This window comes from Petaurus breviceps, unplaced genomic scaffold (assembly GCF_028583685.1).
Source record: "Petaurus breviceps papuanus isolate PSGF00001 unplaced genomic scaffold, PetGlider_PUasm1.0 90630, whole genome shotgun sequence".
Taxonomy (NCBI): Eukaryota; Metazoa; Chordata; class Mammalia; order Diprotodontia; family Petauridae; genus Petaurus; species Petaurus breviceps.
Genome location: NW_027187291.1, coordinates 2,410,682 through 2,482,770, shown reverse-complemented (window position 1 = coordinate 2,482,770; position 72,089 = coordinate 2,410,682). Strand labels below are relative to the sequence as shown.

At 40.1% G+C, this 72,089-nt stretch overlaps 1 protein-coding gene and 1 pseudogene across 1 annotated transcript; both read right to left on the bottom strand.

Moving 5' to 3' along the window:
* Window positions 1–25,138: 25,138 nt before the first annotated feature.
* Window positions 25,139–54,713, bottom strand: LOC138143156 (beta-1,4 N-acetylgalactosaminyltransferase 2-like; annotated as a pseudogene).
* LOC138143155 (uncharacterized) lies at window positions 40,947–54,623 on the bottom strand. Its single transcript, XM_069064360.1, has 4 exons — window positions 54,460–54,623; window positions 47,626–47,712; window positions 46,973–47,024; window positions 40,947–44,575 (listed from the first exon to the last, which is right to left on the bottom strand). The coding sequence occupies exon 4, from the start codon at window positions 44,092–44,094 to the stop codon at window positions 42,682–42,684; it is 1,413 nt and encodes a 470-aa protein (XP_068920461.1). The 5' UTR covers window positions 44,095–44,575; window positions 46,973–47,024; window positions 47,626–47,712; window positions 54,460–54,623; the 3' UTR covers window positions 40,947–42,681.
* Window positions 54,714–72,089: the final 17,376 nt, after the last annotated feature.

Below are 72,089 nucleotides of genomic sequence, written 5' to 3'. Positions count from 1 at the left end.
TCAGGCGGAAGCCTGAGTCACATGATTCTATGGTGGGAGGAGCTTACTGAGCAGGTAGAGCACAAAGAGGTGGAGCAGAGCCCAGAGGAAGTTGGTCAGAGTAGTTAGAGCAGAGGGAGAGAAAGAGGAAACAGGCAGTAAGCTGTGAATGTTTGTGGGAAGGCCCTAGCAGGGGGAAGGCTTGGGGATGGCAGAGCCATATGCATTGTTATTGTGTATAGATTTCTTTGTTGCTATGATGGATTTGGCTTTCTGGTGTTTGAATAAATGTTTTGATTCTGTCTTTCTTGTGGAAAGTTTGTTATATTTTGTGATTCAGAATTACGCCAGCATATTCATAACCACTGTAGGTGCTGTGAATATCACATTGGTGCTACACTAGCACAATATCATTTAAAATATGAAACAAAACATTACCAGTCAGGTGACATCAATTCAGCTAAATGCATTTTCTAATTTATCTTAAGTAGAAAATCATTACTCTTATCACTTTCGGCATTCTATACTAATCACATCTAAAATCCAGGATATAAATGCACTCAAAGAAATAGTAGTAGTAATTCATCATTGTCCTTGTCATCAACATTTGTATACTGCTTACCATATGCCAGTCATGGATTAAGCACTTCACTTCATCCTGTTGAGCTTTGTCCCAAATGTCTGGGGTTTTCGCAGCTGCCAGAGCTATTAGGAGGGTGCCCTCTTTACAGCCCCCACAAGTTCTGGCCCACTGGCCACACACCACAGGACCTCTACCCAAGACAGCAATCCAGATCTAAGCAGGTTAAAGAGAGAGCTATTACCCTCAGACTGGTCACTTGGTCCCCCTACCATTGGCAGGCCAGGAGCTCTGAAACAGCCACATTGAGGCGGCTGCACAGCCACCACCTCCACCGCTTCTCGCTCCAGGGGCAGGGGTCAACCACACTCTTCCGTCCTCCCTAGTTCCAACAGAGTTCCACAATGACCTTTTACTTGCTCTTTGGCATTCATGGGTTGATAAGTCTAGAAACTGCCACAGCTGCTTCTGTGAAGCACTCTCCTGAAGTCTGCTCCAGCCACAGCTGGTTGGGGCCACCCTGGGGCTAAAACTGAGGGCTCAGGGCTCAGGGCTTGGCTTGGCTCCCAGCACACTTCAATGGACCCTTCCTGTAGGCCTGCCAGGTTGTCTTCATTGGGAGATTTGTTTCTCTCTGTCACTTTATGGGTTCTGAGGCTCTAAAATTTGCTTAGAGTTATATTTTATAGGTATCTGAGGTGGTTACTGGGGGAGCTCACAGAGTTTTCCTGCTTCTACCAGAGTCTGAGGTTTTCTTTATTAGTTTCTTTTTCTCTTCTGCTTTTATCTGGTTACATAATTCTTCCTCCTTTTTCCTCTGTTAGTCCTTCCTTCCCTCTGTTTCCCCTTTCAACTAGTTTTGTTAGTTTTTTAAATTCCATTTTTGTGCTCCTTTAGAAAAAGGGTTTCTCTCATCCTCTTCATTGTCTGTTCTCTCTTTCTATCTCCTTTAGACTCTCATCCTCTCATTGATGACTTCTATAATTATCTAATCTTTCTATTCTTTGTTTTTTTTATGCACTCAGAACTTCCAAGATATCCATCCATTTTATATCTGCCACAGTTTCTGCCACTGCCTTGTAGAATTGATCCCCCTTTTCCATGGTGCTTCACTCCCAGAAAAATGCTAATTATTACAGGTGTCAGAGAGGATGCTGCCTCATGGTAGGGTCACTGCCCTACCCAGTCCTTGATTATGCAGCTCATCACTGATCTATACCCTCTCCTATTACCTTTTATCCCCATTTGTCTCAAAATTTCCTGTAGGGCCATGTCTTCCTGGTGCCAGTTGCTTCTAGGAATTTCAACATTCTCCCTACTCAAGGTAGGATAAGTGGACTTTTCAGACACCAAATCCTCTAGACCACACCCACTGCAAGATCCCCATGTGCCTTCACAGACCATCTCTCTTCATTTCTAGAAGCAGTAATCGGTGGAACCCCCTTTCATAATCAAAGCAAAGCTTCCTTCCTTTCCCCTTCTTTTCAATCCTTCCCCTCTCCTCCTCATGCCCTCCCCTGTAGGCTCTTCACTTATTGAGACCACAAGAATCAACTTCCCCTCATTGCTAGCCTTTGATTTGATCTGGGCACATCACACATTCCTCTTATCCCCCAATCTTTCTCCCCCCTTTCATGTGTGCTGTCATGTTGTAATATAGTCCCACAAAAACATTGATTCACCAATAGCAGAATGTCACTAATTTCTGTTCATAATGCTCCAGTTACTATTACTTCCACCAGAATTTTGTTTCATCCCAGTCTCCTTGTGTACATTTAGAAATAAAGCCTCTCACTGATCTCTCCAATATCCCTCTGTTGCCATTGTTGTGCTTGGCTGCTGCTTTTATACACTTCTCCAGCATGTCTGTTGTTTGGGGTGTTGGAGAAGTACACAATACTTTCAGGACTGGCTTTCTTTCTAAAAATGTTTTTAAATGTCTCTTTACTATTGAATATTCATCTTTTTTTTTTCTTATGGCTAAGTTCAGATTTGCAGGGTAGGTCACTCTGGGCTGGATCCTGAACTCCATTGCTCTTCAGAACACATTATCCCATTCCCTCTCCTGTGTTTTCTGGTGTATGTAGAATAGTCATGTTATTTTAATGTCCTTTCCTTTGTATTGGAAGGTCTTTCTCCTGATTGCTTGCTGTACTTGTGTTTCTAACTTGAATTATTAAATTTAACCACTAAGTGTCTTGGAATTTGCACCCTTGTTTTTTTTTTCCTTCCAGGGGTTACTTATGAATTCTTTCAATTAGTCTTTCATATTCTATATTCAGAAGTTCTGGGTAATTTTCTTGTGTTATTTCCTGAATTATGGTATTAAGGGTTTTTTTTCCTCCTTTGTCAATCTCTAGAAAAGGTTTGGTTAAATGAGACAGACAAATAGTAATATAAAATTACAACATTTATTCCCCAAAGCTAGCAGACTTCTAGAAGGAGTTAGGAGATCTACATCCTGATGAACAGAGGAATCATAAGATTTTTTATACATTTTAGACAGGACTTTTTTGTGTTTTTAATGGGAAGCAAAAAGGGTTATGTTGGGAGCCTCATTCTTGTTTGAAGTTTGCTTCATTCTGTTCTCCTCAAACCTAGTCTGTTTATTCTATTGGTGGGTGAGTTTGGGATGCCACTAAGTTTGTCCTTGCGGTGGCAGGGATCCATGGAGAAAATTAGAGATGTCCTCTGGTTTTTTTTCTTCTTGGAGGCAATCACGATTAAGTAACTTGCCCAAGGTCACACACCTAGTAAGTGTCTGAGGCTGGATTTAAACTCAGGTCCTCCTGATTCCAGAACCAGTACTCTATCCACTGAGTAACCTAGTTGCTCCATATCCTATGGATGATTTTTTAATTTTTTAAATTTCTCTTTTCAGTTCCAAATGCTCAACCCCTCTCCAGCCTCTCTCTTACCCAACTAAGAAGTCGAGAAATAAAATATCCATTATGTATATGAAATCATATAAAACATATTTCCATATTAGCCATATTGGGGGAAAATTGTTACATGTTGGGTCTTACCTGAGAAAATCAGGTTGCTTGGTTTCGCAGGGACCCTCTGAAAGAGACTATCTACCCTAAACTTTTTATTCTAGATACCTTCAACTGCAAGATGCTATAGAAATTTAGAAATTTTTTTGGCTGTAAATATGCAGTTAAATTTTTTCTGCTGTTTTTTTCCCTCAGAATTCAGTTCTATTGATTTAATTTTGCAAACTTTTTATTTGTTGAATGCTTGATTAAGTACTGATACATTTTGTACAAAGATTGGTATACTGATATGTTCAAAGATTGGTATACTGATATGTTCAATATTATTGAATCATGTATAAGAACTGATATTAAGTTTAATGTATGAAATGTGAAATAACTAGATTACTACTGTCTTCCAGAAATATTCATATTGTTCTTTTTGTATTTAAACATACCTACACTGCTTGTCTCTTGTGAAAACAAAATGTCCTACACCTTCTTAGGGTGAGTGAAAATGTATTGAAAAACCACAAGTAGCTGATTTTCTTTGTGAATTCTCTAACTGAGCCTACTTTTCTTCTTGTCTTGGCTGGTGAGTTTGTAATTGCATTTGCTTCCACCTGACAGTTGCAAAGACTTATGGGGAAATTTTGGATGCCCTTTAGGATAAGAGACATGGAAAGTCCCTGCCTGGATCTCTATGAGGACACTAGAGGGATCCACAGAGAAAGATCTTATAGAGAAAGGAGCACTTTTTGCACAGACCACAGTTGGATACCCTATGTACTTTATTAATTATTAAAAATCATTAAATCATTAAAAGAGTTTCCATCCAGGAAAGTTTTCTCATATGAGAAAGGAGCAATGCCAAATTGACCCCCAGTTCCCAAAGCCTTGTTAAAGAGCTCCACATAGCTTGGAAAGTTCAGTGTGAACCAGAAAGAAGCTAATTTTTTTGTCTTTGTTTTCTTTTGCCTGTGAATTGAGAACAGCTCTATAAAGTTAATAAGGCTAAACAAGCAGAGATATATGGTAAACTTTGTAAGATATTTCTCATTTTGTTGGCTTATTTGGGTAACTTTGTGAAATGTTTCTGGTTTTCTGCATGAGCAAAACATAGTATTTGGAAACTATTGATTTTCACCTGTACATGTGTGATTGCATATGATGTTTGAGATGACTATGACAGTTGGGGAAGCAAGTGCAAGGATCTTAATAATAATAATAACTAATATTTATGTGCCAGACACACCTACTATGTCCCAAGTACTGTGCTAAGTGTTTTACAGTTATTATCTTATTTGATCCTTGCAACAACCCTGGGAGGTGGAGGTTATTTATCCCCATTTAACAAATGAGGAAAGTAAGATAGATAGAAATAAAGTGATTTGCCCAAGGTCACACAGTTAGAAAGTATCTGAGGCCAGATTTTAATTCAGGTCTTCCTTATGCTTCCTCAGAAACCATAGAGAACTGTTGTGAATTTGGGACAGACTGTGGGGGAAAAATGCCCCCCTGTCTATTTGTCTCCTCCAGTGACAACAAATTTCAAATGGGGGAATTTGAGTGTAACTAATTTGCCTAACAGATGAGCCCACATGGATGAGGTTGATCCCTTTGATAGTCTGCCTACATTTTAAAAACTGCTAAGGTAGAACTGGTCACTCTCTTTCCACCTTCTTTTTGGTTGGTAGCCAGCCAGGTCATCATGGAAGGCCTGACAAACCAGGGTACCTTGAACTCAAGCCCACAGAGGGTTTTGGACTTCCTTCCTTCCTTCCTTCTTCAGAGGGTGATCTTTGAGGCTAGAAGCAACATCTTTATTTATCACTACAGAGGATTGTGAGGATAAGCTTTAGAGGTCTAAATGAAGACTGACTTGAGTGGTATGTGGCTTTCCAGTAGCCTGTTCTAAAAGGATGAGGTGAAAAAAGGCTTTGTTTAGATAGGATTTCTAGGTGTGGTTATTAAAACATGAGTTTGACTAGAGGAAGACTGATAACTAATCCTGTAGCATTCTGTTTCAGAAATACTAGTCTTGCCCGTTTTGTATGTGAAGGGGGTATCTATGGAAAGAAAAAAATAAACTTGTGAAGAAACAAAGTCTCACCAATAAAATGTTGAGACAGAACATAGACTGTTTTGAGGATCAGCTGGAGAAATGCCCCAAGGCAGAGCAATGACTAAGGTAAGAATGGCTGTCAGGCATTGTAGTCCATCAGCTCATTTGAATAAACTCTTTCTTAGAAGTATGAAGTTTATGACCAACAAAATTGTAAACTGTATTATTATTTTGTGATTGGGGAAGATTAAGGACTGCCAAATTCCTACCTGACAGAAAGAAAGATGGGTTTCTTGGGTTGTACCTCACAAGGTAAAGATTATATTGCTCTGTAGGGTTATCTATAGAATGAAAGAGGAGAAAGCCCATTTACTGGCCCATACTGGTTTAAGAAGGAAAAACTAGGGAAAGACAGGTTTTACATCTATTTTGCCCTGAGAAGAATGTTGGAGCTTATTGGATAGATCACAGGGTGAGGCAGACGGACTCATCAAAAAGAATACTTTGAGATGGAGGAAGCAGAGGAGGAAGAGGCAGGCAAGGAAGAGTGAGGAAGACAGACACTATCTGGAAGAACAGCCTAGCAGCCCAGAATTTTAATTGTTCAAGCGCAGAGATCTCCAAAAGTTTTAATTCCTTTAATTTGCAGTGATCAAGGGTCCTTTCTTTGGGCTGGATCAGGAACCCATCTGGATTTTATATGTTTTAGATCAATCTTCACATAATTTGAGAGCCCTGTTTTCAGTGATCCCCTTGTGAATGGGGGAGCTAGGTAGTACAGTAGATAGAGTGCCAAATCTGGAGTCAAGAAGACTCATCTTCCCGAGTTCAAATCTGGCCTCAGACACTTACTAGCTGGGTCACCCTGGACAAGTCACTTAACCCTGTTTGCCTCAGTTTCCTCATTTGTCAAAAGAGCTGGAGAAGGAAATGGCAAACCAGTTCAATATCTCTGTGAAGAAGACCCCAAATAGGGTCACAAAGAATCGGGCACAACTGAAAAATGACAACAATAACAACTGTGAATGGGAAATTTTCCCTTTTCCCAGATCAATAAGAACTTCTCCAAGGGGGTACCCATCAGCTTACTAGAGCTGGCCCCCATGTTACCCTCATCAGGGCCTATGCCTCACCTTGGCTAGATGTAGTTTGGGAGCATGGAGGTCAGAGGACAAGTGTTCCTTCACCTCAAAAGTCCCCTGGTAGGAAATCTTACCAGAGTGCTCTTTAGGGGGTTTGTATGGCAATGATCCTGTCATCCTGTGTCTGTTTACATAGTACCTTTCCTGGCTGCAAAAACTCACCAAAGCTGTTAGGGTTAAATAATAAAACTGAGTGTCAGCCAGATAAGTGATTTATTAGCAGTGCATATGGTTAGAAAACAAATAGGGTTCTGGGCTCTCTGTAGCCAAGAACCCTGAACTTTGGTTTTTACCCAATTACTAAAGAGGTTGGAGGAAATGAAAAACAGAATGAAAGGATTGACACCTTTTTTTATAATACACTTTATTTTTGTTTCTTTACTAATAGTTTATAACATTCAGTTCCACAAGATTTTGAGTTCCAAAATTTCTCCCTCCTCCTCCTCTCCCCACCTCTTCCCCCCATGGTGGCATAGGTTCTACATATACCTTCACATTAAACATTAGTCAAGTTGTAAAGAAGAATTATAATCAATGGAATGAATAATAAGGAAAAAGAAACAGAACAAAACAAAATGAAAAAGAGAGAGAACAAGTAGTTTGCTTCAATCTGCATTCAGACTCCATAATTCTTTCTCTGGATGTGGATAGCCTTTTTCATCATGAGTCCTTTGGAGTTAAGACACCTGGTTTTTTTATTGGAGATCTGGACACAATGAAGTAAGGGTGAAAGTTGGGGACAGGGAGACAATCAGGAGACACTGAGGAGAGACTTTGTCACATTCTTTAAGTCGGGTGACCCTTGGGGGTAAGGGAGGAGGATAATAATCTCTTGACTTCTCCAAACTCAGGTGACTTTGAAACTTAACTTCACAAAATGGTGGATAAAGGCAAAATGGATTGGCTAATACTATTTCAATATTACAGATCCAGGGACCAGCTGCAATTGAAATTTTTTAACCTTTAGCTCCTACTTCTAAACATTATTTTTGGCAGCTGCTTTACAGCACAGAAATCTTTCAAGTCTTTCTGGTTTTAGTAACTAGTTTTCTGTTCCTGGTTGCTGTCAGCCTGATGTTATATTCATTTGACCACAACTGCATTGTGATGCTCTGACCAGTTTATAATTTGATTGTACTACAGCCATTCTGACTTTGGGAGGTTGTAATGGTTCTATGATTTTTTTTCTTTTTGGGGAGTATACTTATTCTGCCTTAGTAATTACTAACAGTAGTTACTTTTCCCTTTGGGTGTTTTTTATTTGATAATACTTAGAAAAGGGGTCTGAGTTATCAGTATTAGGCATAAAACAGGATCTGGGTCTTGGTGTAGCCACAACGGGACTGAGAACCCAAGGTAGAATTCTTCTGTTATTTATTTGCTCAGGCCTGTTGACCTAAAGGGATGGTTAGGATGAATGGTATTAGTAACTTTAAGCTCATGTGTAGCCTTTAGTCATGTTGATCCAGAAGGGAGGCAGACTAAATGTCTTTTGGGGGTGTGATAAGACTAACATTTTCCTGATGAAGACTCCCTGACTTCCCAGGCACAACTTCTTTTCACCCCCACAACCTGATTGGCTTAATCTGGGGGCATAAAAGGTGAGACCCTTCAGGTATCATATTCTGATGAGTTTTCTCAGACATACTTTCCAGATGGAGATGAGGGGAATTGAGTCCAGAGAATAAATAAGTGCCACTGTATCCTCATATATTTGTACATTGGAATTGCAAAGTAAACTTCTTCCTTTTTAAATATTCAGTTACTTGGGTATGACCAATAAACTGTGCATATTTGTTAATTCAGTTCTCTTTTTCATTTTTTTAAATTGCTTATTTGGGGGTAGAGGGAAAGTAGGAAGGAAAAAAAGAAATGCTTATAAAAAATAAATACATGAATTCATTTCTTTATTTTTATAAGTATTTCTTTCTTCCTACTTTCCCTCCAGCCCCAAATAAACTTACTCATCCATTCCCTATGTGGGATTTCTATGATGTCTCTTTGATGAGAGCAGAAAGAACTTGCCTTGGTTTCTGTTGGCCCATTCACACCCATTATTGGTGGAGTCATGGCATTTGAAAATGATTGTTTACATATCTGAGGCCATTCATGGATTCAGCCTTTAAAGGGGAAAGCAAATACAGATTTAGGGAGAGATAGAGAAAAAAATAGCTGAGAATCATAGATAGGAGAAAAATCATGGAGACAGCCTCTTTTTTTCCTGGAGGGAAAGCCAATATATTCCCAAGGTCCTTCCAGAGAATAATATGTGCCCAGGAGAGAAGGAAGCTATGTGGCCCCAGAGATGGCCAACCAGAGGCTATGGCAGAATGCCCAGGTCAGTCCATTAGCTTCAGAAATGACAGCTGACAGGCCTGAATGGCAGAAATAAAATGACTGTGGGGTTCCTGGAAGAAAAGAGAAGAAATCCCAAGACCAAGACTCAAGGGAAGGAGTTCCTAGACTCCTAGACAACACTGATTAATGTGACTGAGGGGAAACCAGGGGAAAGGTGAGGAGTAGAGAATGACCAAAGAAACATTGTAAAGAAGCAAACTAAACCTTCCCTTTTATTTGTGATGAGTTTAGAAGTGATATGACTCAGGGGCAGCTAGGTGGCGCAGTGAGTAAAGCGCTGGCCCTGGAGTCGGGAGGACTAGAGTTCAGTTCCAGCCTGAGACACTTAAAACAAAAAAAAAAAAAGAACCGGTAAACTTGGGGAAATTTTTTAACCCCAAATTCCCCCCAAAAAGAAAAAAAAAAAAAAAAAAAAAAGAAGTGATATGACTCTCTAGCAAATCTCAGTTCTTTCCCTTTTCAGGAGAATAATAATAATAATGGCAATAGCTAACATTAATATAGCACCTACTATGAGCCAAGCACTTTATAAACATTATCTTGTTTGAAACTGATGACAACCCTGAAAGATAGGGTCTCCTATTATTCCCATTTTACAGTTGAGAAAACTGGGGCAGAGGTTAAGTGATTTGCCCAAAGTCTTAGTGTCTGAGAGTAGATTTGAACTCAAGTCTTTCTGACTCCAGGTCCAGTGCACTATCCACTGCATCACCTAACTAACAAATTGTTCTCAGCTATAGAGCATTACTATAAGTCTAGACAGGTCCCTGAAGGAAGTGGAGCTCACTGGAAAGGCATAGAGAGTTTTGTTGATTATAGAATTTAGGTAAGAACTGTTTCTCTTTTTCATATTCTGTTGGGTAAAACAAAAACTTTCTTATTTTGTATTTCATATTGGTAGCCTGGGTACTTATATCAGACCAAAGAGGTCCTTTAATTTATTTTGTTTGTTGTTTATTGTTGTTGGTTTTTGTAGAGGCTTAGACATGAGCAATATCCTGAAGTTCTCAGGGAGAACTCCTCAGTGGGGGCACAAGCCAAAAAGAATACAATCTGTGGGCAGCACGTGGAGGAAGTGCAGGGAGGCAGACATGGTGCAAGTTGATCCACCAACTGCAGGGGCCATTCCAAGGCCTTTCACAGTAGAACTGGGAATCTGTTGGAGCTGGGTAAGAGACAAATGCAGGATCCACAGCAGTAGCAGCAGCTACTCCTGGAACTATCAAACCATAGCCTGGAAATTTAAAAAGCACCTACCTGAACTTCCAGGGACCAGGATGGCAGAATGAACCCTGGTTGCTCTAGTCACCCCCTCTGACCATGAAAACACAGAGATTATTGCCCCAGAGCAAAATTTTAAAATAGTGAAGGCTTGTCAGTCCTAGAGGAAGGGTGTGGCTAAGGCCCTGCTTCAAAATAGGTAAAAAACAGATTGCAAAGACAAAGACTCTAGAATCCTATTATACCAAGTGTGAAGAAACAAATTCAGAAGGAGACAGCATTGTCTCTATACCCACAGCTGAAGCCACAACAGGGAATATGAACTGGTTTCAAGCCCAGAAAGCATTCTTCAAAGAGCTCAAGAAGGACTTTTTTTTTCTTTTTGGAAGGCAATTGGGGTTAAGTGACTTGCCCAAAGTCACATGGCTAGTTTTTGTGTTAAGTGTCTGAAGCCAGATTTGAACTCAGGTTCTTCTGACTCCAGGGCTGGTGCTCTATTCACTGCACCACCTAGCCACCTCTAAGAAGGACTTTTAAAACCAAATTAGAGAGGTAGAAGATAAATTGACCAATTCTTTTAAAATTAAAATTGCAAAAATAGAAAAACATTTCACTGAAGAAAGCAGCTCCTTAAAAAGAAAAATGTGTGACATGGAAAAAGAGGCTCAAAATCTAAATGGAGAAAATAGATGCCTAAAAATGAAATCTGGACATATGGAAAAAGAGCTTCAAAAACTAACTGAGGAAAATAATTCACTAAAAATTAGAATCAACCAAATTAAAGCTTTATGAGGCACCAAGAATCAGTCAAACAAAACCTTAAGAATTAAAAATTAGAAAAAGAGGTAAAATATCTCAATGGAAAAATAACTGACCTGGATAACAGATCCAGGGAGATAATCTAAGAATTATTGGTCTACGAGAAAATCATTCTGAAAAAAGAGAGCTGGACAACATCTTCTAAGAACTCATCAAGGAAAACTGCTCTGAGATCTTAGAACCAGAGGGTAAAATATATATAGAAAGAATCCACCAGATACCTCCTGTAAGAGATGCCAAATTGAAAACTCTGTGAAATGTTGTAGCCAAACTCCAGAACTATCAGATAAAGGAGAAAATACTGCAAGCATCAAGAAAAAACAATTCAAATATCAAGGAACTACAGTGAGGATTGCCCAGGATCTAGCAGCTTCTCCATTGAAAGATCAGAGGGACTGGAATATGATACTTTGTAAGGCAAAAGAGCTCAGGTTACAACCAAGGATGAACTGTCCAGCCAAACTGAACATAATCTTTCAGGCAAGGAAATGGCTATTCAATGAAATAAGGTACCTCCAGACCTTTCTGATGAGAAAGCCAGAGCTCAATGGAAAATTCCATCTCCAAATACAAGACTCACGAGAGACATAGAAAGGTAAACAGGGAAAAACCACATACATACACAAACACACACATACAACTTGTTATTTAATAAGAGCAAACTGTTTATATCCCTACATGGGAAACTGATACCTGTTAATATTGAGAATTGTATACTTATTATGACATTTAAAAGGGATATAGATAAATAGAGGGTGTGGGTATAAATTAAACAAAATGATGATTAAAAAACCTTATTAAGGGGTGCAAAGGGACCACAATGGGAGAAGAGGAAAGAATGAAGCAGAAAAGGGTAAATTATGCCACACAAAGAGGCATAAAAACATTATAGCAGAAGAAAAGAAGGGAGGGAGATGAACATTATATAAGCTTTGCCCTCATTGGTTCTGATGTAAGGAGGGAATAACATAATCAGTTAAGTATAGGACTCTATCATGAAGAGACATAAAACTTATAACAGAGGGAAAGAGGAGAGGGAGAGGAGCACTGCATGATATTTATTCTCGTCAATCTTGGTTCAAGGAAGAAATAACATACTACATTAAGTATAAAAATATAATGTACCCTACTAGCAGTAGGAGGGGGGAAGGGCTAAAAAAGGGGGGGTGTTAGAAGGGAGGGAAGAAGTAGCAAGGGGGAAGGGGAAGAAAAGGGAGGACTGATAAGGAGGGAATACTGAGGGAGGTGGTGGTCAAAAGCAAAACTCTTAAGGAGGAGAAGGGAGAAGGGGAAAACAAAAGCATAAACAGGGGAGGGAATAGGATGGAGGAAAAGACACATATAGTAATCATAACTGTGAATGTGAATGGGATGAACTCTCCCATAAAATGGAAGCAGATAGCAGAATGGATTAAAAACCACAATCCTGCAATATGCTGTTTACAAGAAACATATGTGAAATGGGGATGCACACAGGGTAAAGGTAAAAGCCTGCAGTAAAATATATTATTCCTCAGCTAAAGTAAAAACAGTAGCAGGATCAATCCTTATCTCAGACAAAGCAAAAGCAAAAATAGATCTAATTGAAAGAAATAAGGAAGGAAACCATATCCTACTAAAAGTCACCATCGAAAATGAAGCAATATCATTACTAAACATTTATGCACAAATATGGTACTGATACCTAAATCAGGAAGAGACAAAACAGAGAAAGAAAATTACAGACCAATTTTTCTTATGAATATAGATGCAAAATTTCTAAATAAAATATTAGCAAAAATACTACAGCAACTTAACATGAGAGTAATACACTTTGATCAGGTAGGATTTATTCCAGGAATGTAAGGATGGTTCAACATCAGGAAAACTATCAGTATAATTGATCATGTCAACAACAAAACTAGCAGAAACCATTTGATTATCTCCATAGATGCAGAAAAGGCTTTGACAAAATACAATACCCATTCCTATTAAAAACACTAGAAAGTATAGGAATAAATGGAGTCTTCCTTAAAATAAGTAGCATCTATCTAAAACCATCAGCAAGTATTATATGTAATGGGGATAAGCTAGAAGCATTTCCAGTAAGATCAGGGGTGGTGAAACAAAGATATTCATTATCACCCCTCTTATTCAATCTGGTACTAGAAATGTTAACAGTAACAATAAGAGAAGAAAAAGAAATTGAAAGAAGCAAATTAGGCAAAGAAAAGACTAAGCTATCACTCTTTGCAGATGATATGATGACATACTTAAAGAATCCTAAAGAATCAAGTAAAAAACTATGTGAGATAATAAATGAATTTGGCAAAGTTGCAGGATACAAAATAAACCCACATAAGTCCTCGGCATTCCTATATATCTCTAACAAAATCCAAAAGCAAGAACTAGAAAGAGAAATTCCATTTAAAGTTACTGTAGACATAAAATATTTGGGAATCCACCTGCCAAAACAAACCCAGGACCTATAGGAACACAACTACAAAACACTTTTCACACAGATAAATTCAGATCTAACTAATTGGAAAAAACATCAGTTGCTCATGGCTGGGTTGAGCTAATATAATAAAAATGACAATTTTACCTAAATTACATTACATATTTAGTGCCATACCAATTAATCCACCAAAAAATTACTTTATAGAGCTAGAAAAAATAGTAGCAAAATTCATTTGGAAGAACAAAAGGTCCAGAATATCAAGGAAATTAATGAAAAGAAATGCTAGGGAAAGTGGCCGAGCCATACCACATTTTAATCTATATTATAAAGCAGCAGCCATCAAAACTACTTGGTATTGGCTGAGGAATATAGTAATGGATCAATGGAATACATTGGGTATGATGGGGTGCTTGGGATTTGTAAAATCAATTTGTAATACCAATTTGTAACATCAGTAATAATGGGGTACTTGGGATCTATATTTGTAACATCAGTCTGTAAAACTTTGTAACATCAATTTGTGAGGCCAGTTTGTGAAATCACACTACCCCCCTCCCCAGTCTCAGAGCATTAACTCTGTCCCTTCTCCCCCTGCCCCTAGCTTCAAAGCACTAATTGTGCCCAGCAACAACTCATGGATTGTTTATCTCAGCCTTGAAACACGAACAACCTATACCTATCAATCCTTCACAAAAGTATCTATAAACATTTCAGTTCAGGCAACTATTATCTCCCCCTTGCATAGTGTCTAGTTGCTCCTTGGCTGCCTCAATGAATCCTTCAGGACCCTATCTCTGGGTTAACTCCTTTGCCTATTATCCACTGAGTCTCCGGTTAACTTTGATTCTCAGTCGTTCCCAGAAATCAATCCTTTCAAGCATGACATTGATGGGTGGCAGACTGGGCACTTTTCCATCAGCCCTTGACTGCCTGACTTAGTGATGTTTTCAAGCCTAAAACCACACCTCTAGGTAGCCCCTCCCCCCTTGGGCTTTTTCCCAGTGAATCATGGGCAATACACCTGCGCAGTTACATTGCACTGTCCCCACCTTAACTCCTCCCTAATCCCACCCTTAATCACCTAGTTAGCATACTTGGCATGGGTTCTACTATGGATGATTCTATATAAACCTTAATTCTACCCCTTTAAGGTTGCAGGTCCCCTAAGGATCCTTGCCTCTGTAAGGTGTATAATAAACTTTTTCAACTCTGATTCCAAGTAAACCTGAGCTGAATTCTTTCCAGAATGAATTCAGGTTCTGGTCTTAGATAAGATCAGAGTTCCTGCTGAACCTACTGGGAGACATCCCTCATCAGGTACACAAGACTCAGCAGTCAATGGCTATAGTAATCTACTGTTTGATGAACCCAAGGACCCCAGTTTTGGGGATAAAAACTCACTATTTGATAAAAACTTCCAGGAAAACTGAAACATAGTATGGCAGAAATTGGGCATAAACCAATATCTAACACCATATACCAAAATAAACTAGAAATGGGTGCATTATCTAGGTATAAAGGCTGATACTATAAGCAATCTGGGAGAGCAAGGAATAGTTTACCTGTCAGATCTATGGAGGAGGGAAGATTTTATGATGAAACAAGAGTTAGAGAGCATTATAAAATGCAAAATGGATAATTTTGATTACATTAAATTGAAAAGTTTCTGTACAAATAAAGCCAATGTAACAAAGATTAAGAGGGAAGTGGAAAATTGGGAAAGAATTTTTACAACCAGTGTCTCTGATAAAGGCCTCATTTCTGAAATATACAAAGAATTGAGCCAAATTTATAAGAATACAAGTCACTCCCCAGTTGACAAATGGTCAAAGGATATGAACAGGCAGTTCTCAGAAGATGAAATTAAAGATATCTATAAGCATATGAAAAAAATACCTTAAATCACTATTGATTGGAGAAATGCAAATCAAAATAACTCTGAGGTACCACATCTCACTGGCCAGATTAGCTAAGATGACAAAACAGGAAAATGATAAATGCTGGAGAGGATGTGGAAAAATTGGAACACTAATGCATTGTTGGTGGAGTTGTGAACTGATTAAACCATTCTGGAGAGCAATCTGGAACTTTGCTCAAAGGGTTATAAATAAGGGAGCAGAGCCAAGATGGTAGAGTAGAAACAGGACTTCTGTGCAGCTCCAGCTTCCACCTCCTCCAATACATGTAAAAATTATTCTAAACAAACTTTAGAGCTACAGAACCCACAAAGTGACAGAGAGAAACAAATCTCCCACTGAAGGAAGCCTGGAAGGCCAGCAGGAAGGGTCCATTGCAGTACATTGGGAGCTGAGGGCATTCGCCCCTGAGGTATGGTTTTAGCCCCAGAGTGGCCCCAAGGAGTGGTGGCTAGAGTAGACTTCACGAGAGTAAATCACCAGCAGCTGTAGCAGTTTCCAGACTTCTCAACCCATAAATGCCAAAGACAAAGTAAAAGATCAGTGTGGAACTTGGGTGGTCCAGGGGAGGATAGAAGAATGCGGTCTGGCTGCTATCCCTGGAAGGAGGAGTGGAGGAGGCACAGCAGCTACAGCCGCTGCCTCATGGCTGCTTCAGAGCTCCTGGCCTGCAGATTGTAGGGGGACCAAGTGACCATTCAGAGGCTAAGTGCTCTTTCTTTGACCTGCTTGGATCCAGATCATGGTCTTGGGTTTTGGTCCTAGGGAGTGTGACCAGTGAGCCAGAGCATGTGGGGGCTATAGAGAGGGCACCCATCTAATAGCTCCAGCAGCTGCAAAAACCCCAGCAATTTGGGACATAGCTCTTTCTCCATTATGGAAGCAGAGTTCTACCATAGCGAATAGCTCAAAAGTCAAGTAATTGGCTGCCAATATGAGCAAGCCGTGGAAGCACAAACTGATGATAGAATATTTTTTGGAGGGCAAAAAGGATCAAGACATGAAGCGGGAGGAAGACATCAAAATCAGAACCCCTGCATTAAAAGCCTCCAAGAAAAATATGAACTGGCTACAGGCCATGAAGGAGGTCAAGAAGGATTTTGAAAATCAAGTAAGAGAAGTGGAGGAAAAATTGGGAAGAGAAATGAGAATGATACAAGAAAATCATGAAGAGCAAGTCACAGCTTGCTAAAGGAGACCCAAAAATACACTGAAGAAAATAAAAAATAGACTAATTCAAATGGCAAAAGAGGCCCAAAAAGCTAATGAGAAGAATGCCTTAAAAAGCTGACTTTGCCAAATGGAAAAGGAATTTCAAAAAGTCACTGAAGAAAATAACTCCTTCAATATTAGATTGGAACAATTGGAAGCTAATGACTTTATGCAACATCAAGATACTATAATACAGATCCAAACAAATGAAAAAAAAATAGAAGGCAATGTGAAATATCTCATTGGAAAAACTCACTGACCTGGAAAATAGATCCAGGAGAGATAATTTTAAAAGTATTGGACTACCTGAAAGCCATGATCAAAAAGAGAGCCTAGACACCATCTCTCAAGAAATTATAAAGCAAAATTGCCCTGATATTCTAGAACTAGAGGGCAAAATAGAAATTGAAAAATTCACCGATCACCTCTTGAAAAAGATCCCAAAAAGATTATAGCCAAATTCCAGAGTTCCCAGGTTAAGGAGGAAATACTACATGCAATCAGGAAGAAACAATTTGAGTATTATTGAAACACAATCAGGATAACAGAGATCTAGCAGCTTTTACATTAAGGTATCGAAAGGCTTAGAATATGACATTCCAGAAGTCAAAGGAGCTAGGACTAAAACCAAGAATCACCTACCCAGCAAAACTGAGTATAAAGCTACAGTGAAAAATATGATCATTCAATGAAACAGAGGGCTTTTGGGCATTCTTGATGAAAAAACCAGACCTGAACAGAAAATTCGACTTTCAAATACAAGAAGCAAGAGAAGCATGAGAAGGTAAACAGGAAAAAGAAAGCATAAGGAACTTATTAAAGTTGAACTATTTATATTCATACATGGAAAAATGTTAATTGTAACTCATAAGATTTTTCTCAGCATGAAGATAGTTGAAGAAATATGTATGTACGTATATACAAATATATATGTGAGTGTGGGCATTTGTGTGTTCATGTATACATAGACAGAAGGCACAGGATGAGTTGAATATGAAGGAATGATATCTAAAAAATAAAATTAAGATGTGAGAGAGGAATTTATTGGGAGAAGAAGAAAAGGAGAGATAGATTAGGGTAAATTATCTCATATAAAAGAGGTAAGAGAAAACTGTTTCAATGGAGGGGAAGAGCAGGAAGGTGAAAGGCAATGGGACAACCTGATTCTCATTTAATTTGGCCTAAGGAGGGAATAACATATACACTCAATAGGGTAACTTACCCTACAGGAAAATAGGGGTGTAGGGGATAAGAGGGGGGAGGATAGAAGGGAGGGCAGATTGGGGGAGAGGGTATTTAGAAGCAAACATTTTTGAAAAGGGATAGGGTCAAAGGAGAAAATAGATTAAGTTGGGGGCAGGATAGGATGGAGGGAAGTATAGTTAGTCTTTCACAATATAACTACTATGGAAATGATGTGGGTAACTACACATGTACAATCTATATTGAATTGTTTATCTTCCCAGTGGGGGTGGGTGAGGAGGGAAGAAGGGAAAAAAAATCTGGAACTCAAAGTTTTAAAAACAAATGTTTAAAAATTGTTTTTTACATGCAACTGGGAAATAAGATATACAGGCACTGGGGTATAGAAACCCATCTTGCCCTACTAGAAAGTTAGGGGGGTGAAGGGGGAGGATATAAGAGAAAACAAATTGGGGGAAGGGGTATTCAGTATGCTTGCTATTTTGGGGTGGGTGGAGGGGAAAAATAGGGAGAGAAAAAATTGTAAGTCAAAATCTTGTGGAAATGAATGCTGAAAACTAAAAATAAATAAAGAAAAAAAAAGATATTAGTAACTCCAAAAAAAATAATAGTAAGAAAATTAAAAAATAAAAAATCAATATGTATACCAAAAAAAAGGGGGGGGGCTATAAATAAGTGCATATGCTTTGCCCAGCAATTCCACTTCTAGGGTTGTATCCCAAAGAGATCAGAGGAGTAGGAGGAGGACCTGTATGTACAAAAATATTTATAGCAGCTCTTTTTGTAATGGCAAAAAATTGGAAATTAAGGGGATGCCCATCAATAGGGAAATGGCTGAACAAGTTGTGGTACATGAATGTAATGGAATACAGGGACAGCTAGGTGGCTCAGTGAGTAAGAGCATCGGCCCCGGAGTCGGGAGGACCTGGGTTTGGTTCCGGCCTGAGACACTTAACACCCACACAAAATAACTGGCCGTGTAACCTTGGGCAAGTTACTTAACCCCAATTGCTTTAAAAAAAAAAAAAGAAATGAGGAGTAGACAGACTTCATAATAACCTGGAGAGACTTGTATAAACCGATGCTGAGCGGGAAGAGCAGAACCAGGAGAAATCTGTACACAATCACAGACACAACGTATGTGTGATACCTCACTTTGATAGACTGGGCTCCTCTCAGCAATGTAAGGTTATGAGACACCTCCAAAAGACTCATGATGGGAAGAGATATCCAAATCCAGAGAAAGAGCTGTGGAGTCTGAATGCAGATTGAAGCAAGCTACGTGCTCTCTTTCTTTTTTTTTGTTTTGTTTTGTTTCCTCTTTCCCACTGATCATTCCATTGGTTATAATCCTTTGTTACAACCTGACTAATTTTTAATGTGAATGTATTTGTAGATCTTATATTTGATTGCATGCTGCCATAGTGGGAGGGGGGAAGAGAGGGAGGGGGAGAATCTTTGAAACTCAAGGAACTGTGGAACTGAATCTTGTAAGTTAAAAGTAAATAAACAAATTAATAAAAAAAAAAGTATCATAAGAATAATACAATTTGTGAATAGACCTCCAGGACTGAGCTCTGTCCAGAGCTGGGGCTCTGGGTCACATATTACCCATAAGGAAATGTATTTCTGTAGAGTGTTTCTGTTTACTAGGGATTTTGACTTATCACTTTAACACATACAATTTGATATCACAAAGCAAATACTTCTGGATCATGGAGAATTGAGTTATTTGGCATTAATGAGGCAGCTAGGTGGCAGATTGAGTAGAGCTCTGGATTTCTGAATCAGGAATACCTGAGTTTAAATCCTACTTTAAATATTGACTAGCCCAGATAAGTCATTTAATCTGTCCTAGCCTCAGTTTCTCCATCTATAAAATACAAATAATAACAAATACAACAACAACATCTACCCCACAGGGATTCTGTGAGGATCAAGTGAGATAACATATGCAAAGTGTTTTGCTAAACTTGATGCATTATATAAATGTTAGCTATGGTTATTAAAATAATCTTATCTTCAGTTGCCTTCTAGACATCTCCAGCTGGTTGTCCCACATCCCACTGAGGTTTCACTTTGTCTTTTGGTGATCCAATATGTTTAATTATCATCTCTAAGAAGGGTATTCCAAATCTAATTGCTGACTGGACACCTCTACTGGGATGTCCCATCAACATTTCAAACTCAGTGTGTTTAAAACTGAGCTCATCATCTCCCCCCCAAAATCTGCCCTACCTTCCATGTGAATCCCTCTTGTTGATGGCATCCACCAAGGCTTAAAACTTTGGAGTTTTCTCTGACTCTTCCCGTTTCCTCAAGCCTCACCCCTCCATTCAGTTATTTGCCAAATATAGTCAATTCTACCTCCCCAGCATTCCTTGCATCTGCTCTTACATCTCTACTTTCACCTGGACTGTTTTTTAGTAACCTTCAGAATAGCCTTCACAAATCCCCGCCTCCAGTCTGTCCTTTCTGCAGTCTATCCTTCACACTGCTTGCCATAGTAACAGTCCCATTTTAGAGAACCAGCCAAATCATTCACTTCCCCAAAAAACTTCAGGGACTTGCTATTGCCTATATAAGAGGAGACTGACCAAAAAGCTCCCAGATCTGAGACAATGTGCAATACGTTTTGCCTGGTACCAGCCCCTATGGAGTCTTGGTTAGCCTGTCCAGGTGTGCATAATGAAAGGATCCTTTCCTTCCCACTTCAGAACAAGAGAAGGTATTCTCTGTTTCCTATTAGCTTATTGTGTGGTGATAGAGCCTTTTTATTGGTTGCTGAGCCATAACAGATTTTACAGAAAAATCTGAAGATTCAGACATCTTCCTCCATTGACTCCTCTTTAATCCCCATCTCTCACAAAGAAGTGACCCTTTTTACCAAATCAAACTCCTTTAAATATATGCTTGAGCCCATCCTATCTTCTCCAGCAAGTTGCCACCTCTATCATCTGGACTCTAATCTCTAATCTTCCATCCCTCCCTACCTACCGGCTATTTCCATGCTGGGTTCACTCCTCACCTATCCTGAAAACATTGTCACCTGTTGATATCATTCTTGCTTAGCTCACTTCCCTTTCATCTCTCACCTTCCTTTCACCTCTAAATTCTTTGAGAAATCTCTCTAACTTCATGGTCTTTACTTTCCATCTTTTCATTCAATTTTAAACCTTCTACAATCTGACTTCTCACTTTCTTCTTTTTTTTTTTTTGGAGGGGGAAAAGCAGGGAAATTGCAGTTAATTGACTTGCCCAATGTCACACAGCTAGTAAGTGTCAAGTATCTGAGGTCACATTTGAGCTCAGGTCCTCCTGACTCCAGGGCTGGTGCTCTATTCACTGCACCATCTAACTGCTCCCCTCACTTTCTTATATATAGATTTATTTATTTATTTTGCTTCTTGGAGGGCAGTTGGGCTTAAGTAACTTGCCCAAGGTTATCACTTTCTTATTTAACTGAACCTGTTGTCTTCAAAGTCAACATTGGTTTCTTAATTGTCAAATCTAATGACCCTTTCTCAATCCTTATCCTTGTTGAACTCCCTGTGGTCTTTGACATTGTTAATTACTTCTTCCAGCACTTAACACAGTATTTCAAATGTTTTACAATACTTTTCCTTTTTTTTAAATGTCCATTATTATTCACTAATTTGGCCATCCCCAAAAGAAATCCCCCTTGTAACACAAGTGTAGTAAAACAAAATGAATCAACACATTGGGTCTGTCTGATAACATGACTCTTTCTGTATCTCTAGTCTATCATACACTGCCCTCCAATCCCCACCAAAAAGCATGCTTCGTTATCAGTCTTCTAAAGTCATGATTGGTCATTCAAAATTGTTTTCCTGTTATTGTAGTCAAACTGTCAATTATTCTGTTTCTACTCAATTTATTATCTATTGTAGAGAACTTTCAGGAGTCCCCTGGCTCTGCTGTTCCCCTCCCATATATTATTACCTGAAAGGTTACAGGGCAGATAAGCAGGAGGATGTATAAACTTGTTTGGATGTAGAGAACTTTTAGGGTCCCTTAGCCCTGCTAAAGGAATATTCCCCTGCCCTATACAAGTTACCTGCAAGGTTACAGGGAAGATAAGCAAGAGGGCATGTAATCTTTCTTTTGTTCATGCCTCCAGATATGCTCCTAGGATAACTAGATATCCTAGTTAGGATAACTAACCTTAAGCAAGGGTAAATAGTAAACAAGCTTAAGGAAGGGTCCTTGTACATTGTCTGCATTCCTTTGGGGTTTCTACATTCTCTTGGGGGAGCATATAAACTCTGTGAACCCTTTGCATCTTTGGCTCTGTATGAAATGGTCCTGTAATAAATAGACTATTGATTATACCCCCATCTTGTTATTCTCACTGCTCGCTAGCCCACCAACTGCGCTGACCGCAGTAATCTATCAATTTGTACAAAATTTCCCAAGTTTCTCTGAATCCTTTGTAGTCAGAATTTCTTATGGCATAATAATATTCTGCTCATACACCATGACTTGGTCAACTATTCCCCAATAGATGGGAGCGGATAAGTATTCAATACCAACTATGTGCCAGGCACAATACCAGGCCCTTTGACACACTTTCTTTCCAGTTCTTTACCATAATGCAATTGCTCTTTTTGTATATAACATAACAGACCTCAAGAAGCTATCTGTTCTCCCCCACCCCACACTCTATCCCCTTGCTATCTTTTTTTTTCCTGAATTTGGAAGGCTTTTATACCCTTCTAGATATATGCATTGTTCTCTCTTTAACCTTTTTCCAATGACTCCCTACTACCTTCTTCTTTATCAGTTTTTCCTTTTACACCTCATTTGTATGAGATAATCACTCCTTTTTATCTCTTCCTACAGAATATTCCTTTTTTTGGAATCACCATAGCATACTCAGCTTAGCCCAAGTTTTTCTTTCAAATACCCAAATAATATCATCATAAGGCTACTAAAAATATTTTCACATATAAAAAGTAAGTAATTTGACCTTTTAAGAACCTTATAATTGGTCTTAAATGTTTGCCTTGTATTTCTCCTGGATGTTAAGTTTTGCCGTTTTTGTCACAAGTACCTGAAAGTCTTTCAGTTGGTTCAATGTCCATTTTTTTTTCACTTAAGGTAAATTACCATTGGGCATAATCCCAACTTTTTTTCTCTACAAAATATAGTATTCCAAGACATATGGTCCTTCAACATAGCAGCTGCTAGGTCTTGTGTAATCCTTATTGTAGCTTCATGTTTTTTTTTTTTCTTATTGCTTCCAATATTTTTTCCTTAATCTGGGAGCTCTGAAACTTGATATTCCTGTAAACTATGATATTCCTGTAAGTTTTCCTCCTGGGATCTCTTTCAGGTGATGGATCAGTGGATTTTTTTTTTTTATGTTTCTGGCTTGCCTTCTCATTCTAGAATGTTGGGGCCATTTTCCTTGATAATTTTTTTTAAGCAATTGGGGTTAAGTAACTTGCTCAAGGTTACATGGCCAGTTATTTCTGGGCGTGGTACTAAGTATCAGAGCCCGGATTTGATCCCAGGTCATCCCGACTCGGGCCAGTGCTCTTACTCGCTGTGCTACCTGGCTGCCCCCCTTGATAATTTCTTATGATACTGTATCAACATTCTTTTTTTTTTAATTGTAATTTTCAGGTAGTTTAACTATTCTTATATTATTTCTCCTTAATCTGTTCTCCAGATCAGTTTTTCTGATGATACCATTTTTGCTATAAGAAATGATGAAAGGGGAGTGAAGCCAAGATGGCAGCATAGAAGCAGGAAAACTCCCTGAGCTCCCCCCATAACCACCTCATTTACCTATAAAATATGACTCTAAACAAATTTTAGAGCTTCAGAACCCACAAAGTGACAGAGAGAAACAAATCTCCCACTGAAGGCAGCCCAGTAGGTGAACAGAAAGGGTTCATCAAAGCATGCTGGGAGCCCAGCCCTGCATGAGTCCATGGTTTTAGCCCCAGGGCAGCCATGACCAGTGGCTTCAGTGGACTTTGGGAAAGTGGATCACCAGCAGCAGTGGCGGTTTCCAGAATTATAAATGCCAAAGAAAATGTGAGAGGTCAGTGTAGAACTTTGTTGGAACTGAGGGACATGGAGGTGCAGTCTGGCCTCTCCCTTGGAGTGAGAAGTGGTGGAGGTGAGGCAGCTATACAGCTGCCTCCTTTTGGATGCTTCAGATCTCCTGCTCTGTGGATTGTAGGAGGGCCAAGCAAAGATTCAGAGGATAATTGCTCTTGCTTTAATCTGCCTGGAACTGGATTGCAGTCTTGGGTGGTGGTCCTGAGGTGTGTGACCAGTGAGCCAGAGTGTGTGGGGGCTGTAGAGATGGCACCCTCCTACTAGCTCTGGCAGCTGTAAAAACCCCAGCAATTTGGGATAAGCCAAAGCTAAAGAAGTGGTTGCAACTGGGGAAGTAACATTTGTTCTCAAAATTTTGCCAGAAGATCAGCAATATGGTGGGGGTTGGGGGAGAGACATCATTCTAGTTCAGTAACTTTTCCATAAACTGGAGAACCCAGCAGCCAGTCTTGTGACCTGTTCCTCTTTTTGTCTAGACAAGAATCACAGTCTAGAGACTATGAGAAAAGTAGGCAAGATTCCAAAGATAACCATCAATGCCTTTCATAAGCCTCATTCAGACAACTCATGTGGATATACATGGGTTGTACCCATACATTACAGGAAATTTAGTAAACATTCTACATGCAACCACTGACTTTTGGTCCCTTTCCTGACAAACTACACTACCTTATTGTCCACTCCCAAAGTATCCTCTCAGTTTATATGCACTATTTATTGACCAAGGATGTATTTTTAATACTTCATCAATGGAAATCTTCTCTATTGTTCTGCTAATTGATTGATCAATTTTTCGTAGTCCTAACTATGGATTTTTCTATCCTATAATTTTTAAATCCAAAAATTGGATCTGTTTAACACTGCTCTAAGTCACAAATTGATAAGTTCTACATTGTCCTCCTCCTAATTTCTCAATGTCCATTCCAAATTTCAACTGGTCCCTTCCAAATTTTCCTGACCAGAATCTGACTGGTTGATATCAGAATTGATCCATACCCAAAGTTCTTTTTATCAAATTATTCATTCTAGCCTACCCACCTATCAACTGGGTCATTTTAAAAAATATATGCCATTCTTTTTTTTTCTTTTTTGGAGGGGGGAAGGCAGGGCAATTGGGGTTAAGTGACTTGCCCAAGGTTACATGGCTAGTAAATGTTAAGTGTCTGAGGCCGGATTTGAAATCAAGTCCTCTTGACTTCAGGGCCAGTGCTCTATTCACTGTGCCACCTAGCCACCTCTATTGCTTTTCTTACAGATTGACTTGTTTATTCTGTTTTTTCCTCCTTCAATTCCTATAGCCTATTCCTCCTCCTTTCTACCCTCAGTCCTCAGTATAACAATGGAGATGGTTCTTGAAGAAATGAAGGGTCAGTTTAAACTGGAACTCTGCCTCAGAACTGAGCTGGACCCAGCTGTAGAATTTCTTCAAGGGAGAATTCTCTGGGCCAGGTGCCAGGTCTTGGAGCTGGTGATGAACCATCACATCTGAACAAGGTCCTACTTGAAGACTCCCCAAACCATCAATGAAAAATTCTACAAGGGAGAGAAAGTAGAGAGAATAGAGCTGAAAAGCTATGGGCTAAAGGTCAAAATAGACAGTACTGCCTTCCCCTGCAAGCAAGTGTCCTATGTTAGGAGATCCAGGTGAAGAATAAGACAGTCCTCACCTTAGAGCTCCCTGGTCTGATGGGTATAATGGTGCAATAGATGCAGGAAGAGAGGAAAATACAGACTCTCCAGATTGAAAGCTCTAGATCTCAGGGCTAAGAAGTAAACGATAAATTCAGGACTGAAGGCTGGGGAAGGGTCTGTTGTATGGCATAGAAACAGATTCTGGAGACTCTCAAAGTGGGACACAATAAGGAACCAGATGATCTCTTTAGTTTTGGGAGGAGGTTTGGGAACATGGTTTAAAAAATAGTGTATTCTCTGAAATACTGGCTAATTTTTAACCTTAGCCTAGCATTCTTACCTGAATGTACTACACTCTGCAGCAAAGGATCAAAGCCAGCCCCACAGAGCTCTCTGTGCAGGCCAGAAAGAAATTGACAATACCAGTTGCTATCACATAATTGGTGAAGCCATCCAAGTCCCGAAAGGATCCTAATTGCTTATGAATGCAGCTGCCATCTTCACCTTGGGCCAACAGCAGCTTGAACAGGAATGAATCTCCAGCCACAAAGCCACCTACCTACCCAAGATGGGGAAGAATAGAAAAATGGGCATTAATGAACTCAGTGGGCTCAGCACCTGTCTTCCCTTTCCTGGGAAGTCTTTCAGAAATATTTCATATCATTATTATCATGATGATTCTCTTGGTCTATCCAAACACTCAGCTCAAGGACTCTCAGATTCTTAAATCCCCCACCTTCCTTCCCATCTATCCTCTATTTTCTCTATCCAACAAGGCTCAACAATACAATGATCCAAGACAACTCTGAAGGACTTATCGTGTAAAATGCTGTTTATCCCCAGAGAAAGAACTGATGGTGTCTGAATACAGATTGAAGCATACTTTTTTAAAACTTTCTTTATTTTTCTTGAAGAGCTTTTTTATCTATATTTTCTTTCACAACATGAATATTATGGAAATGTTTTACATGACCATACATGTATAACCTGTATCAAATTGCTTGCCTTCTTGATGAGAGGGGTGGGGAGGGAGGAAGGGAGAGAATTTGCAATTCAAAATTTTAAATACAAATGTTAAAAATTGTTTATATGTGTAACTGGGTAAGGGGGGGTAGGAAATACTAAATAAATTAAAAGAAAACCAAAACTAAGGTAAGAACATTTCAATCATTTCTATTATTGTTACCATGTTCTGATTTCTGAGATCTCCTTGGGACCTTTCTACCCAGCTTGGTGGAATAGTAGGGACAGTACTAGATATGGAGTCAGGAAGACAAGTTCACATCTAGCCTCAGACACTTATTAGCCATGTGACCATAGGCAAGTCACCTAATGTCTGTCTGCCTCAGTCTCTTCAACTATAAAATGGGAATTATTATAGCATCTACCTCACAGAGTTGTTTTGAGGATCAAATATGATAATAGTTGTAATGTGCTTAGCTCAGGGTCTGGCATACAGTAGGAACTTAATAAAAATTATTATTCCCTTACCTATTTTACAATGCTGCCCGTAGACCAAGGGGTCCAGGGATTTAACCTATTCTTGACAGTTTAGTGCAGGGGTATGTAATAGTAATGGAATTTAAAGATCCCCCTGTATTGGCTTGGTTTTTGGGCTGAGTATTGAAAACCAGAGCTTGTGAATCCCACTTGAGGGATGGACTTGTTGACATGAAAATAAAGGGCTGAACTGGGAGGAGCTGGTGCTGTGGATTTAATGAGAAGGCCGAAGCAGAGAGAAGGCCTGAGCAGAGAGAGGCAGAAGAACTTTTGGAAGCAGCATCATGGAGGCAGAGAGAGAGAGAGAAAAGATTGCTGAGGGCCAGTTCAAGCTGCCCAGGACTTTTGAGGGCTGCCACTGGGAGCTGCCAAGGATTGAGGAGACATGGCTGTGACTCCAGTGTTTTGATGTTGTTTTGCTAGATTCGTTCGCTGGTGAAGGACAGTGCTGTTACAGAGGTTCTGGAACCTTGCTGTTGGTTCAGAAGCCCTGAAGAAGGATTTTCTTGTTTTATGTTTACAGAAATCCTGGAAGAGGGTCTTCCTGATATTTTCAGGGGTCCTGAGACTGTTCTGTAAGCAGAGAGTGAATTGATGAGGACACTGGCAATGTATATTGTGGCTTTGTTAAGCTTTGTCTCCCCAGGAACAGAGATTGCTGAGAACTTGCCTTGGGTCAAGATGAAGAAAAGACCTCTCTTTGGGTACTAAATGCTGTGATGATGTCTTAACCTTGCTGTAGCTCAGGAGTAGATGGCCTTTGTGCTCTCCACTGCCTCTTTTGAGAAGGTGCTTGGCATTAAATGATGATAATTGGAATTCAGTTGTGATCCAGGGGTAGGAAACTTAACTTTTTTGTGCTCTGTGATTGACCAAATGAATATACTTTGTTTACGATTGGAAGCTAATCTCCATTTGAGAAGAGAGACTTTGTGATTGACTAAATGAATGTACTGCCCAGGGATGGAGTAGTACTTGGAATTTATTGAATCACTCTTGGTGAATGCTGTATTTTGATTTTCTCTGTTCTGTGAATGTTTTGCCTTAATTTGTCACTGAATAAAATGGAGAGTTACTATGCTGGTATTCTGAAACTTGGAAGTTGCCTTTGCTTGGCATTGCAGGGTGGGGAACCTGTGGCCTTGAGACCACAAGTGACTCTTTAGGGCCTCAAATGTGTCCCTTAAAGGCTCTGATGGATTCACTTGAGGACCTAAAGGGTCGCCTGTGGCCTCGAGGCCACAGGTTCCCTACCCCTGGTTTAGTGCATTGAGAGTGTCTGATAGTGACAGAGGGCAACATTTCTCCCCACTCCAGCACTTATGCCAGCAATCAGAGTTATTTCATGTGTTTATCCTATCCCTCTAACATAATCTCTGCTCTCTCTAGGTGACAGGAAGCACAGTCCAAAGGGAAATGCCACTGGGTCTTACAAATTCCAAGGCTAGATGGAGCCATCATCAGGAAATAGGTACCAGAGATCAGAGACTGTTACTTAAGGTAAAAACTAGAGCACTCTGAGTATAGGAGACAGGAGTGAGGCTCTGGTGAAGGACAGTGGGGACAAGGGGTGTGGGCAAGAAGGCAACAGATGATCCAGGAAAGGACACACAACCAAATCCAAAAGTGAAAACTGAATTACAGGAAAACAAGCCAATGGGATGCAAAATCAGAATATCAAGGGAGTCAGGCAATCTGACTGCTTGACTCATGGTCATCAGTTCAGCTGGAAAGACTCATGTATCAGCATGGCTTGAGGGCAACAGCATAGAGAATAGCACTTGAGGAAGGGAATGCATAGGTGTGGGGTCATGAGTGAAAGTGGGGAGAGGGTATAAAAGACAAATACTGCCTCCTGGGCAATTCTGCCTCTGGCCCTTGCTCTGATATCTAAGAGCTGGCAAGTCATTTAACTTGAGTCTCAGTTCTGTAAAATGCAGATAATAACACCTGTCCTACCTATCTCAAAAGATCATGAGGTTCAAATGACAAAGTGTTTTGCAAGCTATAAAATGCTATGTGCCAGTTATTATTATCATTAGTAATAATCAACAGTAATTCAAAAAGTACCTACTATGTGATAGGCACTGTGCTGGGCAAAAGACTGATCCTTCAAGGAACATGTGTTCTACCCAGTGAAGGGAGAGAAAACGTATTCACAAATAATTAACTATAGGATATATATTAACTACATGTAGCAGAGGTGATCAGAGAAATTCCTAATTCTGAGGCCAAAATTTGGATCAAGCCATTAGACAACTGGGTCAAAAGTCTAGAATTCCTATAGAGGACTGGATTTAATCTAAGTCACTGCATCTAGAATAGAAGAGGCAACAGTATTCAGACTACAAAGGGACAGGACCAAACAGCACCTGATGATCTTATCTCATCAAAGAATGAGCAGAGTCTGGCCCAAGCACAAAGTCCCAGAAGCCAAGACAGGCAATATGAGTAAGCAGAAGAAAATGCTAAGCCCAGCAAAGAATACTCTAGGTTTAAAGAGGCGCAGAAGGTAAACATGGAAGAGAGTAACCTCAAGACAAGGTAGATACCCATTAAAAAAAATGTTTTGTCTTTAAGAATTATGAGAATAGTTGGAAGAAATGAAGCAAGAGATTTTTTAAGAGATTTTAAAGTAAAAACTCTGGTTTCAGACACTTATTAGCTATGTGATCCTGGGCAAATCACTTAACCCTGTTTGCCTCAGTTTCTTCATTTGTAAAAATGAATTGAAGAGGGGTGGCTAGGTGGTGCAGTGAATAGAGCACCAACCATGGAGTCAGGAGGACCTGAGTTCAAATCCAGCCTCAGACACTTAACACTTACTAGCTGTGTGACCTTGGGCAAGTCACTTAACCCCAATTGCCCTACCTTCCCCCTTCCAAAAAGCAAAAGAAAAAAAAAAGAATTGAAGAAAGAAATGACAAACCACTCCAGTATCTTTGCCAAGAAAGTTTCAAATGGTGTCACAAAGAGTCAGACATGACCGAAAAATGACTAAACAACAAAAAGCTCTGGAAGGAAATATTATAAGGAGAATACATAGTTTAGCACAGAAGGAAGAAAATATTACTCAAGTAGTAAAAAGTAATCAAAATTCGTTAACTCCAGGAAACAATAAATATTAGAATTGACTAAGAGGATTGGAAAAATGGAGGAAAATGTAGTTGTATACTATTAAAAACAATTCACTGGAAAAAGAGGTTGAGGAATGAGCATTTAAGAATCATTGGACTTCTTGAAAACCATCACCAAGTTAAAAAAACAAAACAACTAGAAAGCCTAGGAATGAAAGAACCCTTGCTTAGTATGTTACATAGTATCTATCTAAAACAAAAAGTCAGCAATATAATGGAGAAAACTAGAGGCCCTTCTAATAAATTGAATAGTAAAGCAAGGATGCCCACTGTTGCCATTATCATATGATATAGTTACAAAATACTAACTATGGTGATAAAACGAGGAAAATGGAAAATTTTTGAGGGAATAAGTGCAGGCAAAGAAACAAAATGATGACTTTTGCAAATAGAATATTTAGAGGACTCCAGAGAGACAACTAAAAATTAACTGAAATAATTTACAAGTTCAGTAAAGTAGCAAAATATAAAACAATTTTGAAAAGGAGATGAGCATACTCAGAATGGAGTTTCAAAAGGCTCTTTATGAGAGTGATGGCACAAGTCCAGCTAGAATACCAACTGTACCAAAACAGAATAATTCTTTTAAAAATTATTTTATTTTTAATTTATGGAATAAAGCATTTCTATAACATGGTAAAAAAAAAAAGATTTCACATGAAACCACAAATCTATTGTGCACAACTTGCTATTCCTTTCAAATTTTACAGCAAAATTATCATGTAGATTTCTTTTTTTCCCCTTAAGATAGAGTTGATTTTTTTTTAAAAAATTCTTCCGAACTTTGCTCTTATGGTCAAGGGCACCACCTCTGCCTAATGGCTAATGTTGGAAACCTTTCTGTTGTCCTGGATTCCTCATTCTCATCCTCTGCTCATATCCAGTCAGTCACTAGATGTAAGTGCCTGTATCTTCATGTTTCTCATCTAAATCCCCTTTTCTACACTCACTCAGCCACTACTTTACTTCAGTCCATCATCTCCTCTGCCTTGGATTATGGCAATAGCTTTTTCTAATTATTCTCCCTTCCTAAAGCTTCTCCCCACTGCAATACATCCTTCACACACATGTCAAAGTGATTTTCCTAAGGCTCAGGTCTGACTAGCCCTCTGGGTCTACTTGGTCTTTCTCATCTCTTGGTCTTCCTGTCTCTATCTCCCATCTCTATGCCTTTGTACTGCCTTTTATATATGGAGTACTTTTCTTCCTTGTATCTGCCTCTTAGGACTCCTGATTTCCTTCAAGACTGAACCTCACCATCTACAGGAGGCTTTCTCTTCCCACATCTAGCTGCCTGTGCCTTCTTCTCTAAAGTTACCTTCTCTCTCTTTTTCCCTCTCTGTCTCTCTCTCAGTCTCTGTCTCTCTCTCTCTGTCTCTCTCTCTCTGTCTCTCTCTCTCTCTCTGTCTCTGTCTCTGTCTCTCTCTCCCTCTCTCTCTGTCTCTCTCTCTCTCTCTGTCTCTCTCTGTCTCTCTGTCTCTCTCTCTCTGTCTGTCTCTCTCTCTCTCTCTCTCTCTCTCTCTCTCTCTCTCTCTCTGTCTCTCTCTCTCTCTCTCTCTCTCTCTCTCTCTCTCTCTCTCTCTCTCTCTCTCTCTCTCTCTCTGTCTCTCTCTCTGTCTCTGTCTCTGTCTCTCTCTCTCCCTCTCTCTCTCCATTTCTCACTCTATATCTGTTTCTATTTATCCCTATACATACATATATAGATAGATATGTAGATAGTCAGTTAGTTGTTGTCCTTCATTCTCAAAGACAACCAAAACAACATCACTGTGCCAAAATCAAGTTTCAATGTGTCTGCCTGTGGCTGAACAGACCAACCTGATCTCAGAATGCTCTGCCACAAGTTGGGCACAAATAGTCCATGTGAATGTTTGGGGTGGATTCTTCAAGTTTGCATATCTTGTTTCATTTGAACTGTTTCAATTCTGCTTTGCTTATAGAGTACAGCACCTTCTCTGATGAGGACACACAATGCTGAGTGGTCCTGTGCCAGTGTCTCCCATGTCACACAATCAATTCCAAAGAAAGACATTGAGAGTGTCCTTGTGTCAGTTCTTCTGTCTACCGTGTGAACACTTTTCCTATTTGAGTTCTCCATAAAAGTCTTTTTGACAAGTGTATGTTTTGTCATAGACATACATGCATATATATGTATAATGTACATATTCTGTCCCCTCTCTCCTTTGAAAATAAATTCCTTGAGGGCAAAAAATGTTTTTGTTCTTTCCCTATATCCCTAGAATCTGGCACTTAATAACTAACTGCTGATAATTGGTGTATCAGCAATGCCATATTCACAATGCCTATGGAGATTACAGATACGCTGATATAATTATCCATCACAAAATACATCATGCTTGCCATATGGGGGAATAAGCTAGAAAATTTATTAAGATACCAAAAGACTGAGTCCCAACACCAGAAAGTGAAAGCCATCAGACTAGTTATGAAATTGGCACAGGTAGATAAAGTAGAAAACACCCACATTCTCAAGCCTTTAAAACAGAACAGGCTACCTCAGGCAAAGGTCCTCCTCTCCCCACTCAGCAACCACCCAGCGTCCAGGAAGCATGCTCCCAGCAGCCCCGGCCCCTGGCAGTCCTCAGCAGGAGTCCTTAGCAGAAATTCTGGCTGACTCAAAAAGGGCTTCGCACTGCTGTCGCCGCTGCCTCTGCTGCTGCTGCTGCCATCGCCACCACTGCTAGCCACCGCAGGAACTCCAGCTTGGCTTCCGCTTCCTCTTGCTCCACCCCTTCCTTCTATGTCAGCAATTCCAATGGGGCATGGAAGATCTTTAAATCCCATAACCCTTACATTCGGCCCCAGGATCTTTCATGTCCCTTACTTGGCAAAAATACAGTAGGAATAACTGGTGTCAACAAAATTTCACAACAATATAACAAGAATAGCACACAATAAACACAGAAAACTATATTTTAGGGTGGGGCTTGAGCACAAGCTCCCCATCATTCCCCCCACCCTGAACAAATGGGGCCCCAAAATCTTGTGGTAAGGGGTGAAGGTCTCTTCTTCCATGGCTACTTGCTGCTGAAATCGGATGTAGAGCTGTCCCTGTCCTGAGGGGTCCCATTTGAAAGGTCAGTTCTTAATATGCTTGATGCCAGGTCCAAGGGTGACACATCACAGTTGCAGACAGGGGGTGACATCCAGCTTAAGCTATCAGGCATCTACAGATGGAGGGTACCGAGCCTGTGGAAACAAATCTAGCAACCAAGGTGAACAAACAAAAACTCAAGAAGAAGAAAAGAGACAATAACCAATTGACATATATGACGTTCTTCTGCTATCTGTTTTAACAGTGAATGAGAGATACTAATACCTCGATCTTGTGCCCACTGGTGTGTGGCCTGGACCCCCAAATGGCCTGCTGTTTGGTGGACCCATTTTGCTAATACCGGATCATGAGTTGTTGTCAAAGTAGGGACAATATGTTCAGGAGCAATCTTTGCCAGTTGATCAGCATGAGCATTGTACTCACGTTCTGGTGTGGTGGGGGCCACGTGAGCATCTACATGAAAAACTGACAAGTCAGTGACCAAAGACATGTTCCAGATATCTTCTTTGCCCCAGACTTGTTTGCCATGAATTTCCCAATTTTCATTTTTCCACATGGGCATCCATGTAGCTAACCCATTAGCTACTGCCCATGAATCAGTGAATATATGACACTGTCCTCCTTGTTCTATTTTGATAGCTTGATATACTGCCATAAGTTCAGCATATTGGCTACTTGCCCCTATCCCAGTACTTTCCAAAGTCCTTCTAGTACATGGGTTATAGGCCACTGCTTTCCAATGTCTTTTTTGCCCCAAATATTTTGCTGTCCCATCAGTAAACCATGCATGTCTCTTTTGTTCCTCAGTTAATACATCATATCCCTCATTCCATTTTACAGTGGACTGTACCAACTGTTGCTTTGGCTCAGGGAGTGTGTCATTCCTCTCAATTTCTATGTTTGCTACAGATTCATGTAGAGCAGAGACTCCGCTTTTGCCTGTTTTCGCTCTATTTTGAATATACCACTTCCATTTGATTATACTAGCCTCTTGGGCATGTCCAATTCTGTGAGAAGCTGGGGTACTCATTACCCAGGACATAATTGGGATTCCAGGTCTTAATATCACTTCATGGCCCAGAGTCAGTTGTTCAGTCTCCACCAAAGCCCAATATGCAGCTAACAACTGCTTTTCTTTTTTTTTTAATTCTTTAATTTATTAATTTGTTTGTTTCCTTTTAGTTTACAGGATTCAATTCCACAATTCCTTGAATTTCACATTTTGTCCCCCTCTCTCCCCTCCTCCCCCGCCATGGCGTCTTATAATCAAGTATAGGATCTGTAGATACTTTCACATTATACAATGGTCAGGTTATAAGGATGGATTGTACCAGCTGGAATGAAAAATGGTATAGAGGACACAAAATCAAATAAGAGAACGAAAGAGATCAGGTATTTTGCTTCCACCTGGATATAAATTTAGTTCTTTCTAGTTCTTTCTCTGGATGCATGTTTTTCTCTCCATCATGCGTCTTTTGGGATTGACTTATATCCCTGCATTGTTGAGAAGAGTCCAGTCTATCAGAGTTGGTCATCACACATACGTTGTGTCTGTAATTGTGTACAAATTCCTCCTGGTTCTACTCTTCTCACTCAGCATCAGTTCTTTTAAGCCTCTCCAGGTAAATATGAAGACCGCCTGCTCCCCGTTTCTTATAGCGCAATAATATTCCATAACATGCATATACCACAACTTGTTCAGCCATTCCCCAATTGATGGACACCCCCTTAAGTTCCAATTCTTTGCCACAACAAAAAGAGCTGCTATAAACATTTTTGTACATATGGGTCTTTCTCCCATTTCTATGATCTCTTTGGGATATAACCCTAGGAGTGGTATTGCTGGATCAAAGGGTATGAAAGTATTTATAGCCCTTTGGGCATAGTTCCAGATTGCTCTCCAGAAAGGCTGGATCAGTTCACAGCTCCACCAACAATGCATTTGTGTTCCAGTTTGCCCACATCCTCTCCAGCATTTGTCATTTTCCTGTTTTGTCATCTTAGCCATTCTGACTGGTGAGATGTGGTACCTCAGAGTTGTTTTGATTTGCATTTCTCTAACCAATAGTGAGTTAGAGAATTTCTTCATGTGCTTATAGATAGCTTTAATTTCTTTCTCTGAAAACTGCCTGTTCATATCCTTTGACCATTTATCAATTGGGGAATGACTTGTATTCTTATAAATATGACTCAGTTCTCTGTATATTTTAGAGATGAGTCCTTTGTCAGAGACATAGGTTGTAAAGATTCTTTCCTAATTTCCCACCTCCCTCTTAATCTTGGTTACATTGGCTTTATTTGTACAGAAACGTTTCAATTTCATGTAGTCAAAATTATCCATTTTACATTTTATAATGTTCTCTAATTCCTGTTTCGTCATAAAGTCATTCCCTCTCCACAAGTCTGATAGGTAAACTATTCCTTGTTTTAGCAGACTGCTTACAGTATCAACCTTTATACCTAGATCATGAACCCATTTAGACTTGATTTTGGTATATGGTGTTAGATAATGGTCTATGTCCAGTTTCTGCCATACTATATTCCAGTTTTCCCAGCAGTTTTTATCAAATAGTGAGTTCTTATCCCAAAAAACAGGGTCTAGGGGTTTATCAAACAATACATTACTGTAGTCGTTGACTTCTGAATCTCGTGTGCCTAATCTATTCCATTGATCCACTCCCCTATTCCTAAGCCAGTACCAAGTAGTTTTGGTGACTGCTGCTTTATAGTACAGATTGAAATCTGGTAAAGCTAGTCCACCTTCCCTAGCATTTTTTTTCATTAATTCCCTTGATATTCTGGACCGTTTATTCTTCCAGATGAATTTTGTTACTATTTTTTCTAACTCTATAAAGTAGTTTTTTGGTAAATTAATTGGTATGGCACTAAATATATAATTTAATTTAGGTAAAATTGTCATTTTTATTATATTAGCTCGACCCAGCCATGAGCAATTGATATTTTTCCAATTAGTTAGATCTGACTTTATTTGTGTGAAAAGTGTTTTGTAGTTATGATCATACAGGTCCTGGGTTTGTTTTGGCAGGTAGATTCCCAAATATTTTATGTCTACAGTAACTTTAAATGGGATTTCTCTTTCTACTTCTTGCTGTTGAATTTCATTGGAAATATATAGGAATGCCAAGGATTTATGTGGGTTTATTTTATATCCTGCAACTTTGCCAAATTTATTTATTGTCTCAAGCAGTTTTTTACTTGATTCTCTAGGATTCTCTAAGTATATCATCATATCATCTGCGAAGAGTGATAGCTTGGTCTCTTCTTTGCCTAACTTGATTCCTTTGATTTCTTTTTCTTCTCTAATTGCTACTGCTAACATTTCTAGTACCAGATTGAATAAGAGGGGTGATAGTGGACACCCTTGTTTCACCCCTGATCTTATGGGAAATGCTTCCAGCTTCTCCCCATTACATATAATACTTGCTGATGGCTTTAAATAGATGCTACCTATTATTTTAAGGAAGGCTCCATTTATTCCTATACTTTCTAATGTTTTTAATAGGAATGGATGTTGTATTTTGTCAAAAGCCTTTTCTGAATCTATTGAGGTGATCATGTGGTTTCTGCTAATTTTATTGTTGATATGATCAATTATACTGATGGTTTTCCTAATATTAAACCATCCTTGCATTCCTGGAATAAATCCTACCTGATCAAAGTGTATTATTCTTGAGATAAGTTGCTGTAGTCTTTTGGCTAGTATTTTATTTAGAATTTTTGCATCTATATTCATGAGGGAGATTGGTCTATAATTTTCTTTCTCTGTTTTATCTCTTCCTGATTTAGATATCAGTACCATATTTGTGTCATAAAAAGAATTTGGTAGGACTCCTTCTTCAATAATTTTCCCAAATAATTTGTAGAGTATTGGAATCAATTGTTCTTTAAATGTTTGATAGAATTCACTAGTGAATCCATCTGGCCCTGGAGATTTTTTCCTAGGGAGGTGACTGATGGCTTGTTCAATTTCTTTTTCTGAGATGGGATTATTTAAGTAATTTATTTCCTCTTCAGTTAATCTGGGCAACTTGTATGTTTCTAAATATTCATCCATTTCCCTAAGATTGTCAAATTTATGTGCATACAATTGGGAAAAATAATTCCTAATTATTGTTTTGATTTCCTCTTCATTGGAGGTAGATTCACCCTTTTCATTTTTGATACTCATAATTTGGTTTTCTTCTTTCTTTTTCTTTTTATCATATTGACTAAGGGTCTATCAATTTTGTTGGTTTTTTTTTCATAAAACCAGCTCTTGGTTTTATTTATTAGTTCAATAGTTTTCTTAATTTCAATTTTATTAATCTCTCTTTTAGTCTTCAATATTTCTAGTTTAGTATTTAATTGGGGATTTTGAATTTGTTCTTTTTCTAGGTTTTTTTAATTGCATGCCCAATTCATTGAGCTCCCTTTTCTCTAACTTAATCACGTATGCACTCTGGTATATAAAACTTCCCCTAAGAACTGCCTTTAATGTATCCTACAGATTTTGGTATGTTGTCTCATTATTATCATTCTCTTGAATGAAATTACTGATTGTTTCTATAATTTCTTCTTTGACCCACTCATTCTTTAGGATCAAATTGTTTAATTTCCAGTTAGTTTTTAGTCTGTCTTTCCCTGGCCCTTTATTGCATATAATTTTTATTGCATCATGATCTGAGAACGATGCGTTTAATATTTCTGCCTTACTGCATAGAATTGTGAGGTTTTTATGCCCTAGAACATGGTCAATTTTTGAAAATGTGCCATGAACCGCTGAGAAGAAAGTATATTCCTTTTTATCCCCATTCAGTTTTCTCCAGAGATCTATCATACCTATCCTCTCTAAAATCCTGTTCACCTCCTTAACTTCTTTCTTGTTTATTTTGAGGTTGGATTTATCAAGTTCAGATAGGGGGAGATTAAGGTCTCCCACTAGTATAGTTTTGCTATCTATTTCTTCCTCTAATTCGTTTACCTTCACCTCTAGGAATTTGGATGCTACACCACTTGGTGCATATATGTTAAGTAGTGATATTGCTTCATTCTTGATGGTGCCTTTTAACAGGATATAGTTTCCTTCCTTATCTCTTTTAATTAGGTCAATTTTTGCATTTGCTTTATCTGAGATAAGGATTGCTACCCCTGCTTTTTTTTACTTTAGCTGAGGCATGATATATTTTACCCCAACCTTTTACCTTTACCTTGTGTGTATCCCTCTGTTTCAAATGTGTTTCTTGTAAACAGCATATTGTAGGATTGTGATTTCTAATCCATTCTGCTATCCATCTCTGTTTTATAGGAGAGTTCATTCCATTCACATTTACAGTTATGATTGTTATCTGCTTCTTTCCCCTCATCCTATTCCTGCCCCTGTTAATGTTCGTATTTTCCCTCCCTTCTCCCTTCCCCCCCTTAATAGTTTTCTTTTTGACCACCGCCTCCCTCAGTGTTCCCTTTTCGGCCCCCCTCCCTTTTCCTCCCCTTTTCCCCTTACTACTTTCCTCTCTACAAACCACTCCCACCCCCCTTTTGTAACCCTTTCCCCCTCCTACTACCTGTAGGATATTGTTATACTTAATGAGGTATGCTATTTTTTCTTCACATCAAGAATGACAGGAACAGATCTCGTGCGAAGCTCCTCTCCCTCCCCTCTTTCCCTCTAAAATGATGTGTGTTCTCCTTGTTTACCTTTCTAAGTCACTGTTGCTTCTCGTAATTGGAGGTTGAATTTTCCATTGAGTTCTGGCTTTTTTATTAAGAAGGTCTGGAACTCTGTTATATCATTGAATGACCATCTCTTTGCCTGGAAGAATATGCTCAGTCTCGCTGGGTATGTGATCCTTGGTTGTAATCCGAGCTGTTTTGCCTTCCTGAAAATAGTATTCCACTGCCTCCGATCTTTCAGTGTGGAGGCTGACAAATCCTGTGCAATCCTCACTGTGGACCCTCGATATTTGAATTGTTTCTTTCTGGCTGCTTGAAGTATTTTCTCTTTTATCTGGTACTTCTGGAGTTTGGCCACAACATTTTGAGGATTTTTCAGTTTGGGATCTCTTACAGCAGGTGCCTGGTAGATTCTGTCGATTTCTGTTTTCCCCTCAGGTTCTAGTATCTCAGGGCAGTTTTCCTTGATGAGCTCTTGGAGAATGTTGTCCAGGCTCATTTTTTCATCATAATTTTCTGGTAGGTCTATGATTCTCAGATTATCTCTCCTGGATCTGTTTTCCAGGTCAGTTATTTTTTCTTTGAGGTATTTTACCTCTTTTTCTAATTTTTCATTTTTGTTGTTTTGCTTGGCTAATTCTTGGTTCCTCATAGAGTTATTTGTTTCCATTTGTTTAATTCTGGTTTTTAGCAAATCATTTTCCTTGGTTAATTTTTGAAGCTCCTTTTCCATATCATACACTTTTCTTTTTAGAGAGATGTTTTCCTCATTATAATGTTTTTCAAATTCTGCTATTTTCGTTTTGAGAGAATGATTCATTTTGTCTTCTATCTCTCTCATTTTGCTTTCAAAGTTCCTTTTGATCTCATCTAGGAGAGCCTTCTGTGCTTGGGATCCATTCCCTGTTGAAGTCTCAGCTATGGGTGTGGAGTCCACATTGTCTCCCTCTGAGGTTGGTTCCTCCCTCTGAGGATAGTAGGACTCCAGAGTCTTTGTCTTTGTAGTCTGCTTTCTACCCATTTTGAGGCAGTGTCCTAGCCACGCCCTTCCTCTAGGATCCCAAGCCTTTGCTGTAGAGGGTTTTGCCCTGGGGCAAGAGTTACTATATTTTCAGGGTCAGAGGGGGGGTTTGGAGCAAGTGGGGTTCACTCTGTCATCCTTGTCTTTGGAGGTCCTGAAAGGGGTTTTTTTTTTTTTTTAAAGATTTCTGGGCTATGAAGTGGTAGCCCCAGGAGTGTTTGCTGTCCAGTATAGGGGCCCCTGTATTTGCTTCTTACCTTGCTCTTTCCAGTCCCAGCCCTTTGGTGATAGGCCTGGTAGTGGACCTTGTGGTTGGTGGGAAGACTTGCCCTCTGAGTTGATCAGGCCCCTTCCAGGATTGCATCCTCCAGCCGCGCCACGCCTTCCTGCACAGGCCGCTGCGCCTTCCCCGCCTGCATCCACTGCCGCTGCCGCCGCCGGGCCTTCCCAGGCTGCGCGGGCCTTCCCAGGCTGCGCGGGCCTTCCCAGGCTGCGCCCACCGCGCTGCCGCTGCCGTGCCTTACGGCCTGCGTCCACCGCGTTGCCGCCGTGCACCTTCCCAGCCTCGAACCTCTCACTTTGTCCTTTGTGTCTATGTGTTGATAAATCTGGAAACGGCCACAGCTGCTGCTGATCTGGAGTCCCTCCGGCCAATGGCTGGTCGGTCAGGCCCGCCCTGGGGCTAAAGCCTCGGTGTGGGGCTGGACTCGGCTCCCAGAGCGCTGCGTTGGCCGATTCCTGCCAGCCTGCCGGGCTGTCCTCAGCGGGAGTTTAGCTTCTCTGAGTCATTATGTGGGTTCTGCAGCTCCAAAGTGTGTTTAGAGTCCCCTTTTTACATGGATTGGGGAGGGTGGAAGCCGGAGCCGCGGGAAGGTCTTGCTTCTACTCCGCCATCTTGGCTCCGCCCCCAACAACTGCTTTTCAAAAGGTGTATACTGGACTCCAGATGAAGGGAGTTTCCTACACCAAAATCCCAAAGGTACATTTCGGCTTTGTTGTTTTTGCCATAAGCTCCAGTTTGCATAATCATCTTGTACAGTCACTTGCAATTCCACTGGACCATTCTGCATGGACCACAAATCTAGGGCCAATTGTATGGCAGCCTTGGCTTCGTCAAAAGCTTTACTCTTCTCAAGTCCCCAATCGAATTCATATTTCTTCCGTGTGACTCTATATAAAGGTTTCAAAATCTGTCCCAAATGTGGAATGTGGTGCCTCCAGTATCCAAACAATCCTATGAACTTTTGTCCCTCCTTCTTATTGGTAGAGGTAGGAAAATCCTGAATCTTTTGTCGGGCTTGAGGAAGAATCTCCCTTAGCCCCTTGTTCCATTGTATACCCAAAAATTTCACATTTTGAGCTGGTCCTTGAACCTTTGCAGGGTTAATTTCCCACCCTTTACTTTTCATATGCTCAATTAGAAGGGTCAAACTCCTTTCCACTTCTTTCACATCTTTTCCCTGTATCATGATATCATCAATGTAGTGGGTAAGCTGTATACCAGGTAGCTTTCATTCATCCAACTGTTCAGCCACAATCCTGTGACAAATAGTGGGGCTATGTATGTACCCTTGTGGCAAGCGGGTGAAAGTATATTGTCTACCCTGCCAAGTGAAAGCGAAGTGGTCCCATTGTTTAGGGTCTATTGGGATGGTGAAGAAGGCATTTGCCAAGTCAATAACTGCATACCAAGTCCCATCATATTTCTGGATCCTTTCTATTAAGGTGATGGTATCTGGAACAGCAGCATACAAAGAAGGAGTCACCTTATTCAACTGTCTATAATCCACAGTCATTCTCCATGTCCCATCTGATTTTCTTACTGGCCAGACAGGATTATTCCATCTTGTGGTTGTAGGGACTAACACTCCTGCTTCAACATATTCCTTTATAGTAGTGGTAATTTCATCTTGCCCACCTGGCACACGATACTGTTTTAAAGTAATTACTTCAGAAGGTTCAGGTAAAGTGATTGGGTCCATTTTTAGTTTTCCCACTAAAACTGTATTAATTCCTATCTTCCTCACAGCAAATTGGTATCTTCCTTCAGGTACATTCAGAGTCATGCCTCTCAATACATCTATTCCAATGATGTATTCAGGAATGGGTACAACCACCACAGTATATTCTTTCTTAGGTAACTGCCCAATTTTCATTGTTATTTTAACTTGTCTGGCTGATATTTCAGTGCCTCCTAGACCTGTGATGGTAATAGGAGTTCCATGTTTAAACTTATCAGGGTTTCCATAGATAAGTGTGGCCTCAGCCCCAGTATCAAGCAGTGCCCTAGTCACAGTAGTTGATCCATTCTTCCAATATATTGTTAAAGAAATATGGGGTCTTCAATCTCTTCTGCATATTTCTTTTATCTGGGCTGGAGCTTGGCCTATCTCCTATTCCCCCTGAAGGTGGGGCAAACTTGGATACAAAGATTCAGATTCAGAAATACCTGCAGGGGTGGTTCCTGCTTCCCTGTTCATTCTAATGCTAAGTACCTTTTCTTGGTACATCTTATGCAGCTCTTCAGTTGGAATACCATCTATTCTTCTGAAGTCCACCCCAGCTCTTAATAGAGCAGTAAACAGTTCCCTTCTTGTTGGTCTATTTTGTCTCTGAATCCTCTGGCTGTTTACTCTTCTCTCTCAAGGCAATTTGTCTTTTTCCCATTCCCCTAAATCGCTTAATTGTGAAATCTTATCCAGCACCTCTGAAAGAGGGTGCCCTATTTCTCCAATTAACAGAGTCAGAATTAGGTGCTTATATGCAGGAGGAGCTGTCTTCACTATGATATTTCTATGAGGAACTCCTAGGGGGGTATCATAATATGCATTTGCATCTCCGATCAGGATAGCAGTTTTCATTACCTCCTCCTTTAGCTTTCTCATACAGTCTCTAAGTGAGTACCAGGGTCTGTCTCCCCTAGGCCACATAGATTCAGTAGGATATTGCTTTTTGCATCCTTCTGCAGCTAAAGCTAGCAGATTAGTTTTGTTATTTCCTCCTTGCATATGGTGATCCCTAAAAGCCTGGTGTACAAAAGGATTCTGACCGATACTTATGAATTTTAAACAGTCCTCATTGTCCAGTGTTATTCCTCTGGCGCCTTCATCTGTGATTCTTACTATCCAAGACACTAAAGACTCCCCCATTCTTTGGGTAAATCTACTCAATATATCAGTGATCTCCTGTTGAGTGAAATCCTCAATTATCTCCCTGGACTCTGTTTTACCTCGGTGGTTCTCCTGTCTTCTTCTTCGTATGGGGAGAGCTTCTACATTAGAAGACTCCTCATCTAACCTTGCCCCATTCTCCTCACACACATTCTCCTGGAAGCTGTCAGGGCAATTCTGCCCAGCCTGTACAAAAGCTGCATGCACATTCCTTCTGCTAGTTTTTTGCTTCCTTTTAGCTACATGAACAGTAGCTTGCTCCTGGACCACATGAGTCCCTCCAGTTTGCTCTTCTGAGTGCTGTGACACAGAAGAATCCTCAGGCAAACCAGCTGACTCCCTAGCCATCCGAGCTCTTTCCTCCAGAAGCTTATGCCTACTTTTACACATAAGGCGATAACTTGTTAGCAGCACCCAGCCTCTCCTGCACACTCCTGCCAGTTCTTTGCCTGGTTCTATGGGTATTGCTTTCAAACATCTTTCCAAATCTCCAGGTTCTCCCTCTTTTAGCCTTGGTTCCCAGTTTTCACAGGGCCCTGTGCTTTTAGCCCATTCTCTGGCTAGAGAGGAATAAGGCAAATCCTCCCATCCTGGAATAGCCATTTCTCCCTCTAAAGCCCCACTGCTTCCAAATAGAGGCCTGACATTTTGTGATCCCATCCTGCTCGCCAAATGTATCAGCAATGCCATATTCACAATGCCTATGGAAATTACAGATATGCTGATATAATTATCCATCCCAAAATACATCATGCTTGCCATATGGGGGAATAAGCTAGAAAATTTATTAAGATACCAAAAGACTGAGTCCCAAAACCAGAAAGTGAAAGCCATCAGAGTAGTTATGAAATTGGCACAGGTAGATAAAATAGAAAACACCCACATTCTCAAGCCTTTAAAACAGAACAGGCTACCTCAGGCAAAGGTCCTCCTCTCCCCACTCACAGCAACCACCCAGCATCCAGGAAGCGTGCTCCCAGCAGCTCTGGCCCCTGGCAGTCCTCAGCAGGAGTCCTTAGCAGAAATTCTGGCTGACTCAAAAAGGGCTTCGCGCTGCTGTCGCCGCTGCCTCTGCTGCTGCTGCCACCATCGCCACCACTGCTAGCCACCGCAGGAACTCCAGCTTGGCTTCCGCTTCCTCTTGCTCTGCCCCTTCCTGCTACGTCAGCAAGTCCAATGGGGCATGGAAGATCTTTAAATCCCATAACCCTTAAAATTGGTCAGAGTCCTTGTTCCTTTCCTACCTCTTCTTGTTGGTTGTTGGAGCTGATGCTAAAATAACAGTGCTTGGTCTCTACCAGTTTTTTGTCTGCCTTCTCTGTCTGAGCTACTCCATTTTCCCCTTCTAGGTTCATCCATTCCCTGTCTGAGAGGAGGAGATGAAAAGAGAGAGCAAGACTGCTGAACTTGGAGCCAAAGGGACCCAGGTTGAAATCCTAGCTCTGCCTCTTCCTGCCTGTGTAGTAATCAACATGACATCAGGCACCTTGTTAAGTCGTTATTTCCTCATCTATAAAATAGGAAGGAGGTTGGACTAAGTGACCTTTAGGGTCGTTTCCATCTCTATGATCCTAAGCAGAATAAAGATGAGATGTGTCACTTGCAACTGGAAGGAAATCATCCCAACTCCTACTTTTCACATGATCATTCTCTCCTTGGCTCCCCTTTAAAAAATCTCCTCCCCCGCTTTCTTTATTAGGGACACAAGTCAGTATTCATCAACCCTACACATTTATTAAGTACTGGGGATACAAATGCAAAGAATAAAACTATCACAACTCTCAAGGAGTTAACATCCTAACATTCATATATTTCATATATTCATTTATTTAAGGAAACAAAGGGACCTCTAGTGATTAACTCCTGAATTGTATTTTATATTATTTCTTAAATGTTTTGTCTTGATAAGTCATCTCCCAACAGTCTGTAAGCTCCTTATAGGCAGAGGTCATGTCTTAAACTGCTTGACCCAAGTAAATTGAGATGGAAGTCATGGAAGAATTAAATTCCTCAAACTTGTTCCTATCCATATTTTTACATGTATCTCTTTGCTCATATCTCAAATGCCTTCTCTGCTCCTGACTGAAATTCTATCCATCTTTCAATACCCAGCTCAAATTCCACCATGAAGATTTCCATGATCTCCACCCTCTCCTTCCCCAGCAAGATGGTGAATTGTTTACATGGTGTTTTTAGCTCTACAAAAGCATTTTCCTCACAATAACCCTGTGAAGTTGGTAGAACAAGGATCATTAGCCCAATTTTCAGAGGAGCACACAGGCTTAGAATGGTTGAAACAATCATCCCATAGGCACACAGTTTGTGTCAGAGGTAGGATTCAAATCCAGATCACCTGACTCCAGATCAGGATCATAGACATGGAACTGTCCATCACCCATGCCACTATATGCCATGTTGTGACACAGCACCATCTGACTAAATGAAGAAAAGTGTGTGCCAATAAGTGCTCACTAAACATTTGTTACAAATCAGACAGGAAGGAATGAAGAAAAGAAGAAGGGAGGGAGGAAATAGGGAGGGGACAAAGAAAGAAGGGAAGGAGAAAGGGAAAAAGAAAAGGAGGGAGGGAGAAAAGAAAGGATGGAGGAAGTAAGGAAGAAGGAAAGGATGGAGGAAAAAAGGAAAAAGAAGGGAGGGAGGAAGGAAGGAAGGAAAGAAGAGAGAAAGGAAGGAAGAAGGAAAAGAGGAAGGAAGGCAGAAAAGGAAAAAGGAAAGGAGGAGAGAGGAAAGAAAGAAAGTTTGGGAGGTTGGGGTAGGAACAAAGGAGAAAGAAAGTTCCTCTTACCACATCCACCCCTGTTTTTTCCAGAACATCCACCAGAACCTCAATCTTTATCTCTGGTGAAAAGAAAGTCATCATCCACCCATAGCAAGTACTTGGTAGTAACCTGAGAAAGGCCTATGCTTCTTCCAGCAAACCAGCCCTGGCAATAGGAACAGCAGAGTAAATAATAAAAGAAAACTAAGCAATAAAATCATCTTCAGCCCCTCTCACCACAAAGATGAGAGGAAACTATTTCTGTTGCCAGGTCAAGTGGTGGGGGCGGGGGCTGGGAGGCAGGAATCATTTATTCTTTGTATCCTTTCAGCTCAGTCTCTAACCTAGAGAGCTACTAATGCCTCTCAGAAGCAGCCATTCACTTTGCTGGCTCCAGAGCCAACAGGCTTTTGCCAGGACTGCTGGACTTGGATATGCCATTGCTGACTCACCCATGTAGTGTCTTTCCTTTTCTTTACTTCTGCTGCAAAGCAGATGTGTCTTTTCTGCCCCTATTGACCCCTGCACTCCAACTGCTTCTTTTTTCAAACTTCCCATCTCAGAAGGCTACCCACCAATATGAGTCCTTGCCTTGTGATTCCACCACCCTGCAACTAGATAGAAACCAAGCAATTTGAGAGGCAGTGTGGCAAAGTGGAAAGGCCACTGGCCAAGACTTAAGGACTCTGATCAATGTAGAGCCAGGATTACAGAGGCTTGATGGGGAAGCTGCTACCCCCCTCCCGACAGAAAGGCAATGGATTCAATATACAGAAAGAGATTTTTTTGGAGATGATCAATACAGGAATTTATTTTGCTTAATTGTGCATGTTTATTATAAAGGTTTAGTTTTGTTTTCAATGGGGCTGGGATGAGAAGGAAAGAAAACAAATATTTGTTCATTGAAAAAATTCAAAAGAAAAAAAAAGATTATTGGCTTTGGAGTCAATGGACCTGGGTTTAAAACCTGTCCATATCACCTACCTGCGTGATCTTGGGCAAGTCACTTAACATCTCTGGACCTCAGTTTTGTCATCTGTAAAAATTAGAGAGTTAGGGCAGATAATCTCTAAGTGCCTTCTAGCTCTAAAATTAGGGACTTTGATAGAGATCTAGAGAATCTTGTCCACCCCTCTCCAAAGGAGACTTTTATTGCTGCTCACTAGGGAGGCAGAGAAGGGAGTACATGTAAGGCTGGCCACTCTGTGCTCCTCAGAGAGGGAGTACCAGATTATAATTTTATTTATCTGTACCCAAAAAATATTGCTGATCTAGGGGAAATGACTTTTTTCTTGGGTTCATTTTTGATCATTATCACTTAAAGAGGAAGGAGTTCTTCCAAGCTTACATCTTCAGATTAGATTATCACTAAAATGCTAGTTACACAAAAGATCATCATAAATAGTGAATTGTGAATAAACTAATTTATTGGAGCACATAACAAATGGAAATCAGAAAAGTTATGCAGATAAGGATATCCCAGAAAACACACAGAATAAATGAACTCCTTCACTGGAAGCAAAAAACATCTTGACTCAATTGAGAGGTTGAACCCCTTATCTTTCCCAATGGGAAATTCCCTAAATTATCTAAGAAAGCAACTTGAAAATCAGGGTTATGTTAAGACATGCTCCTACCTGCTGCTTCCCAAAGTCTTCTCCTTCCCTCTCTCCTCCACCTCCTCTCTCCCTGAGGAGAGTCTTGAACCATATGTATCCTTTTCCCTAATACAAACAGTAAGTAATTATCTGGAATCTGGAATCATGCCTACACGGCAGCAGACACTTACTCCTAAGCAACTCATTTTGTATTTCCGAGGAGTGTCCCTCTGCATACCAATAATCATAAGAAATGAAATCATGGTAATTCTCCTCAGCCCCTCAATAAAAAATATCTGTTGTCCTTGCAAATCACTTCAAATATGCAGGTACAGCTGGGAGTACACAATATAAAACATGCATTATTATGTTTACAACTTTGTTGTAGGCAACCATCCCAAAAGACTGATGCATTAGGTGCCCAGTTCCAGCTAGGCAGTGCAGTGGATAGCAAACCAGGCCTGTAGTCAGTAAGACCTGAGTTCAAATCTATCCTCAGACACTTACTAACAGTGTGACCCTGGGTAAGTCAACTTAACCCTGCTAGTCTCAGTTTTCTCATCTGTAAAAAAAGCTGCAGAAGGAAATGGCAAATTGCTATAGTCTTTTCCAAGAAAACCCCAAATGGAGTGACAAAGACTCAGACACAATGAAAATGACTAAACAACAGCTTAACACACAAATTAAAATTGCTTACAGCATAGCAAACATAAAGCTCACAAGCAAGATCATAGTACAAAATATCATTTTGCAAAGTTGCATATTGTAAAGCAATGTATGGTAGTATTGTTGCATATTGTAAAGCAGTGTATCGTATGTATTTGAATGTATAATATACATTCAAATACATACCATATGGCAACATATTAAAATTGAGGGGATGCCCATCAACTGGAGAATGGCTGAACAAGTTGTGGTATATAAATGTAATGGAATACTATTGTTCTATAAGAAATGATGAGCAGGATACTCTCAGAATAAACTGGGAAGATTTGTATGAACTGATGAAAAGTGAAACGAGCAGAACCAGGGAAATACCCTACGCAGTAACAGAAACACTGTGTGATGATCCACTATGAATCACTTAATTTTTCTCAGCAACACAACAATGCAAGATAACTACAAAGGACTTATGATAGAAAATGCTAACCATATCTAGATAAAGAGCTGATGGACTCTGAAGGCAGAGCAAAACATACTTTTTTCATTCTCTTTATTTTTGTGGTTTTTTCCCCTTTCACTCTGTTTCATCTTTTCACAAATGTAACTAACATAGAAATGTTTTACATGATTGTACATGTATAACCTATAGGAAAAGGAGAGGGGAGTGAGGAAGAGAGAAAAATTTGGAACTCAAAATTTTATTAAAATGAATATTAAAAATTGTCTTTGTATATAATTGGGGGAAAATAAAATACTATTAAAAATGCATACCAGATAGTATCATGTTAGAGTTGTATACAGTAAGTCAAATAACTAATATGTAAACATATAACACATAACATTATATGTTGAGATTTCATACCACATACACATTATATACATCAATAGGAAATGACTGACTGCATAAGTAACCCTCTCTAGGGGTTACTTAAGGCTGCAAATCTATTCTGTGAAGTTTGGATTCAGTCAAAGGGCCACACTTGAGGACCTAGAGTGCTGTCACCAAGTATGACCTTGAGGCTGCAGGTTCTCCATCAGTGGCCTAGTGACTGGTCAGATAGCCCTAGAACTTCTGTGGCACCTCACTGTTAGTCCTGTATCTTCATCATCCTAAGGCCCACTGGCCTACATATCCAGTCCTGGCGTAGTAGATGGGCCAGGTTGAATGCCACCATTTCCAGTCCCTAGTTTATCAGGCTCTGTAAGTAGCCACATTTCCCTTTGGGTCTATAAAGGTAGAAAACTAAATGAGCTGTCTCTGGTTTCAGTCTGCTCTTTCCTATTTGAGCAGAGGTCTCCCCTCATTCTGGGTGAATCTTGGAAAGTTTTCTAAACACTCAAGAAGACACCAACATGCAGTTTCCTCTTCACCTGTGTGATCCTTCCCATTGAGTCCTTGTTTGGCACTGACCATCCGCAGCTGGTGAATGAGCTCTCCTTAGAGGTGCCTTTCACTCCTCTCCATTGCTTTTATCCTCCTGGTTATCAGAGAGTGCAACTAACTCCCTCATAGGAAGCTGCAATGCACCATCTTTGCAGGCCCTGACCTTTCTGCAAGACTATTTTGTAGACTGGTAGGTTACCCAATCCTTCTACCACTTGACATGGAGTAGTTGTCTATGCCAGCTTTCCACTAATTTGTCACTTTCCTTTCAATGGACACCAAGATTTCTTGGTTGACCTCAACTCCCTGGTTAGAGTTCCTGACAGAAAACTGTAATGTCATACCATCATTTCTTACTCTTTGTCCTTCTGAGATAATTCCATAATTAGGCTTTAGAGCCTCTTTTTTTTTTACTTATTTCAGTTTGATGATGTCCTATTTGAGTCTCCACATTTTTTCCATCATTTTAGATCTCAAAAGCACAGGGCAGTAGCCCAAACCATAAGTAATCAGTGTCTCCACCACCTCTTGAATCATACCTATGCAGCAGCAGACAAAACACTCCTGAGCAACTCATCCTATACTTTTAAGGAGTGATCCCTCTAGGCAACTGTGACTATTACTCAACCTCAATAAGAATGGAATGAAACCTATAGTATCATTCCAGGTCACATTCCATGCATGCACTAGAAAGGCCATATGCTAACTCCACTGAACCTTCTGATCAAGCCTCAGGGTCAACAGGATGTTCAGGAACATGTAATCAAAACTCTCTGCATGTCTCTTTCAGCCTGGTATGGCATATTTCTATACATCTCAATTCCTGCCAAGTCCAACACCTGCTTGGACAGCTTGATTCAAAATCTTGACCCTGAACTGTAGGAATCCTGACAGGGAATCCATATACAGAAAAATACTTCTCCCACAACACTTTGGCTAATAGAGAAGCCTCCTGGTTATTAATTGAGTAGGTCTAGTTATACCAGGTGAAGTGATCCATCACCCCTAGCGACAATGCTTATATTATCCCTATTCCCTTCCAGAGACAAGAAGTCTATGGACATTAACTCCAAAGAGCTTTTAAAGCTTATGCACTACCCGGTGAATAACCTTCCTTGAACACAGTGAGCACTGGTCACATCCTCTATATGTACATCCCCTGCCATCATGGGCCAATAGAATCAGTTCCACACCATCTATAGAGTTTTCCTGTGGCCCATGTTTCCACTGTGGACATCTTCTGTAGCAATGGAGCATCTTGCTTTCAGTGGACCAGTTTGCTTTCTTGGATCTTATGTAGAGATTAGTTCACGTAGGTAGAAGTCAGCTTCAGTCTTCCAACCTAGGATCACTAGCCTTAGAAGTGAAAGGGACAGTAGAAGCCTTCTTCCAATCCCTTATTTCACAGATAAAGACACTCAGGTCTGAAGTGGTTCACTTAGTTCCCCTGATTGTTGTTTTGCCTTGTTCATCCTTGGTTCCCAAAGAGGACCAATGATGTCACAAGGGTGATGTCTTGACTTGCTTGTGAGGCAGAGTTGTACAAAGTCATCCTGAGGTCATGTGGGCAATAAAAGGCAGCGTTTGGACTTAATGTAAGGGCATCTGATTCAAATTTCATCATTTTTTCCATTACACTGCTCCCTCAGCTACAGAGTGCCCTCCAGACATTCTTGCGACCCCTGAGGATGATACCCCTGATTCTTGGCCTGTATTACATCTACTAGATCTTTATTTTATAGCTGTGCTTGCTACCAATTGTACATCTCAATTGCTGCAAGGAGGATTAGGTCAGTGTTATTTTTAATCCCTATATTAGCACATTCTCTAATGGAGGTCACAGTCTCTCAGGTTTGCTTTCTGACACGAGTGGCCTTGCTCCCTGTATATTTCAAATTTCCTTCCTCCCTTCAATGACTATAACCAAGATTTCTCATGTGCCTGCCTATGGGATAGATAAAGCATCTGTGTCCATATCCTCCCTGGCTGGTGATGTATGCTGAGTTCATAGTCTGGCAGCCATCCTGATACCCATCTCTGCTGGAAGCATCCAACTTTGTGCTTGTTAGGATGTGTTCTTGTAAAAGGAAGCTAAATTAATTAATTTCAATTAAGCAATTGGAAAAAGCAATGGTGATCCTAGAGAACGAATCAGGAAACACACCTCCCCCTTCCCAGCAGAGAAGTAGGGAACTAAGTGGGAAAAATAGCATAGATGTTGTTAGATACAATTACTATATCAGATTTTTGCTTATTCTTCTTTGTTATAAGGGAAGGAAATTTTAGTATGGACTAGGGAAAAAAGAGGAGATATCTCCTTTTCCTGGGGAAAAAACCAACTATGATGTGATGACAAAAGGCATTAATAAAATGTATTTAAAGGAAAAAAATATTATGTCTGTGGATTGTTGTCAGACCATATGGGCATTTTAATTGCCTAATCTGCAAGAAAAATCACTAAAGCAGAGAGCTCTGAGCCAATGGCACTTTATTGAAGAGTTCATGGTCCCCTCTAGTGAAGTGAACCTCAGACCTTCTTCATGATCTGAGATGTCCCTGGTCCCCAAGACCTTGTTTTTATATGGTTTGTTGCCTAAATATTCAACAGAGACATGGTAAAATACAGGATCTCATTGGCTGATAGACCTTGTTCTTGACAGCCAAAAATGACATATCAGCAGAGAGGTCATAGGTTGGGTGAAGCACAGGGCATCTTCACTAAATGGTCATAAGATGGTCACCTGCTCATGATGGACAAGAGAGAGTGGTCCAGAGAAAAAAGCAAATTGGGGAATTTTCCAAAGTATCAAGACATCCCACCTATGCTGAATTTGGACTTGGCATTGGAAACTAAGTCATTCACAGACATTCATCTTACAATTTTGCTGTTACTGTGTATATATCTCCTGGTTCTGCTCACTTTGCTCTGTATCAGTTCATGTAAGTCTTTCCAGATTTTTCTGAAATCACCTTGCTCGTCATTTCTTATAACACAATAATATTCGATTCCAATCATATACCACAACTTGTTCAGCTATTCTTGAAGGGATATTCTGTCTATGGGGCTGTTAAATGCCTGTCTTTGATGCAAAGGACAGTTCCATATGGAAATGGGTTAAGGGGAAATCACTAGGGTATAAAAACAAATAAAAAGAAATCTCTCAAAAATAATCAATGGAGTCCAAGGAATTTCTCCTGATGAGCAATGCTTGCTGTGCCCCAGCTATCATGAAAGGGAAATGAAGCCCTAAATACATTTTTTCCTTCTCTCTTGCCTACGCCACCCAAGTATTTTGTTGATACTATTCTTTTCTTAGTGATCCTCAGAACCCCATCTCCCAGGACTTTAGCCCAGTAAGAGATACAAAGAAAAGCCTTTAGTACTTAGATACTTTATTTCTTCACTCAGTTCATAGAAATCAATGCCTGCTCCCCCACCCCACCCGAGATAGTGTGAGCTTAGCGAGAGGACACTCCTGCTCAGACAGTGGTTGTATATTTATCTAAAAGGTGATACTAGCCATCTGCAGCATGGGGAAAACAGGAATGAATGAAGGTGGAGTTTTCTCCACCTTGGATGGAGAACCCAGTCAAACTTCCAGCCCTCTTGAGGCAAGTATTCTCCAAAGGATGGATCTGACATGGTGTGAATCTCCACAATATCACACATTCTTAGTGGTCACATACCAAAGGGACAGAGATAGGGACTGGATCTATGATTTCATTAGTATAGTGTCAGTCAGTCAAAGAGCATTTAATAACTACCTACTATATGCCAAGCACTATGCTAGGTGCGTTACAAATTTATTTCATTTGATGCTCACAACCTGGGTAAGTAGGTGCTATTATTAGCCCCATTGTAGTTGTGAAAATTAAGACAAGAGTTTGAGAGACTTGTCCAGGGCTCATGTAGCCAGAAAGTATTTGAGACCACATCTTGACCTTCTATCTTCCCAATTCCATGCCCATTGTTCTCTCCACTGCTCCAGTTAGATGCCTACGATGTTCTGGGCATTATGCTAAGTGTTGGGGATACAAAATAAGGCAAAAGACAGTTCCTTCTCTCAAAGAGCTCAGAGTCAAACAGGAGAGACAACATGTAAACACCTATGGATAAGCAAGCTATACACAGGATCAATTGGAAATAATCAATAGAGGGAAGGCACTTGAGTGAGGAAACAACTTATAGCAATGCAGATCAGCACATTCTCCACAACCTACAGTTCTGTAAAGTTCTGAAGCACTGAGAAGTGGGATAATAATGATAGCTAACATTTATAGGGCACTTTCTATGTGCCAGGCACTGCACTTAGTGCTTTACAAATATCTCATTTGATCTAGCACTTAGTACAATGCCTGGAACATAGTAGGCACTTAATAAATGTTTATTGATCAATTGATTGATCCTCACAATCCTGGGATGTCAGAGCTATTATGACCCCCATTTTACAGTTGAAGAACTGAGTCAGACAGCAGTTAAATGACTTGCCAAGAGTCACAAGCCAGTATGTGTCAGAGACAGTACTTGACTTCAGATCTTCCTGGTTCTGAGGCTGGTTCTCTAGCCACTACATCGTACTGGTGTCACATGTCAGGAGCACACTAAACTTCAAATTCCAAGAGAGATCACTCCCAGATTGTCTGTATCATCAATGAAGGTATTTCAGTGTGGTATCTTTCCTAAGAAGAACAAAGGGTGCTGGGTCAAGCAGAGGCATGACCACCCTTCCAGCCCCTGGTCTGTACACATATACATGTGTCCAAACATACATCTTACCATGAAACAACTGAATCCCACCCACCCATAGGGCCTCACAAAAACATACCTTCACAAGGGCATGATGTAATGTTCCACATCACTGTTCTCAGTTTTCTCTGGCTTCTCACTCTCATCAGTCACAAGTACAGTCACATCTGGGTAGTGTTTTTGGATGCTCCAGATCAATGTCTGAAGCTTGTGGAGTCAGAGGAAAGTCTTGGTTGTGATGGTCACCAGGGCACTGAGCTTCCTCTCTAGGGAAGGAAACAGATGAAAAATCAAAGCTCTCTTTTCCAGGAAGCCTCCCACAAGTGGCTTCATCTGTCTTTCTTGGCATCTGTGCTCCACATCTACTCAGTGTCAGAGGATTCAGCATGCACGCTATTCCTTTACTGAACTGTGTATGGAGGCTGTATGTCTCTTTTCCCTATCACATTTAGAACTCTCTCAGAATAGGGATCTTAAGGAGCTAGGTGGAAAAATGGATAGAGTGCTGGGTTCTAGTAAGTCAAGCAAGCCAGATTTCAAATTCAGCTGTAGCCCTAGACAAGTCACTTAACCTCTGACTACCTCAGTTTCACCAACTTTTTTTTTTTGGAGGGGAAGGCAGGGCAATTGGGGTTAAGTGCCTTGCCCAAGGTCACACAGCTATTAAGTGCTAAATGTCTGAGGCCAGATTTGAACTCAGGTCCTCCTGACTCCAGGGCCAGTACTCTATTCACTGTGCCACCTAGCTGTCGCAGTTTCCCCAAGTTTAACATGAGAATAATAGGAGTACCACCTCCCATGATTATTGTGAATATCAAATAAGATAATATATGCAATGTTCTTAGCACAGTAGAGGTTTTTTATAAATGTTTGTTTTCCTTTCACGTGGACAGGTACTATTTCATGTTATCTTTGTATCCACAGTGCCTGGCATATAATAGCTGAGACAGGCAGAGACTAAGTGACTTACCCAGGGCCGCACAGCTTCTAAGTGCCTGAGTTTAGATTTGAACTTGGATCTTCCTGATTCCATACCCAGAACTTTATTGAACACACTACTTAGTTGCCTCTAAGAACTCCTCCAGGAGCTTACATTCCCCCAGGCACACAATAAGTACATATAGAATTCTAAACAAAATATATACAAAGAAAAGACAAGGTAATTTCAGGGCTATGTAATAGCAGCTGGGGGAGGTGGAGATGAATCAAGAAAGGCACACTAGTGTAGAAAATGCAGTTTGAGATGAACTTCCAAAGAAGCTGGGAATTCTAAGGAAAGGCATCTCAGGCATGGAGGTTAGCCTGGGCACAGAGAGAGGAGAATGAATGCTGTATGTGATAACAGTTACCAAAAAAAGTCAGCCTGGGCTATAGGATTGATAATCATTAAAAATCATATTTTAGCCAAAGTCTGAATTAATCAAACAAATTGCTTTGGTTGATTTTAAAATGCCTTTGCCTGTGTTAGCAACTTCAAAGACCAGAGGTGAGATTTCCCTTTTCTTGGGACTTACTCCACATGACAGCAAAACAGATATCCTGAGACTATAAAATGTAAATAGGCCCTGCTCTGGTCATTGTCAATTTGCATTTACAACCAAGGAACTCTGTTTCACATATAGTTGGTAACAAATGGAAGTCATAAAGTTTTGGCATGTCATCCTGACTTGGGAAGATTCTGAAATGTAAAGTCTTAAGATTCCTCTGTTCACACAGTCAGGACTTTTGTCCTGCACTCCTAGTTCAAGTATTGCTAGCCTTAAGGGAATAATGGATGAATAATGACTAAATAATGTAATTTTCATCTTACTATTTGTTTGTCTCCTTTAACCAAACTTTTTAAAAGGTCTACAGTAATGGTGCCGTGACTTGAATTGGAACTGCTGAATAGCTGAACAGCACCTCACTTAATCAAAATTAATGATTCAGGTGCCTCAAGATTCATTCTTCCTGGAATCTTGACCTTAATGAGGCTGGCAAGTTCTTCTATTCCCACCTTCCAACGAACTTCCCACTAGTTTGGTTGAAGCCCGAAATTCCCTTAAAGCTAGCTCAGAGGTCAGGGATCAATTCGCATTAAAGTGTTCTGTATTACCTAGATCCCCTCTGGAAAAAAAAAATTCTGGGATCTCTCTGTATTAACTAGATTCCCTCTGGTAATCTGGGATCTCTCTGTGTTAACTAGATCCCCTCTGGAAAGAGATTCTGGGGTTTCTCTGTGCTAACTAGATCTCCTTTGAAGGAATTTAGAACCTGGGATCTCTTTGTAATTAATTAGATCCCTTTTGGAGATCAGTCTTAGGAAAAGTATTGCCAGCACTAGTGCTCACTCAGTTAACTACCAAGAGAGGGAATGTTTTCATTTTTTGAAGGCAGAGCCAGAACAAAAGGCCACAGCCTTTTCCTTCAAGGCTTGCAAATCTTGGATTTCAGCACCTTCCCTCCCCTCTTCTCCAATAGCTTTCCTTCTTTTCCTTAAAGGCTTTGATCCTGGGAGGATACCCACTCCCCTGCCTACCCTCTCCCCTGCCTTCCACCTCCCCTAATCCTGAGGATACCTACTCTCATCCCACTGTCATAGACTCCTCTCCCCTGCCTTCCCCTTTCCCTACCTCCCCTAGTCCTGAGGATAGCTACTCTCATGCAGTTGTAGCCTCCTCTCCCCTGCCTTCCCTTCCCCTTCCCTCAGAGGCCCTAAGGAGATGACAAGCCAGGGTACTAATTGTAGAGGTGCTCCAAGCAAAAGATTAGTAACAAGTCTCTAATTCACCCTTTTCCTTTTGGTAGTTAAGTGTGGACTTCATCTTTATATTTTGTCAGTTGTAAATTTGTATTATATTGGGATTGCTGGTTCTTTAACAACCAGAAATTTTTATCTCTGCTTGACCTGCTTCCTGAGTTTGTAAATGGAAAATTAATAGTGTTATGGGATTAAAATGGTATAATGATTATAAACTGATTAATATAATGTCTGGCATGTGTTGGTGTAATATAATGCCAAGGAAAGGCAACTTCCCAAGGTTCAGAATACCAGCATAGGTGCTCTCCATTTTATTCAGTGACCAACCAAGAACAGAGAAGATCAAAACATGACATCATTCCAAATACAGCATTTACTAAATGTGATTAAATAATCCCCAAGGACTACACCACCCCAGGACCTTCCAATCATTCAATCAATTACAAAGCCCCTCTTCTCAAATGGAGATTAGTTTCCAAACATAAGTAAAGTACCTTCATTTGTCAATCACAGAGCACAATAAGGTCAAAAGTTCCCCACCCCTGGATCACAATTGAATCTACCCCAGAGTTAAAAGTTTAAACACAGCACTTAATACCCAAATGGAGGTCTTTTCTTCATCTTGACAGGAGGCAAGTTCTCAGCAATCTTAGTTCCTGGGGAGACAAGGCTTAGCAAGGCCATAAGATACATTGCCAATCCCTTCATGAATTTATCCTCTGTCTGTAGAACAGTCCTAGAACCCCTGAACACATTAGCAAAGCCCTCTCCCAGGATTTCTGTAAACATACAACAAGAAAATCCTTCTTCAGGGCTTCTGAACCAACAGAAAGGCTCCCAGACCCCTGCAACAACAGCACTGTCCTTCACCAGTGGACAGTATTCACTCTGTCTGCAGGACAGTCTCCAGACCCCTGCAACAACAGCACTGTCCTTCACCAGTGGACAGTATTCATTCTGTCTGCAGGACAGTCTCCAGACCCCTGCAACAACAGCACTGTCCTTAACCAGTGGACAGTATTCACTCTCTGTCTGCAGGACAGTCTCAGGGCTTCTTAACCAAAAGCCAGGTTCCAGGACTTCTTCAACAACAGGACTGTCTTTCACCAGTGGACAAATCTGGCAAAAGAACATCAAAACAGACAGACAAAGTACCAGCAAAACAGCCATGTCTCCTCAGTCCTTGGCAGCTCAGGGGGCAGGTCTCAAAAGTCCAGGGCAATTCAAAGCGGCCACCAGCAATTCTCTTAGTCTCTCTTCCTCCACGAGGTGCTGCTTCCAAAAAGATCTTCCGCCTCTCTCTTGTCTCTCCAAATCTACGTCACCAGCTCCTCCCAGTTCAAGACTTTCTTTTCACATCAACAAGTCCATCCCACAGGTGGGATTAACAAGCTCTGGGTCTTAACACAATCAGTTTGAAAACCAAGCCAATACAGGGGAATCTTTAATTGCCATTACTATCACAGTTGGATACATTATTATCTCTCTAACTTTGAAGTGGTTTTTGAATACCAGGAGTAATAAGATCAAATTATTCTATAAGTCATATGATGTCATTTGAAATTCATTGTTATGTTGTTGCCATCTTTCTAAAATTGTATTGTGTTTCTAAAAGTCTGCTTAGCTAGTGAAATTTGAAAAAATACATTCTTTTGAAGTAGAAGGACTGTGTTACAGCAATTTTTAAAATCTGGATGTGTTGCATGTGAATTAGGTTTTTGTGTTATAAAAATTTGACAATTTAAAAGCTGTTCATCCAAGTTTGTCTTTGTTTAAAAGGAAGTTTTGTAAACTTAAAATTGCTCATGTGTATGGAAAGGAAGAGTTAGGTGTCCCTAGAAACCATTTGTAAAGGCTAGGTTATCAGCCATAGGAAAGGAACTTGTTTTTGATATGTAGTTCCTAAACCATGAATCTGGTTTGCTGAGAAGTTGCAAGTCTATGTGAAATAAGTAGAAGGGATTGCTAACCATTGGCTTTGGACAAGTATACATTTGGGAAAGACAGGTGCTAAATGGAATCCCTTTCATATGAGATTCTTATTGCTTATTGCAGGTCCATAAGAATAAAAACTGGCTTTAATCTGCGATTGGTGAAAATTGCTGTTTAAGGTAAAAGGCACTTGGGATATAGTTGTCTGCATTAAAACCAGTATCTGAGAAAATGCCACAAACTACTCAGAGGGAATGTAATCCTGTACTGTTAACAGGGGCAAGTCTGAATTTGTGAAAAGCTGAAGGGGCAATCTTAGCCTCAGTCTGGGATGGGACTCCTTCTGGCTCAGTTTACCCATGATGTTCCTTTGAAAAGGGATGTTCCTCTCCTGAATTTCCTGAGTCTAGCTATGAGGTGGAAGAGATACTGCATGATGTGATAATTGTGACTCTATCTGAATTTAAACAGAGTCAAGGATGTTTTATCCTGTCGTATTTGGAATGTCATGTGTCCCTGATTTTTTCCTTCTATAGCAAATTTTCTATGATCAGCGTAAGTAGTCAGCAAAAGATATGAGCTCTTTTGTGTTATCTTACTGGGAAATCTAATATTATTTTTTATCTAGAATTAAAACTAGTCAGAAAGTTATACAAACTGCTTAAGACTAAACTTTGTGATATATAAGAATTCTGCAAGTATCTAGGAATTTAATCTGTAATAATACTTTGGGAATTTATGTTACTCAAGGACACTAAGTTTAATGGATTCCAATTTTTAAAAGTTTATTTTTGCTTGAGGTGAAAAAGAGAGATATCATTTAAGACTTTATGTTAGAAAAAGAATAATAACTTACAAAGATTTAATGTAATAGATGTCTAATTTAAAAGGATATCAAATTTTGAGGAAAGCAATAGGATCAGATAGATTCCTCTAAGATACATCTTCACATTTAAAGGATTCCTATACCAGAAACAGGATTTAGGTAAGAAAACCTAAAACCTAAAACCATTTCTGTGTTAAGGAATAACAAATAAGAAATAAACTGAAAATTCTCAAAAATGTGGAACCAACTTTAAGTTACTACACTAATTTATTTTAAGTCAGAATTATATGGAAACCTCTAGATCTGAACCAGAAAAACAATATTCCCTTTTTGAATTGTATGAGGCATCTGAGATTCAAAACGTTCTGTTAATTTGTATGGTTCATGTGTAAGTTTTCTTGGTTATCTTGGTGACATGTAATTGTGTACCTGACTTGATATAATAATGTCATTTTGTAAAATTGTGAGAAAAACTTTATTGTAATGTTTGAACCTAGCCCTGTGGGACTAGAAAACCGAACTATTTGTGATACTGTTTGAACCTAGCCTCTCATGGCTGGGAAACTGAACCATTTCTAGCTGCCTTTGGTGTCAAATAATGTTTGTAGAAGCCCCTGTCAGGCCTGCCTGACTACTCCAGCTTGTGAATACCTGAAAAAGATGACATCAGATGTAGACAGCTTTCCCAAGAATCCGGACCAGTCCTACACAGGAACTACTACAGCTTTAGCTTATTTTCTTTCCTTTTTTTTTTTTTTTTTAAAGCAGTCGGGGTTAAATAACTTGCTCAAGATTACATGGCCGGTTATTTTTGTGTGGGTGCCGAGTATCTGAGGCCGGAACCAATCCCAGGTCTCCCGATGCTGGAGCTGGCACTCTTACTGCACCACCTGGCTACTCCTAAGCAATTGGGGTTAAGTAACTTGCTCAAGGTTACACAGCCAATTATTTTGAGTGGGTGTTAAGTATCACTCCCAGCCGGTGCTCTTACTCACTGTGTCCCCTGGCTGCCCCTACAGCTTTAGCTTATTGTTCTGTATTCTCATTGTGCTACCTTGATCTCCCTTGCAGCCTGCTCCTTTTGCTTGTATTGCAATTGACTTAAATATCTGAGGATATTCAACTATTTAATTATTATCCTTAGTGCCCCCTATTTCAGGAAGTGATTGGGAAAAACCTGAATTCACCTAGATAAGGATATTTGAAAAGTTAACAAGAAGAGAGATTTTTTTCATACCTCCTTTGGTCTTAGAACTAAATCTCATAGATTTGTTCTTGACCAAAAGTGGGGAAATGCTAATCATTAAAAATAATATTTTAGCCAAAATCTGAATTAATCAAGCAAATTGCTTTGGTTGATTTTTAAATACCTTTGCCTGTGTTAGCAACTTCAAAGACCAGAGGTGAGATTTCCCTTATCTTGGGACTTACTCACATGGCAGCAAAACAGATATCCTGAGACTATAAAATGTAAATAGGCCCTGCTCTGGTCATTGTCAATTTGCATTTACAACCAAGGAACTCTGTTTCACATATAGTTGGTAACAAATGGAAGTCATAAAGTTTTGGCATGTCATCCTAATTTGGGATGATTCTGAAATGTATAAAAAGTCTTAAGATTCCTCTGTTCACCAGTCAGGACTTTTGTCCTGCACTCCTAGTGCAAGTATTGCTAGCCTTAAGGGAATAATGAATGAATAACAAATAAGAATGTAATTTTGGAGGCGGTTAGGTGGCACAGTGAGTAAAGCCTCAGCCCTGGAGTCAGGAGGATCCAAGCCCTTCTGGGCCTCAGACTCTTAACACCCACAAAAAAACTAGCCATGTAAACTTGGGCAAGTTAACCTCAATTGCCCTCCAAAAAGAAAAAAAAAATGTAATTTTTATATTACTATTTGTTTTTCTCATTTAACCAAACTTTTGAAAAGGTCAACAGGATTCGTGAAAGGGATTAATGTTTAATAAAGCAGGAAAAGGAAGCTGACTCTGTAGTGCCTGGTTTTCCCATCCCCCAAACTCAGCCCTCCCTCATTGAGTTCATTGGATGCCCCTTCCCCAGTGGATGTGGGCCCTTCCCCAGACACTGCCACAGAGGCGGGAGGGCTTCTGGGTCAGGGAGACTTGGTGCCAGAGGGAATTTCAAGGTGTGTACTGACCAATCAATGTTTTTGGCCTCTGCAAGTTTCTGCTTATACCTAACTATTGGCCGTGTGGACTCCCTTTAAAAGCTGAGGTTTTACCTGAGATCGATGCTGTACTACCTGGGACGGTGGGGTGGTACCTCATCAGCCCCGTCATGTGGCCTGATCAGCCAACATGGTGTATAATAAAGGGTCCGATTCTAAATTGTTACTTGGGTCTTGCTCGTGTTTTCTGGGTACAACAACTCCAGGTTGTGAAGGGTTTTAAATGCCAAACAGAGAAGTCTGTCCTTGATTCTAGAGGGAATGGGGAGCCACTGAAACTTCTTGAGGTGGGGATGGAGTGGAGAACTGACATGATCCAACCCTTTGCTTTAGGAATATCACTTTGACTACTCTGAAGGAAGGACTGGAGAAGGAGAGAAACTTGAGACAGGAAGACCAATTAGAAGCACCCCCCAGTCACTCTCTCACAGGAAGTGGGACATCAAGTCTCCCTTCCCAAGCCCCTATCCCCATCATCTCTCCATGTGATGTGAGATGGCCATAGAATGACCTAGCATAGACTTACTCTGTGTCTAATACAAGCGGACTTTTAATAAACTTTACTTTTCTTTGGCTGAGAGAAGACGAGTCAAATTCATCCGGCAGGACCCAGTGTGTTGGTATTTTGGGATTAAGATTGTTTCCTCCTTTAGGGAGCTGGCTGTTGTTCCTGGTATTCCCATCCCCCAACCTTGGCCCTCCCTCAGGGAAGTGAGCAGACTGCCAGGTCAGTTCCATCCTCCTCCAATGGATGTCGGTCTTATCCAGTCAGTCCACCTCCACAGAGGTGGGCGGGCTTCTGGGTCAGGGAGACTTGGTGCCGGTGGGATTTTTGAGATGTGTACTGACCAATCACTGTTCTTGGCCTCTGCAAGTTTCTACTTGCGTAATACCTAACCATTGGCCTAATGGCATTCCTTTAAAAGCCAACACATTGTCCATGCAGACTAACTGCTGGATTTAGGCCTGACCCAGAACAGTCCTGCAGATAATGAAATCCATTTTCAAATTTTACTCTCAGGGGTCTCTTGTCTGGCTTCTTTTGGCACAACACTGGCCACCTATGCTCTGCCCTGCACATGGAAAAGGGTCTGTTGGGGATCTGCCTTGTGGGGAGCCAACCTGGTTGGGTGATTTACCCCAGTAAATGCCTTTCTTTAACTTGGGGACTGTTCAAGTGAAAGCAAATTCTTTGAAGACACTAGGACCCATATGTCTATACTCCATCATTTCTGATAGCAACTCAGTATTCTTGGGGTATAACCTTAACCCATAAACATGCTAAAGGATGAAATTTAACAACTTCAGGTGATGAGATACAGGCTCTGGGAACCCCCTCAAACTGTCCTTGAATCTTCCCATTAGATGAGGCATTTGACTGAGGCTATAAACCTTTCGTTGCAGCTCCAAATCTCTGTTTCTAGCCTAGCCCTCCTTTGTCAAGCTAGCCCCACCCTTGATCCTCCCAAAAAATCTATACAGCCTTAAATTAGCCTAGCCCTCCATTGTCTCATCTCCTGGTAGCCTCCAGCTATTTCCCACCCTTAATCTCTGGAGTCTGTCCTCATTTGACTCCTCCTGAAGACTCCTCCTCTAGACTACCCCTAGATTCCTCCCACGACCTTTCTGTATATAAGATCCATCTTGCCTCCATGAGAAGGCTGGAGAATGATGTAGCACAGACTCACTCTGTGTTAGATGATTCTGGCCCGTTTGTCCAATGTAACTGTCACAGATGCTGAGGCTCCTTAAGGTGAACCTTTAATAAACTTTGCTTTACTTTGGCCAAGAGAAGACTTGAGTTGAATTCATTCAGCAGGAGCTGGCCTGTTGGTATTTTGGGGTCTTGAGCACCTCTATCCCTACATTTTATGGTCCCTTGACCTCATCACAGGGAAGAAGTCTGAATGATAAGCTGCTTTTCACCTCTACCGAACACTTCTTGCACTGGGGTGGTGGTGGAGAAAAAATGTTGTGTTTCTACATTGGACAGTGTGTACCCCCCTACCCCCCACCCAACACACACACACATTGGATATATATACACATATACACACACACATATGCAGGGAAGGCAAAGTTCTTAACCTAGGTCTATCAGTCTTTTCTATAGAGCTCCCTGAAGTATCCCTCTGGGTCTCAGTCTCCAAGATCTCTATCTTCCCTTTAATGATGGATCTCTTAACCTTTATCTTTCTCTAAACACTTTGGGGTGATCAGTGCTGTATTTCATTAACATTTTACAGTATTGGGGTTTTTTTTTTGAGATGATTACTAATAAGCAATGATTTAGGGAGATCCAGAATTCCACCTTTTTTCTGAAGTCCTCATTTCAAGACTCAGTCTCTGAAGGGCATTATTGATAATGAGATTGAATTAACTTCCTTTTCAATCTTGTTTAGACCACACCCAGCTGGGGAAGCCCATTTTGCTCTACTCAGGTTTGGGTAAAAATTCTTTGATTAGATTGCCCAAGGCTGGGCAATTTATAAGTAAACGAAATAAAGATACAGTCTCCCCCCCCCCCCCCCAGCCTCTCATTAGATAGGTCCACCTCTCATTGTGATATTCTTTCTCTTTCATTAATTATTAACTAATCAGAGCAGATTGCCACCCACAGGAACACCCATTCTTCCAAAGGCATATAAACTATGAGCCCACCACCATGATTCATCTTTATCACTCAAGAGTGTCACTGGAATTTATTTTAGCATTATTAACAATGATTAATTATCCAGAAACTATGTCTCTAGAACTTTTGAAATGTCATATTTTTATTGGAACAAGTTCTAGATATATTGTAATACATCTTACCATAGCAAACATATCATTACAATTAATATTGCACAGAGGTTAATTGCTCTCAATGTGTTCTTCCCAAGCTTTGACTTCAAAGCACCAGTTAGTTTCTTAACATACTCAGCTCTAGCTTCTTCCTTCATAGCCATAGACTCATTTTGTCTTGTCTAGAGGAGACAAAGTTATTTGTTCATTTTACCTGTATCCATCATTTCAAACCTCTGGGTTTAAGCCTAAAGCCTTCAGTCTCTACTCTCTGTCTTGGTATATTTTAAGAATTTTACACTTAATCCCCATCCAAATGACATTTTTATGTCCTTTAATAATGGGCTGAACTATAGTGAATTAAAACTATTCCTGGAAGATTCCAAATCTTTGTATTAATCGTTCTTGACCAAGCATTGATAGCATATTTTAAATAAAGAATAGCTTTCCATGGGGACATCAAATACTCAAAAATTCTCAAAATGCCTCAATCTATTTTATATTTATGGTATATGACTAAGTCATGACTGTGGACATGAATAAAAGGTTTGGCAACGATGAATAAAGGCAATGTCAATGTTGTGGTGATGGGATTTAGGCTTTGGGAACTCCCTTGAATCTTCCTACTTGATGAGGCATTTGCCTGAGGCCATAAGCCTTTCATTATAGCCAGGCCCAAATCTCTGTTACTTTTAACCTAGCCTAGCCCTCCATTGTCCAGCTACTTCCCACCCTAGGCCCCAGAAAAATATCTATACCCAAATCTGTTACCCTTAAACTAGCCTAGCTCTCCATTGTCTGTCATCTCCAGATAACCTTTAGCTATTTCCTACCCTTAATCCCATTCCTGGAGTCTGACCTCAGTTCCCCAAGATCCTCCCCAAACCCCTGGATCCCTCCCACAGTCTTTCTGTATATAAGATCCAGCTTGGCTCCATTGAAGGCACTGAGATTCAATCTAGAGGAGATTCAATCTGGCCCACTTGCCACACAAAGCGGCACAAATACTTAGGCTCCTTAAGAGTCTACCCATTATGATAAATCTTTAATAAGCTTTGTTTTACTTTGGCTGAAAGAAGGCTTGAGTTGAATTCATTTGGCAGAACCCAGCATGCTGGTATTTTGGGGTCTTCAGACACCCCTAACCCCCAAACCTCAATAGTGGTGCTTTCTGGAGGCTTGTTCAATTATTATCAAATTAATAATTAGTTGTTCTGTACATTCTTGGGAATTTTGGGCATATACCTTTTGTTTCTTGGACAATCTATTGTTTGCTTCAAATTATCTACAGAGGGTTTTGTTTTTTAAGATAAAAACTCTGAATGTTTTATAGAAAGTGAAAAAAAATGTACTTTGGAAGGATCACCATTGTTTTCATCTTTGGGGTAAAAAAAATGTAATGTCTTCTGTTACAAAAGATGGTCTCTCACTGCTAGGTGGTGCAGTGAATAGAGCACTGGCCCTGGAGTCAGGAGGACCTGAGTTCAAATCTGACCTCAGACATTTAATGCTTACTAGCTGTGTGACCTTGGGCAAGTCACTTAACCCTAATTGCCCTGCCTTTCCCCCTCCAAAAATCGGAAGGAAGGAAGGAAGGAAGGAAGGAAGGAAGGAAGGAAGGAAGGAAGGAAGGAAGGAAGGAAGGAAGGAAGGAAGGAAGGAAAGAAGGAAGGAAGGAAGGAAAGAAGGAAGGAAAGAAGGAAGGAAGGAAGGAAGATGGTCTCTGACTTGCATCAGAAAGGAAAATGATATAGTACTTCATTAGTAATTTGTGCACCATAGGGAAACACCTAAGCAATAATATAGATCTTATCTGTCCCTACCACTTTTCAATTTTGTAGGGAAGCTAGTTTTAACAATCTCTCTTGACATGACTATTCTTTTGTTCATTATATTAATATTACACAAGGTGTTTTGTATTTGATCCAATGTGTACATGTCTATATTAGACTTATTGTAACCATATATCCAATCAGATATTTTCCAGACCCTCCTTCTTTAGGATTTCTCTCTCCTTTAATTTCTTTACTTCTCAAGTTTCCACATTATCTTTAAAACACATACATACACACACACACAATTATGTTGAACTATTTTGTTTTGGAGATTTTTTTGTCCTGCTTTGACACTTTGTTACCTTAACCTTTTAGTCTTTACTGTCAATTGTTGTTTGAGGATATCAAGAATTCTGGATGCACTTTTGTTTTTGGGATTCCATTCCATTTCTTTTTCTTTTGTTAGCTTCCTTTAAGCAATATGGTGCTCAAGTTTTCTGCTTCAGGGTTTTGCCTAGATCAGGGCTGGGGAACCTGTGGCCTTGAGGGCACATGTAACCCTCTAGGTCCTCAAGTGCAGCCCTTTGACTGGATCCAAACTTCACAGAACAAATCCCCTTAATAAAAGGATTTGTTTTGTAAAACTTGGACTGAGTCAAAAGGTTGCACCCAAGGACCTAGAGGGGCACATGTCGCCTTGCAGACAAAGATTCCTCACCACTGGCCTAGATATTGATGTAATCCTCTAATGTTCTTCCACAGGTCTTCATTAATTATCTTAACCTACTTCCTCCATGGTCACATTTGATGCCTTTCCTTAGAGGTATTCTTAAACAGCTTTACCTTTTTTCTATTTTCCTTACTATGGCAATGGCCACCACATATACCATTGAATGCAGGTCCTAAAATATTTTCATGTTGTCAGATATTGTGGGAGAATGCCCTCATTCATGATTGTTTTAATAGATGCTAGCTTTTAAAAAATTATTGTTTTGATATAGTTGATCTATTAACTGGGCTCATTATTGAAAAAATGCTTTTTAAAATTCCATTCTCAGTATATCCATCTCCATTTCAAAATCATTCAAGACATCATCACCATTATTTTTGGCAAACATTTCATTATTAGGTGTAACCCCTAGAGTAGTGTTAAGTGTAGATTTTCAATACCTTCAGGTTCTTCAGCTTTCCCTTCTTCAGATTTAAGTAACCCCTTAATTTCTTTTTTTTTTTGGAGGGGAGAGGGCAGGGAAATTGGGGTTAAGTGACTTGCCCAAGGTCACACAGCTAGTAGGTGTTAAGTGTCTAAGGCTGGATTTGAACTCAGGTCCTCCTGACTCCAGGGCTGGTGCTCTATTCACTGTGCCACCTAGCTGCCCCCTACCCCTTAATTTCTGATCTTATTTCATCTCATATGGTTTTAGGAATGAAGTTAATTCCTATGATTGCCCTTTGCTTATGTGCAATATGCTGTTGTGTGACATGGAGTTGAAGATATTGTTGACAAAAACTAGTCTAAGATCTGTTTCCAATTTATTATGATATATTCCTGGTACATAATTAAAGCTTTCATATCTCCAACCTATTTCTTATGTACTCATGGTCTTCCCACTTGAGTGGTCAGCACCATCTGTATCAAAGCTTTCCTAGGTAGCATACTGGAATTTCTAAAGGATCCTGACATAAAGAAGCACTCCATTCTTCTCTGTGCCAAGCTTATCATTATAATGGCTCCTACTAAGGCCACCCTGTCTGTGTCTCAGATTTAGAGACACAATTGCATCATACTGGCTGTTGTGCTGACCTAAGCATAGCCAATGGGTGCCTGCCAGATCTCCACAACTACCATTATTATCTCAAGGAATGAGGTTACTTGCTGTACATCACTTTGGTTCGAATTTCCTTTTTTTTGCCCTCTTCCTACCCCCACAGAACAGACAATTTAATGCAATTTGAGTGGGTTGTTATTATTGCTATGACAATAGTGACTACTACCTGAAAGTCTGATGCAACTGGTCCATCAAACTGGAGGCCTTGATAAAAACAGAAGAGAGGACAAAGAAAGAAATCAGAGCAGCTACCAAGGGTTTCTCTACCACTCTTGAAAATTTTTTTTTCAAATAACAAACATTTTTGTTCTTCCTCACCTCTTCCCCCCATCCAATGAGAAAAGAAAAACAAAATAAAACAAAACCCTTATAAGAAAAATGCATAGTCCAGTAAAACAGATCCCCACATTGCCTTGTCCAAAAACAATTAACCTCTGGATTAATTTGAGTCTTGGGTCCATCACTTCTCTGTCAAGATATGAATGGGTCAACTTTTTGGGTTTTTTTTTTGGAGGGGGGAAGGCAGGGCACTTGGGGTTAAGTGATTTACACAGCTAGTGAGTGTGTCAAGTGTCTGAGTCCTCCTGACTCCAGGGCTGATGCTCTATTCACTGTAACACCTAGCCGCCCCTGTGGATGGTTAATTTACTTTCTTGGCAAACCTGCAACCAAAGAGGAGAAGCCTATAGATCGTTTCATCCTCTCCCTAAGATGTAATAGGCCCTCCTATAAGAAGTACAGATTGTACATAGAGGGCCTGAAGTGACCAATATGAAATGGGCATACAGTCAGTTATCAGATATCTGTGCTAGTTGGTAGAAACCATAGCAATGTTAAGTAGTAGAAAAAGTAAAAGAATAGGCAGCATGACATAGTATAGGACTTGAGGTCAGGAAATCTTACCTCTGATATTTTCTATATAAGTTACCCTGGGCAAGTCACTCAACCTCCATGTGCCTTAGACACCTTTCTAGGATTTCTCTACTTAAGTTGTATGTCCCTGGGTGAGTCATTCAACCCCTTTTTGCCTTAATTTTCTCATCGATAAAATGAGGATGATAATAGCAGTCACCTCCCATAATTATTGTGAGGATCAAGTGAAATAACAATTGTAAAGTGCTTAGAACACAGTTCCTCACATGTAATAGGTATTATATATATGTTAGCTATTATTAAATCACAAATGAATTATCATCTGGGTTGGTGAAAGAAGTTTCCTGAAAAGGAGTTATCTATTTTTAAAAGTGTACCTATTGTGTACCAATTTTTTTCTTTTGGAGGGAAATTGGGGTTAAGTGACTTGCCCAAGGTCACACAGCTAGTAAGTGTTAAGTGTCTGAGCCCAGATTTGAACTCAGGTCCTCCTGAATCCAGGGCCAGTGCTCTATTCACTGTGCCACCTAGCTGCCCCATGTTCCAATTTCTGTAAGAAATAATGAAAAATATAGAGAAACCTGGAAAACCTTGTATGAAGTGATACAGAGTAAAGTAAGCAGAACAAGAATAATTGATACAATAACACTATTGTAAAAATGATCAATTTTGAAAAATTTAAGAACTCTGATCAACACAATGACCAGCCCTGATTTTAGAGGACTGATGCTGAAACATGCTACCAATCATCTGGCAAAGAATGAGATACAGAATCAGATACATATCTTTTGTTGTTATTTAGTCAGTCAGTTGTGTCCAACTCTTCACAATGCCATTTGGGGATTCCTTAGCAAAAATACTGGACTGCTTTACCATTTCCTGCTCCAGTTCATGTTATAGATAAAAAAACTAAAGCAAACAGGATTAAGTGACTTGCCCAGGGTCACACAGCTAGTACGTATCTGAGGCTGCATTTGAACTCAGTATCTTCCTGACTGCAGGGCCGGTACTCTATTCACTGTAACACCTAGTTGTCCCACAGACATTTTGGGACATATTCAATATGGGAATTTATTTTGCTTGACTATGTACATTGTTAAAGGAGTTTTGTTTTTCTTCTCTTTTTCCAGTGAGGGTGGGGGATAGGGAAGGAAAAATAATTGTTCATTGAAAAAAATATTTAATTTGGAAATTATATCCAATGGGGCTAACAGCAGAAAGTGTCTTTGGAGTCTAATTTAGGAGTATCTGGCAGCTGCCTCATCCCAGTTCCAATTCTACTTTTTGCTACTAAGGGCAAAAAATATTACCCACCAACCTGGAAAGAACTATGTTTTCTACCTCTAAATTCATTGTATGGCATAAATATTCCCTGATATTTAAGTGAAGGAATATAGGGTCTACATTTCAAAGACTTTATGCTCCAATTTCAACTAGGCTATAATAAGCAGAGAAGAAAGTGATGATTAGGTAGCCATGTCAACAAAGGAACTAAGTAAACAAACAAAAAAGTGATGATGTAAGCTAAGAAGTTGAAAACAATACATGCTCTGTGAAATACTTTAAAATTCCAGTGATTAAGTTACAAAACGAATAACAGAGTATACCAAAGCCTCATGTCAACTGTGACGTACCACAGTCCAGAGGTAATCTTGTCTCTTTTCCTGCCTATGTTGGGAGGCCTATCCTACTCTCCAACCCAGAATTAGAGACAGGATGATCTAAAACCTTTAGGGAGAGAAATTCTGGGCCAAGAGTGAGGAAACCTGGAACCTCAAGGCCTATAATATTAAGGGAATTTGGAGAACTTCCCTGCCCCTTAATAGGCATATAGAGTCCTGGCCCAAAGCTAACCAGACTCTGGACCATGTAGAGTTTGCAAGTAAGTGCTGGGGAACAAGAATTTTCAAGCTCCTGGGCTCCCAGGAAATCAGATGACGAGTCTTTGTTACATATTCTGGGAGGCTGGTGTTTGGCTTTGAGGGTTCACTTATGAGAAGGACCTTATGATTCCCTGGGCAAAGTCTGAATTAAGTTCAGGACCCCCAACTATTCAGATGTAAAGGCTCTCCTGATCCAGTGGTGTATGTAAAGGGTATAGCAATATTGCTTTGATTCAGGCAGTCAGAGCCCTGTCTGTTGGTCTTTATGCTCATTTCTTTCCCTGTTTTTATTTTCTCCAATATTCAGGGTGCTGACTTTTCCCCTGAACTAGTGAGTGTAATTATTTTTTTAATTAAATTTTACATTTATTTTTACTTTACATCATTCATTTCCATCTAGTTACAAATGAGTTACAAATTTTCTCCCCATCTTTCCCCTACCCACCACCCCAAAACAGTGATCCCACTGTATACCCCCTCCCCCAATCTGCTCTCTCCTATATCCTCCCCATACCACCTCCAACTTTCTGGTAGGGCAAGATGGATCCCTATACACCAGTGCCTGTATATCTTATTTCCCAGTTGCATGTAAAAATAATAATAATTTTTTTGACATTTGATTTTAAAACTTTAAATTCCAGATTCTTTCTCTTCCTCCCTCGTCACCCAACTTTACTGGGAAGATGAGCAATTCCATATAGGTTGTACATGTGTAGCTATGCAAAATATTTCCATAGTGGATATGTTGTGAAAGACTTGACTGTATTTCCCTCTGTCCTATCCCAACCCCCACTTGTTCTATTCTCTACTTTGACCCTATCCCTTTTCAAAAGTGTGTGCTTCCAACTTCCCTCCCTCCCAACCTGCTCTCCCTTCTATCA

Bases quoted from the DNA above. Each gene is read 5' to 3' on its own strand.
- LOC138143155 (XM_069064360.1), bottom strand. From the start codon at position 44,094: ATGTGGGTGTTTTCTATTTTATCTACCTGTGCCAATTTCATAACTACT.